The following is a 69,609-nucleotide window of genomic DNA, read 5'->3' on the forward strand; positions in this document are numbered from 1 at the left end:
TTGAAAAACTATATGGAAATAAATGCTTTCTTTTAAATCCGTACTGTTTTTTGAACTTGTAGAATACCAGTTAAGCTAGATGGATTTAGAAAGGCCCTACAGTGTTTTTCTATTGAAATACCAAATGATAAACACCATTTTTCTTGTGTCCCTGCAGAAACAAGACAGCCTAGGGTAACATAAAATTTTCTTTTACTTCTTTCCAACAATGGTATACTTCTTGTTTTAGAGGCTGATTAATATTTATTACTATAGTAAATGGCAACTTAAATATATGCTAGCAGTTGTGCAGCATATCATTAATTTAAGAAAACAGGACACCTACTATCAAACTACAATGGGTCCTTCTGCAATGAATAATGGGGGTGATAATGGTGGCCTTTTAAAAGGAATTACTGGAACGCTGTGGTACGGATTTAAGTGGCAGCACGTTATCCCGCAGAAGCAGACCTTTCCAAACAGTGCCTGTGATTACACACATATTCGGTAAGTGAGGCGTCTTGGGTTACACACTGTGAGTGGCAACCAAAAAATAAGAAAGTGGGAAAACAGTCATAACTCAGCCATGAAAACTAGCATTCTCCTCATAAATGATACCGAGAGAAGTGCTTCGTCCTTTGCTTGTCTTAGGGTGCAGGGATGCATTCAGTGGGGCTGGCAGGCACTAGTGCATGTTTTGTTAAAAGCCAACCTTAAATTCTTTCAAAAGAGGGTTTGAAGTTGGAGCTGGAAGAGAGACCTGTGGGTTTGTTTTTTGATTGGGAAGGTACTTTGTAGAGGAGAAATCTTTGCTTTGAGGTTTCTTTTTGTTTGTTTGTTTGTTTTTTTGAGATTCCTGAGTTGTCCCATCCCCAGATGTGACCTTTAGAAAGTCAAAATGAAAAAGTATTTATTCCATAAAACTCAATGTCAGACTGTAAAGACTAGCATCAGATAAGGTTAGTTCTAGTTTTCTAGTGTTTGTATCTTAACTACAGCATTCTTCAAAATTACTTTTGTTAGTTTAATATTCTTGCACTAGTAAGATTTCTCACTCTGATAGCAAAGGCCTACATGACATAACATTTTGGTCTTTAAATAAAAACAGCTCCACAGTATGATACAGACACTTACACGGGGGATGACATTTGGCACAGGACTGAAGGAGCAGACCGTTGCTTTATTTACATGTACTTACTGTGCACAACAAGAAACCAGGGCTGCTGGATCGGTAGGTCTCGGCCGTTTGAGGGCTAGAAGATGTACAGCCCCAGACCAAACCTCTCCTGCTCCAGGAGGGCCTCGACACGGCTCAGGCACCACCACTGGTTCCCATGGTCATTTTCGCTAACAACTGGCCTTGTTCTTGCCACCCTCATCCTCTCCAGGCATTTCCCACCACACGAGCAGCCAATGCCCCCTGCATCCATCCGCTGACCCTTTACAGCCACATACGTCACTTGAAAACAACTCTTCACCCTGGAACATCTTTACTAGGACACTTCCTAGCTTCTTTGTGTACGCCCACGGCTTTCTCAAGAGATTGTGTCCCCTCCAGACTCAGTTTCCTCCTTCCCAGGATTTGTCTTCACACCAGGTGAGATAAAGACACCCCTTCCCTGGTGGCACAGCCAGCCAGACAAAGGTTGCAGCCACCAGCACCCTGGGCTCAGCCACAGCACTCCTGCCTGGCAGGGCAATGGGGATGCAGCGTGGCAGCCCTGTAACGCCTTCAGCCAGAGCTCTGCCCCGGGGATCCCATCCATGGGCACAGCACAGAGCTCGGCCCCAGCAGGCGCAGGAGGAGGCAGGGGCTGGGCACACAGCGGGTGCCCCCCCGGGTGCTCCCGGTGGCTCCCTGGGCGCAGCGGTCAGGCTGGCTGTGCCAGCAGCGGGTGCCAGCAGCACTGGAGCAACTTTGTGCAAGTCCCTTGGCAAAGACAAAGTCAAAAAAAAGTCTTAGAGGATTCAAAGTAAAAAGGCAAAAAGGGTGATTCATTTTCTTTGTAAATGCTACATGTCGTTTTCTTATGGATTTTAGTATGGCTGAATTCAGAGACTTAGACTGATACATGATTTTAAGAGCTTTACTCACTACAAATAATCTTTTGATGATGAAACTGACTGCGTAAATCTTTGGAAGAAAAACCTTGCATGAATATAGCCAAATTAGGAAACCCATATCACAACAGCTGTGTCCGTAACCACATGCATTGCCGTTTTATTTTTTAATCTGCATTACTGGATCTATTTTTGACTATAAACTAGATGACTCATTTGATCACAACCAGTGAAAAAAACATACTATGTTGCCACAAAATATTTCTTCAAGCTGAAAATGAAGGGTTTTTATTTGCTCTCTGCTGCAATCATGCATCTCTTTACAAATAACCACGGGTAAAATCAATACATACAGGAACAACAGAAAAAGAGCTGCCTGGCTTTAATTGTCATTTGTCTGTCTTCTTGATTAGTCTCTTCCAGTTATTTTTCTGTCTTTCTCCTTTGATCAATTTGTTCCGATTGAGCGTCCAGGAAATGAAAATTTCTTCAAAAATATTTCAACCAAATCTGTATTTTTACTACTATGTTCATGGAAGAGGGGCAAAAACTTAACCAAAACCAGCTGTAGAACAGTACTTTCTACCTCATTTATCCCTTTATGTTTGTACAAAAGAGAAAAATTGAAAATTAGCCAAGAATGTAATACCACAAATTCTCTCACTAGAAAACATAGCATAGTTTGAAGTAATCCCTTTAACCATAGCACTGGCTTCTTGGTTTGCAGCACACAAACTGTTCTCTAAGAGGCAAAAGACTCAAGCAGCTTGCACAGTGCCACGGAAGCTACAACACCAGCCCATCCCAGTGCGTTCTCTAACTGGAACTAGTTCGTGGCATCCCGAGTATTTATGGTCGTTGTCCATTTCTGTTGTCTCTGGGCCAAATTTTCACTTGCATCAGTCAAGGAGTAAATCAAGCAGCAACTTTATATTAGCAGTATCACCGTGAATCTGCCCGTGGGACAGCAGCAGTGTTGACTGCTCTGTGAGGATTGTTTGTCAGGGTCGTCTGGCAGCCCAGTGGCACCAACCTTCTGGTTAACATACAAAAATCCAGCTTCAGAAGCTGCAAGGCTTCGTTCCTCTTTCTGCAGCAACATTTTTTATTTCTTCGCCACAAAACAGGTCAGCATAAATTCCGGGCAGAAATTTGGCCCTTTCCTCCATGTGGGATTCCTGAAGAAATTGAGAAATCCTTAAGAAAGGTCTTTCTGCTCCCCCACCACCGCTGTTCTCCTGCAGCCTTTACAGTCTGCTCCATACGGGTCTGGTCTCTGAAGTCCCCCACTCCTCTCGTGCCAGGGCTGGATCCTGCCAAGGTCTGTGCCCATGCTCCCGATGTGCCGCAGCGGTGGGTGGCGAGGGAGGGGACATGGGGCAGGCTCCGGGCCATCCCCCACCTGCAGCAGCCGTGGGGACGTGCGTCTTGTCCGGGCAGCTCACGGCCACACTTCAGCACCCGATGGGCTCTCTGCTTTTTTCATTCTCCCCACGTCCAGGCAGGTCTCAGCTCCAGGAGACGATGGCTCTCCGAGGTGCCCGTCAGGGTGCGGGAAGGGGCGCTGAGGACCTGGCCTTAATCATCCAGATGCAAAAGTCAGAGGGCAGGAGAGCTGCTGCCTTCTTCAAAGTCACGGCTGAGGCAATATGAGCGGCAGGCACATCAGTGAGGGATAAAAACACACAGTTGGACCTGGCAAAATCCATCTTAGAAAGCACTGATCTGCCCTGAGAGATGTGTACTGCTGAGACATTTTAAATCACAGAGTGAGGCACTAGGAACGACAGCTCTCCGCAGATGGCCCAATACATCTTTCCTCCCCTGTCCTCAGTGATCCCAATAAACTCCTGACCTTACAGACAAATAAAGACGAACTCAAAGGAGACGGGAAGTCTGGCTTCATCTGCAGCATCATGTCAGAAGAAGAGCTCTGCTTGGTTAAGAAATGATTACTAATTCCTAAATTTTACTGACATTATTTCAGCCAGCAGCTATTTTTGTCGAAGCCACGGTCCAGTGACACCTCTTTGGGGATCGTTTTGTCCTGATACACACTGCTGGTGAGTCAACAGGAAGCCCAAAATCTCTCTTTCTCATAGTTGAGCATCTTTCCCTTTTGTCAATTTGTCGTCAATTTATGGGCCATGACTACTGCAGAGATTTAGCTGTGTTTAGTCATGGGATGATTTTGTCTCTTCCTAGCAAAGAGCTAAGTATAGCACAGACTCATTATTCAGAGGCCGTCAGTGATAACTGGCGTTGGCGTCTGGCCCGGCTCAGTTTGAGCGTTCGGGTCCTCCTCGGTGCTGACTTTAACTTTCCTTTGCCTCTCCCCATCCGCCCTCGTCTCTGCTCCGCAACCTGCCGTGACGCAGAGGCAGCTGGCATCCTGCAAGGCAGCAGTCACGCTTGTGCATTCCCGATGACAGCCAGCATCATTCAGAAAACTGGAGACTGAAATATGCAAAATCTGGCTTGGTCCAGCTTCCCGTCCCTGACAGCAGCCACTGCCAGGTGCTTCACCCGGTGTTTCCGAGCACCAGAAGTAATCTGCCCTTGATGTTGTATCATGGTCTGCCTAGGATTAGCTACAGCTTATCGTGTTATTTTTCTGTGTTATCATCAATTACAACAATTCCAGATGTATTTTGTTGTAGATATAAGCATTTTGGGTGTTTCTGAAACCTGTTCAGATCTTGGTTCGATCCTCTTCCAACAGTAAGCCTAATTACACAAGGTGCCAATGTTTCCACGCCGACGGACAGCCTCCGTTGCGTGGGGGCAGGTCAGCCACCTGGGCACCTGGCACTCTGCAGCTCTTGTGGAAAACCACACCAGGAAGCAAAACTTGTGCTTTTTCACAGAATGCATCCTCACCGCCCGGGTTTGCTGCCCACGAGCAGGCTGCCCCCCTCCACACGTGCAGGAGGCACACCTCACCGCGGGTGAGCGGGGACCGGAGGCAGCGTTCCCGAGCAGGGGGGCCTGGCCCGTGACCCCATGCCTCGCGGGGCTGAGAAATCCCTCTGTAAGTTCTTTCCTACTCCCCAGGTTGCCATGTGCATGTGTGGATTGGGAAAGTGAGTTAATGTCATCCCATTGCCATTTCAAGTGTTTTCTGTGGCTGCCAAGCCCTTGGTGACACGGGCCTGAAAAACAATATCCCCGCGCTGCTCCTGCTGCCACTCTCCACATGCCTCTGTAAGGTCACGCTCACGCTGTCCCCGGCAGGACTGTCTCTCTCCACAATTTCTCTTCTGCATTTGCTTCTTAGCCCAGATTGTTCTGAGGATGTTTAAAAATCTCCTCTAAAACATGTAAAAAACTCGCTCTGCTATCAGGGCCCGTGTTCCCTCCCTGGGAGGCTTCCCAGCCCCGGTGCCCACGGCCTCTCTGCTGGAGCAGGCTGCTACCACCTCCGTGGCTGCCGTGGGTTTTTCTCAGAGCAGGGAACCCCTCTGCAGGGCCAGACCCTGCGAGGAGCTGCTGGGGGCAACCACACGGCCTCGGCAGGGCCGCAGGGACCAGCCCAATGATCGCAGCCACTGCCCAAGTGGGACCCCGGCTCCTGGGGCACCGCTTGCAGCCCCCGGCGGCAGCCACACCTGGGTGGAAGCTGCAGGGAGCCCTCGTCTCCCACGGCCTGCAGAGCCATGTCAGGACCACGCAGAGCACGGCCAGAGCATGGGACAGGAGCATGGACCCCACACTGCCTTTCTGTCCTCCCACGGGCACCTTTGCTGCCCTTTGTGCGTTTTCACACAGCCGCTGCAAATTGCAGTCCCTCGTTTTGGGGAGGCGTATCCAAGCACTGGGGACAACAAGCAACGTGAGCTCCGATGGCTCCTGCTGGGGTCACGTGCAGAAGCAGGTGAGCAAAAGGCACTTTGTGCCCTCAGAAACTGAATCCTGGTGAAAATGACCCCCTCGCTTCCCTTCTTTGCATGAATATCTGAAAGGGATCTCAGAAAATGTAACAACAGGTGAGGTATTGAATCAGTATAAGGTCATTTAGATTCTTTTTTATTTTAATTACACTAGTAAAGAAACAGTCCAGCCTGGAGCTGTGCCGGGTGCTGCTGGCAGCTGTGCTTTGCTTGCAGGACGTCAGGAGGCGGTCGGGTGCAGGTTCCTGGTATTTCAGCACGGTCCCGCCGGCGCCAGCAGGAGGAGGGCACAGCGGGGGGACAGGGGACAGGGCCAGCCGCCAGCCTGCGCGTGTGGGCCCTCGCCCGCAGCGGGACAAGGGGGCTTTGTGCTGGGCCTCCCTGCTAAATCCAGAGCGGGCAGGAATGTCTGTGGGAAACTGCACAGGAGACCCTACTCTTTTGTGCAAAAAAAAAAAAAAAAAAAAAAGAGGAAAACAGAAAAACAACACCCAAAGGCTATAGGTCAGCACTTAGCATATGCTGAACTAGGAAGAGGAACATGGTTCCAGACACTTTTTTCTGCTCAAAACACACCAGAGTGGGTGCTGCAACAAACTGCCCCGGCCCGATCCTGCTGGTCCCTGTGCTCCGGGTGGGAGCTGTGGTGGCTGGGGGGGCTGGTGCAGAGTGGTCAGAGGGGATGGGATGGGAATGGGATGGGGATGTGATGGGGATGAGGACTGGGATGGGGATGGGATGGGGACGGGGTGGGGATGGGGATGGGATGGGGACGGGGATGGTATGGGGATGGGGACAGGATGGGGACAGGATGGGGACGGGGACGGGGACGGGACGGGACGGGATGGGGATGGGGATGGGGACGGGGACGGGGACGGAGATGGGGAAGGGGATCACCCAGCAGCGTTGCGCTGCGCCCCGCACCCTGCGCGCCTGTCCCGCGCACACGTGCGCGCAGCACCCTGCGCGCCCCGCCCGGCCCTGCCCCGCCGCGCGCCCATTGGCCAGGAAAGTTTGTTCCGGCGGCCGATTGGCCGGGGGCCGCCGGGGGCCGCCAATGAAAGGCGCCGGGCGGGCGGCGCGCAGCAGGCGGGCAGCGGGCGCTGCGCGGGACGGAGCCGGGCACGGAGCGCGCAAGGTGCGGGACGGGGACGGGGACGTGGGACACGGAGCGGTGCGGGACGGGGACGTGGAGCGGTGCGGGACGGGACGCGGCTGGGGGAGCGGGACCGTGCGGTGCGCGGCTGGGGGAGCAGGGCGGGACGGTGCGCGGTGCGGTGCGCGGCTGGGGGAGCGGCACCGTGCGGGGTGGGATGCTGCGGTTCAGCCCCGCGGGCATCGCGCCGGGACGGTGCCGGTGCCGCCCCGGAGCCGGGTGCGGCTTCCCCGGTGCTGCCCGTGCCGGAGGCGCCGCTCGGCTCCGTGCCCTGCGGCTGGGGGCGGCTGAGCCGCGCAGTGCCCGGGGAGCGCCGCTGCCGGCCGGGACGGCTCCGCAGGGCTCCCGCCTCCGCTCCTGGCTGCGGTGACTCTCGGGGGACGGAGCCGCGCCGGGATGGAGCCCCTGGGGTGTCCCGGCCCCGCTCCTGCCGCTGCGCCCCGAGCCCCCGTCGGTGCGGCTCTTGGGGAAGCCGCTCGGGGCCATTGGGGTCAGCTCGTGTCGGGCCGAGCTTGTGCGCTGGGGGATTCGTCCCAGGCTTTTTAGGGGCTGGGAAGTCCTTGTGCACCTTGGTCGGGCTGCCGAAGGCTCGCTTTTACCTGGAAAATCCAGGTCTCTGCCACAGATGAGCAAACGAACCAGAATAACTGAAGCCCTCCCTTGGCACGGTGAGGGCTGAGTGGAAGGGGCTTTAATCGCTAAATAAAAACGTGTGGAACGGGTCGTCAGGGAGCAGCTGCTCTTACGGCCTTACTCGATGTACCTTTGTCACCGCATAGTTAGGGGATGAGTTAAATGCCTAATGTCAGCACTTCGAGGCTTCCACACTGTTGTAATCTCATCTCCCGCTGCCAGATGGCTGTGGTGGGGCAGTGCCAGTGCAGGGGCACCGCGGGACCTCCCCAGCCAAGGGATGGCAGCTTCCTGAGCTTTGTGCCAGTGCTGGCCTTGGAAACCCCTCCTGGGACAGGTCAGCCTCAGTCCCAGTGGCTCTGAGCAGTGCTGCTGCTCGAGCTGTTTGCTGGGTTTTGCAGAAGTTGGCCGCTCTGTGCGGGTTGCCCTGGGCGGTGTTGGTGCTCGGCAGCAAGGTGTGCTGGCCAAGGTGTCTGCTGTTCAGTGACACCTCAAGGGCTGGTGCAGCTGAGGATTGTGGAGCTGTGGTCTGTTGGTTTTCCTCAGGCACCACCGTGCTTCCTGCCTTGGCCAGGGCTTTGCTCGCAGGGCTGGGGATGCCCTGGGAGCAGCAGGGTGAGATGTGGGCAGCGAGGAGGGCTGGGCAGACTGCACTGTGGCAAAGCTCCCTCTGCACTAGACCCATTGCCCAGGAGCTTCTTGATTGTCATCCCCAAAGGGGCTGGAGCCTGAGGCTGTGCAGCAGTAGGTCAAAGGGCTTAAAATCCTCTGTAAGGTTTCTCTGTGCAGAAACCCACCAACCCTTCCAAAACAGGCAGCCTGATGCTTGGCTCCCTTTGGTGGAAGGGTGAGGGGCCGTAAAGATCCACCATCACAGAGATGACATCTGTAACTGCAATTTCACTTAAATCTGTGGAAGGAACAGCAGAAAGTGCCTGCAGTGGAAGGGTGTGCTCCTGCGGGATGTGTTTTCTCGCAGTCACTCGTGACCAGGCAGTGTGGAGCTTAACATCTCCTGCATGGAGTGAGGGAGGCGAATACCCCGTCTCTGTGTACCTCTTCTGACAGGCCGGCTGTCCCAGTTCACCTCAACTGGCACTGGGCACAACAGCACACAAAGAAAAGTCCCAGCTATTCTGCCCTTCGAAAGGGGAAACAAAATGGCATAAAAAGAACAAGAAAAATACTGAACCTGGATCAGTCTGGATAATACACATCCAAAGACAAATGGGCGTCTTTGCGGTAGACGGCTGTTTAATTTCCTGAATCATGAGAAGGGCACTTTTTCTGGGCAGAGGGTGAAATACTGTCAAACTTTAATTTGGCTTGGCAGCGTCGCGCAACCAGTTTGAGCAAGTCGGGGAAGGCGAGTCTGGAACTCATTAGGGCTTGCTGCAAGGCCCTGAAAATTTGATTTTCAATCACTGTTGGGTTTAATTATTGTTGATGTCTTGCCTAGCGTATTATGGGATTCTTTCTGAGGAAATTAAAACAGCATGAGCAGGACGGCATTCTGTTTGGCAAATGGGTTGTTTAGATTAAATTCTAAATGGAGAGTTAAAGCTCAAAACCAAGATAAAGCATGATGGCTGGCATTTTGTGCTTTCCTGGAGCTATTTCAACTGGACTGTGAAGGCAGAAGGCATCAGGATTTGTGTACTGTTCTCACTAAATTCAGTCGTCTTTTTTCAGGAGAAGAAAATAACCCTCTAAGCTAAAAGTGTTGTTAAAAGCCAAGGTAAAGTTTACTCAGTTAATACAACTTTTGGTTCCGTAACTCTTTATTTCTTCAGTTCTCCAGTGTGGATTTTTTGCAAGCATCCAAAGCAGACAAACGGTAGGACAGGAAGAAAGCGCTGCTGTTGCTGTGGCGAGACCTGCAAGGTGCAGAGGTCTGGATGTTGCTGACCCTGGGAGGAGGCAAAACCTCTTTGCCATCAGCAATGTGTCTGGACACCTGAATATTCTGTGCACATATCTGTAGATGTGCGTGGGAATGCTATTAAGGCTTGGGATCTTGCCCCTTAAGCCCAAAATGTAGGGCATTTAAAAGCTAGAGCGTATTGGAGCCTCAGCTTTTTCATTCATTTCTTCATAAACTGTGTCCCTGGATGAAGACGCAGGATTTTTGAGCTAAGTCCACAACTGTGCTTTCCCTTCAGAACGTCTGCTCTGCAGCTCTCCGCAGAGCTTGGGCAGATGGCTGCCTTTGTGGTTAGACACTGAGCTCTCAAACAGTGAAGGTTACGCCTAAAAGTAGTCTTCCACAGAACACATCTGTGAAATCTATAGTCTGTCCAAAGCCACTCCGAAGCAATCTGAGCGTGCAGCAATAAAGATAGTAAACACTAACTGCAGGGATCGTGCATGCGAGGCAATCACATCAGTCACTTAAATGCGCGAGTGCTCTCTTGTGTAAACACTGTCAGGGACTGTACAAGCAACTTCATCCTTGCTGTTGGAAGTTGGACCTCATAATTCTTAACAATTAGACCATAGAAAGTTATTTATCTGTTGGAGACTTCTTGTGCCCGTAGTTCCCAGTTCTGCTCTGTTAATAGAAGTGCAGTGTTTCCCTGTGAAGGGCTGATCCCTTCTCCGTAAAGCTGCCTCGTCCTGGCGAGGCATTTTGCCCCAGTGTAGGTACAAGAGGTTACACATGGCCTGGGGAGATGACCATTGCCCTGCATACCCTCTGAAAGGTGGTGTGCTGCTGTGTCTAAATCCCCGCTCAGAGCTGCCAGCGGCATTGTGTTGGAGCCAAAGGGAGGAAATGCTGCTGCAGCTGTCATGGAGAAACAGATGTTGATCTTAATGCAGAAACCTGCTTGGCTCTGTGAACAAGTATTTATAGATATGAAATCATAAAGCACACATGGGTTAAAGAGCTTATTTTGGGACTTGGACTCAGGACTAAACCTAGCCCCATAAAACACAATTTACAAGTTACAAAATCCTTCTCATCCTGCAGGGAGGGAGTGTCTGGAGTGTTTGTTTAGGCTGAGACTTTTCTTTTTTTTAAATATATAAAAAAAAATGTGTATTTCAGCCATTCAGGAAAAGCAGTATTTAGCTGTCCTAGCTTGAAGCTATTGCTTCATTTAAGGATGAGGCTGAAAGAAAGGGAAAGGTTTTGGGGAAGCTATTTCCACTTTTGGAAGACAACCTGGAAAGAAAACATCTACTGTCCTCTTAGCAGGAGCATGTGACTGCAAACCTACCCAAAAGCATGGTGCCCAGGTGCTCAGGCTCTGCCAGTGGGAGGTGGCACAGCTCCTCAGCTTCTGCAGCAGGGCTGTGGGCAGCCCCAGGATGAGCTCTGACTTCCCTTGCTGCCTCTGGACACCTGGAGAAGTTCTGCTGTACTTCATGTGCTCTGCCACAGTTCCTTCGGGCATGCCTTCAGCTTTATGTCTCAATCTCTGCAGCTATAAAATATGAATGGTCAAGCTGAGAAGGGATTTAGGAGGACTAAATCAAGGATGTTGTACAAAATCCCTGATGGGAGTAGCTCCTGCAATGCAAAATGTCAATGCAGTGATGGAAAGCCCAGCTCCTGATGATGGCTCCGCACCGTTTCCACTGCTGGAAGTGGGAAGGACAAAGCTGGCTTGTGGGAAGGGAATTGATGGCTAAAATGAGACACTTACCTGAGCACTTTGGAACTTATTACAGCTGCTGTTTAATTAAATTTGGGTGGGTTCTTCCCATTCCATACACCTACTCGCGGCTTGTTTTGTTCTTATAGTTGAGACCAAGTGTCTGAAGCACTGTCTTGTTTGTGGAAAAATCTATTCATCGTATTTTTTTAATTTGCCCTTCTCTTATCGTTAATTCACACATTGTTAGTGGAGAAAGGAATCCTGCCAACAATGTGCTCTTGGAAGAGCAAGATATTTGCAGAGGCTCTGGTTCTGTTATCTCTGTCATCCTGTAGGTTGAGATCTGGCAGCTCTATTGAAATAGTTTCCTCAGATATCAGTGCCTTTCCCTGGTCTTTATGCTGCTAAAATAAAAGGCAATAAACTTCTTACTTCACAAAGTGTAATATCAATTAGAGCCTCCAGTATTCTAGATAGTACTAATTCATTCACTGACTTCAAATTCTCATTAGGTTTTAAGACAATCTTCATGAATGTCACTTCTTTTTCTGTGAGCCTGGTAATTTGGATAGCTGTTCAGAATCTGGTAGGGAAACAAATAGCTTTTAAGTTAAGGCTACAATAGATGTTTTTCATCTATGAAAAGAAAACAAATCAAAGCTATCCTTTGCCGTTCCAAGTCAAAATTATTATAGATAGCAGCATGTGCAGAACTGATGAATGCACTTCGAAGAGCAGTTGCTCGCACTTGCACAAGTTTATTCCATTTGCAGCCACTGTCAAGCAACCCCTTCAAAAATAAATCTTGTCCTGAGCTGCCCATTCCAGAGGCTGTCCCTGCTACCTGACTCTGGCTGCTCAGAGGTCTGCCTTGGGTGTTTTCTGCTCAGCTCTGATGCTCGTGCCTGCCGTGCCAAGGGGCATTGCTCTGCTTCCCTGGGCTCTGCCTGTGCTCACCAGGGAGCAGTTGGGTGCCCTGCAGGTCCTGCTCAGTGCTGGCTCCTGGAGAACAACTCCACAAGAGCTACTTGCAATCTTTTTGGGGCATTTTTCCCCCAGTTTGAGAGGCAGGCTTAATGAGAAACAGGTGATCCCCTTCCTAAAGGAATTTATTAATAAGGTTTAGACTGGAAAACTATCTAGGAAAATGCTGAGTGAGATGGATTGCCCATCCAAATTACAAATTAAGATGCTTGAGGTCAAGCTTTTGAAAGGGGGCTTCTGCTACCCAAGGGAGGGCTGATTGGGATTCACCTACAATGATGAAAGGATCTTAACTCACTATTTTAGGAGGCAAATTAAATACTTTCAAAATATCTGTGGTTTTGTGGTTATTTTTTCTGCCTTCCGGAGGTGTCCAGCCTTCCCTTTTGGGGACTTTAAGCCAAGTTTTCAATGCCTCTGTGGTTACCTGAAATTCTGGATCATCATTTAGGTAACACCAAAAAGTGTTTTTTTGACATTCATTTAAATTCCACCTTGTGAATGCTGCTTAGCAGATAGCTCAGCCTTTGGGACTGTCCTGCTCTACTGCTTTGTTGAAAGGCAAACTGCTCAGTACCCTGAGCAGTGGTAACTGCCCTTGCACTCAAATATATGTATACAAAAGCTAATCGAGTGATGCAACTCAAAGGCCCTTATTTAAACAAGCACACACAAGTTCAGATTTGTTAGATTAATGTGATCCTTTTGCCAGCAGTAGGAACCACTGAAGGGAAAAACCTCTCCTGGTAATTGGACCAGGTTACTGACAACCTCATTTATCTGAGTGCTGCTGCTTTTCAGCTTGAATTAAGAAATGAGAATAGAAGTGAGAATATTTGACTTGGGTTTCTTGCTGGCTTAGAGTGCCTATTACCCAGGCTACCTTTACTCTGTACAGCTGTTTGAAGCAGGGGTACCTTGAGGACTCCTGGGAGCATGCAGCAGTCTGTGCTCAGCATTGGAGCAGGGCTGGCTGCTGTACCGGTTGCAGGGAGCAGCAGAGGAGCAGTTTCAGTGCTCATACAGCAGTGTCCTGCTTTGCCTCAGATTTAGGGCAGTCTCCCCCTCTGCATGCCCCGGGGTTGGTCTCTGTTGGCTCCATCCCTGCTGCCAGCATGCTGTGGGTTTGCAGCAGTGCCTGGCTGTGGCTGGGATGTGCTTGCAGGGAGCCTCGGGTCTCTGGGGGCTGCCATGGGCAGCTCACTGCACGTCCCTGGGTGTGCCAAGAAGTTTTTCCTAGCCCCCAGCTGGTGCTGCCGCCGCTGCTGTGGCAGAGGTGGGAGCCTCCAGGCCCAGCCCAGCAGGAGGATGCGGAGCTCACCCTTTTTGGGAGAGGCAGTTACATGTGTGCTGGGGCTGAGGCTGGAGAGGGGACGGTGAGGTGCCTCTTACACCTGGATATAATAGAAATAATAGAACAATCGCTGCAAATCTGCCCTGCTGGACCTGCAGATGGAGGGAAAGTGCAACCAAAGAGGCTTTCTCTATGTACTGAGTCTTAGTTCTTGCCTTTAGCTAAAACCCAGCCCCTTGGACATGGTAATATTTTGCTCTTGGCTGATTTTCCTCCCCTGGCCCATGCAGGACCTCATAGCTCTGACTTGGGGTGTTGTACTTTTGCAGAACTTGCAGCATTCCCCTTGTTGCCATACAGCCACCTCTTCTGCTGTGTGTAAATGTTTACACCCTCCAGTTACTGGACTTCCTTTGAGGAAGCTTGACTTAGCTCCCATTATGTGAGCTTAGTTCTGTTATAGTCAAATAATGACATAAAATTAATTGCTATCCATCCATATCCTTGAGACTCCACAATTGCACTGAGCAAACCAGTCCCACCCATGTGAATACGATCTGCCGTTTCCTTTTCTCTTTGTTCGGGGCTTTCTCAAAGCTACAATTGTTAATCTCCGAAATTTGTTGCAGCTGGAGGAACCCCACCCGGGGGGTTCATGTGGTGCCTGGATGGGAATTTTGGGGGTAGGATGTCCGATGCCAAGGCAGTGAGGGTCTTTGGGGCTGCACCAGACGCTTGCCTTGTGTCCTCAGCTCTGCCACAGGGAGAGGTGAAACCAGGACCTCGGCTCTCAGTGCTGTTGTCAACGTGTAGTAACTTTTTGGAAGCCAGCTTTTCCTCCTCTCTCCCTAAAAAGGAGGAGGAAGCATACTTGAGGTAGTTACGTGTCTCCATTGCCGTTTTTAGCCTCCAAATAAGGTGTTGTGTAACGAGTGCTTGCGGGATCCAGAAGGCTCGCTGCAGACACAGGAGGGCCCCGCTCAGCCAGGCCCTTCTGGAGCTGCCACAGCCGGCCCCAAAAGCCCTGCCAGAGGCCGGAGGGTGCAGGATGGCTCATGCAGCAGTGCCAGGGAGCTGTCACGGTGCCAGGGAGCAGTCAGGGTGCCAGGGAGCGGTGCCATGGATGTCACCCAACAGCCTGTCCCCGTGTCCTCCGCTGGCATGGAGCTCAGCGAGCTGCCTCCTGTCCGACTGCTGCACACAACACCCGCTCAGGAAGGCGTGTGTTCTTGGAAGCTTTCAGGGCCTTTGATTAATAACCATATTAGCCAAATTTGCCGTTTGGCTGGAGCTGTCTGGGGCATGGGGCCGGCACTCGCAGCGAGGCCCTGCTGCCCCAGGGAGCCTCCTCCTTCCAGGGCGTTTCCCACCTGCTGCAGTCCAGCATTGTGGTTAGAGGCCCTGTGGGTAGACAGGAGGAAAGATGATTAAAGGTCTCCCAGGGGAGCGTGGTCTAAGCATCCCTGAGCAGATAAGGATCTCCTCACTTCAGCAATTGTCCTTTTGTTGTGGTGACTGACTTTGCAGCTGGAGCTGGCTCTGCCCTCCCGTTTCCACCTTCCTTGTTGAGTCACTTAGCCAAGTCCCCGTGTGCTGAAGCCCCACGCAGTAGCATGCTTCTGCTGGAGGAGAAACGAATTTGTCTTGACCCTGTGCTTGTGCATAGCCAAAGAGAGACAGTGCAGCCCAATCTGCACCTGCTCAGCTGGGTTAGACGTCGGTCTGCTCTTACTGTGCTCAGTTCCCTCATGGCTCAATCTCACGGTCCTTAAAGGAAAGCAAAATACTTCTGTGGGCTCCTCCTGACGCTTGGTTAATCTGTGTATTAGACATTAAGTGGAGCTTCTTGATCCTGCGGTGACATGAGATAAATCAACCTCTGCAAAAGCAGCTATTAGCTGAGGATGGCAGGGTGTTAGCTTTCCCGTACCGCCCCTTCTTGTGAGCTCTGTTTAAAGTTTGTATTAATATTAAATTTCATCCACCCATTAGTCCATAAAGCAGTTGGCTCTCAAGGAATGAGTTTCCTGGGAGCAGTGTGCTAGAGCTGCCCTGTGCTTCTGAGGCTAAACAAAGCGGAGGTGTTAAGTACAGCCCGAGGCATTTTTTCCGCCCTGCAGCTTGTATCAGCCTGTTGGTCACTGTCCGCAGGAGGACCTCGGCAGCCACCCCGACTGCTGATGTTTGTGGTGCTGAGCTGTTTATCGCTACAGCGTCAGACTGGATGTGTGCAGACCACAAACCCATGACAGCTAAAGGGCCTTCATGTCCGTATGGAGCCAATTACGTGTAAGGATGGAAAGTACTCGTGTTCCCGGGGATGCAGCTAGCAGGGAGGGCTCGTTTCTGAGGGACCATGCTCACCATAGCTGCTCTGTCTGCTCAGCCCCTTTGTGGTCCTGAAGCTTGGCCGGTTTCCCTGTGGCGATAGCCCAGGCATGGCAGGGTTTTTACTCGAGGACCGTTTGCCGGAAAACTCTTACCCAAGCTTAGTCTGAAGTCTCCTCTTCTTGGACTAAATCTGTGGCACTTAAAGCCAGTGTTGTGAGGAGAGTGGAAAGAAGCTTATTTAAAAGGGCTTTCAAGTCAAGGGGATGTGGAAGCAGTGTTTTTTCCATGTGTCGTTGGGGACGGTCCCCTTGCAACAAGCTCTGTTGTCAAGCTAACTTCAGCAGACCAAAGGGCCGATGGCCAAGGTGTGCTGGACCGGTCAGGGGGTGATGATGCACCCAAACCGTCTGGAATCGCAGCTGAGCCAAGAGCAGAGAAAGCTGGTGGGGCTGGACCTCGACCGGCTCCTAACTTCTAGCCAGGGGTCTATCCTGCTGGGTGGACCTGCCCTGGGAGCTCAGTGCTCCTTTGTCCTCAAGTCTAAACCAAGCAGGAATGAAGTTTTGTTTTGTTCTGTTTTTCCCGAGGCACTTGGCATTATAGGTTCCCTATTTTCCAAAAATTGAGCAAACTTACCAGTGTCTAGGATGGCCCTGCCTTTGGCCAGTGTAACGAACCACAGCATTACACTGACCAAGAAGCTGGCATATTCCTGAGATTGTTCAGAGATGTTTTTGTGGGTAGAATGGCCTCAGTTTCCTCTCATTTCACTGCCTAAGAATTTCCTCTGCCCTGACTTGCTTTCTCTCTCTTAGTAGCAAGAATGCTATCAGACTAAAAGCCAAAACAGAAATCTTAAAGTGCGTTGTATATCTAGTCATGGTGAGCAGAATTTGCTTTTCTTCCAAGCAGTTTGTTGACACAGACATTTTTGTAAAGGCGTTACAAATGTCTTCACTCCTCACGTCTTAAACTCTCGCATCTCTTTTAAAATTGCTCTATCCAGATGGGCTTGGGCATAGGCGGAGTCCAGGACAGTCCGTTTCACAGTCTTACTGGGTTTGGTGGTCTTTGCCATTTTATATGTCTCTTTTTTTTTTTTTTTTTTTTAAATGAGAAATCTCCTTTTATGCGTATTTGAGGAGCCAGAGCTGAGCCGCGAGGAGAGGCTCCATATCTGGGCAGGGAGCCCTGCTGACCAGGCAGCCCAAGCAGCCAGCACGGCTCCTGTTGTGGCTGGCCCCTGCACTGCAATGGGAATAAGGAGCCCAGAGCTCCCTGCACTGCTGGGGGAGAGAGAAGCTGTCCCCCAGGTACAGAGACATTGCCGTGCTCCACGTCCTCGCGAGGGCAGAGGCTGCCTGGAGAGGTCAGAGCTCCAGGAGGAAATGTGAGAGGTGGTGGCTGAGTGCCCTGACCCGTGTGGAGGGGGCTCAGGAGCATTTGGCAGGGTTTGCCCCCGCCGTGGGGATGTCCCCCAAGTTCACAGGGCCACTCACACTGCCCTGCAGGCAGTGGTGGGGATGAGCTGCTGTCCCAGCCCCTTCCCCTACAGCTGCAGACCTGCACCTCCAAGGGCAGAGGAACCCGAGCCATCCCAGGAGCTGCACGTTGCCTTGAAGAGCTGCTGGATTTTCATATTTTCTCCATACATTTCCTATAGCTCTAGACTTACGGCTGCCATGCGTGGTGAGGAGCAGTGAGTTGTGCTATGGACACCTGCAAAAACTTCTGTTTCCAGAGAGATCTGGAATTCCTGATGGTGAAGGCATCGGGGCTTGGCGAGAGCAATTGCACAAATGGGAAGGATGGTGGCTGGGTCTTCTCTGCAGGTCTGAATTTGTGTGTGGTGCAAAATAATGGCTGGGACTTCAGCTCCATCTTAAGGAAACAGATCCCCAACCTTCAGTACCTAGCTCAGAGGTGGGGATTTCCCCTTAATGCCCACAGCTTTGTTCTGCGGGTGAAACAGTGGCAGTTCCAGATGAGAGCTGAGAGTTCAGTGTATCAAACCTGATCCATTTTGCTGTATGCGTTTCAGCTGAGTAAATGTGTAACCGGTGAGACCGTAGTGAAGGTTCAAAAGCACTTCCCCAGGGTGGTGTTTGCAGAGGAACTGTGCCAAGGTGGCAGGTGGGGAGGTGCAACCTGCATTTCAGCCAGTCTGGTAAGCTTCACCAAGCCAGTATCTGCTACAGGGTGGCATCTCAAAGGCCCTCACTGGCATTCATGTTGGCAGAAGAAGCCGTTAGCTGAACAGAAGTTTTTAGCCCCTTTTTGTATGAGGTCCTCCAGACTCGTCCTTCCATGGCCGAGCTGGCAGCAGTCCATACACAGCGGCATGGGGCACCTCACTCCCCAGCTGAGCTGTTCACGAGGCTTCAGGATGCACTGGGCAGCGTTTGGAGCTGGAAGCTTTTGTAACAGGAGCCCATGAACCCTGAGGCAGTAAAGAAATACCAGGTTTGCATACCAGCGTGAAGGCTGCAGGCAGGTGGCCACCCCCTGGATGGCCGAGCTCCCACGCTGTTACCTGGGATGCCAAGGCTTCGGGTTGTCTTGTGGGGTGGCTCCATGTGCTCTTGCTGCTGACAGTGCTTTTCTCTTTGCTTCCCCTCTGCATGGGCTATATAATGAGGCTTTTCCAAATTAGTTTATTTAATCCAGATGTTTGCGTTTTGAATAAACAAACATTCATAGTCCCTCGTCTGCATCACAGTCCCTTGTCTGTACTCAGCTTCTGTCTGGTTCATTAAGATTAGAGTCATTTAAAAAAAAAAAAAAAAGGTAGATATGTAGCACACGGTTCCAGAACTGACAAGATTTACAGAGGTCTGTGTGTCGGAAATGTAAATGTGTGTCTGTTCTGAAGAGCTGTGTCAGGGCTGAAGAATCAAAAGCATCCTATTTTCTGCATGCTAGAGGCAGGGGGAATGTGTGTGCATGCACTCAAGTGCATGTTAAGGCTGTTTAGAGATGTATTTTTATGAATTCCCAGGATGAGAGGTCTGGCCTTTCAATGGCTTCAAAATGCCTGGAAAGACTGAAGGTGAAATCTGAAATGAAAAAGAAGGTGAAATCAGAGACACAACTGAGATAGCAGTCCCTTGGACAAAGGGAGCTGGAATGGGACCGTTTTATACAGATGGGGCTGGGTTTCTTAAGGAAAAAGAAATGGGAAGAGAAAAAAACAAAGGGGAGGTGGGGCAGGAGGAGCAAAACTATTGCTGCTTTAAGTAGCGCGTGATCGTGTGGCGGGACGAGCACAGCTCGGAAACACACGTGGGCTGAATTAAGATTGCACAGGCAGCACCACCCTGCTCGAGCACTGGGAGCCTCTGCAGCCTTCGCTGTGTTGGGAAGGGCTCCGACTGCACGCACACCAGTGCCTGGCTGATGCTTGGAACGAGCTGCTACTTCTGGAAGAATAAGTGTAGATGGACTGCGTGCATGGGAGCAAACAAAAAGGGCAGGGTAGTGCAAGATTTGTACGCATTAAGCGTCAAAGGAAAATGAGCTTCAAAGTGGCCAGGAAATTGCAGGAGGCTGGCATTTCACGATGCCTCCCAAGGACTGGCAGTACGGGGTGTGCTGGTGTGGGTGGCAGAGCAGAGAGCTGGCTGCAGCTTTGCTTGCAGACAGTAACCCTCTGGGGCTGCCACCGCTGCTGGAATTGTTTTCCCTAAGCCCATTTTTACAGGGAACAAAGGTGTCTTTCAGACAGGAGTCTGCGAGTTCCTGTAAAAACAGCCAGGCCGACGAGCCCAGCACCCGCCGCGTCCCTCCCCGATGCTTCCTGCAGCCCTCGCGTCTTGGCTCCCACTGTACCCTCCTGCATTCCTCACATTCACACAGCCATGTTCAATAAGTCTGCGGCACAGACACTCAAATAAGTTTATTCTCAGCGTTATTGGCTCCTGCTGTGACTCCTTGCACTTGCCTGCCTGCTGCTGGGAGGCTGTCAGGGCTGTCTGTGCGGCAGCGAGCACCCATGTATGTAACTGCTGTGAGCACAGCAGTTTTCCCCTCCCGCTGCCTTTCCTCCCGGAGCCCTTCCCTGCTGCATTTCCTCTTCACCACGGAAAGCACCCATAAAGAGCAGCACCCGGGATGAGGGGATGTATCACACCCCAGATACATGTGAGCGTCCGCGGGACAGACCGAGGAGGTGCAGGCTGTGCTGCAGCTGGCAGCGTCAGATCGCGGAAGCCTCAGGTTGCCCTAACCTTGCTGCACAGCGGTGCTCCTCGGCCAGGGCTCTGCTGCTGTGTCATGGGGTGGGCATTCTGGGGCATCACGTCCTCTGGTAGCTTGCACCCAGGTATCTGCTTCTGGCTTTAACAGCATGCTGTGAAATCTCTCTGGCTTGCACAGATGCATATGTGTGGTGTATGAGTTGACTGCAAATAATATTGTAGTAAGCCCACAAGGGGGGCTGCCCAGCACCATGTGCATGCTGGATGTGCCAGCTCGAACCCACCTTCCTCACAATGTTCCAGGCCAGTTATGACTCTGGCATGTGGCCTTCTCTCAATTTATGGTAAAAAACTTCAACCCAGGCATCCCTGTGGAATCCCATAGCCAGCCTGCATGGACAGGGATCAGACAGCATCTGGGAGGTTTGGGGCATCACAGCGTGTGAGGCATGGCCAAAGAATTCAGCATCTGAAGGACTGACTGCGGGGCTAGCACTCAAGCCTTGGATGGTCTTTGAGAAGCAAACCTTTCCAACTGGTGTTCTGCTCTTTTCCAGATGTCCGTGGGCCAGCAGCAGTCGGGAAGAGGTGTGCCATGCTTACGCTGCAGAGGGTCATGCACGGGCTTTGAGCCACATTCTTGGAGGTAATATCTCTGCTGGGATGGGCCCTACCTCTGAGGCTGTCCTTTCGGGTCCTGTTGATGTTGTATTGGTGGCTTTGAGGGCAAAGAAAAGCTGCAGAGTCCTTGGGCACTGCTGCAATGGTGCAGGAGGCTTGTGCTCCCTGTTCTCCGTCCCCCTTCCTTCTCTGAAACTGTTATTTTATTTTAATTTGGTTCATGACTACTTCTTTAATTGGTGCAATTAGAGAATGGTTTGACTCCTACTTGTTCCAAGACCCTGCTGAAATACTTCAGGTTGCATCAGAGTTAGTCTGTCCTTTTAAAACTCGATGGAAAAGTTGTCCAGCAGAGAATGGTCTTACAGAGCCAACTTTGGTTTACAGCCATTGTGATTAGAATACCCTGAGCTGGGAGCGGGATCCCCAAGGATCACCAAGTCCGTCACCTTAAAATGGGGGTCGTGTGGCTATCAGTTCCCCTCCCAGTGGTCACCTTTTTAAAGGCGCGTAAAGCCTCGTAGCAGGCAAGGCTCGTGCTCTGCAGGGGGAGGCTGGGGAGGCTGGGGGGGTCTGGTGGTGCCTTCGTGGGACAGCGCCAAGGCTGACAGCTCTGCTCCAGCCCCACGGCTCGTGCCAGGGAAGCCTGTTGGCCTATGTCACCAGCCCAGTTTGCATTTACCCTTTTAGCGTGGCTGGATCTCGGTGGCAGAGCCTTTGAAAAAGCGCGTGCCTCCTGCCACCACGGTCGTATCAAAAGGACGATCTCGCTTGTTGCTCGCAGGAAAATATGCAAGTCATGCAAATGCAGCCAGGAGGATCACAGCCTGAGCTCCGACTTGGAGGATGACCGGAAAATTGGCCGCCTGCTGACGGATTCCAAGTACGCCACGCTCACTGCCCGGGTGAAAGGAGGGGACGGCGTCCGCATTTACAAAAGGAACCGCATGATCATCACCAACCCCATCGTGTCACGGAAGGACCCCACCTTCGACACCATCACGTATGAGTGGGCTCCGCCAGGGCTCACCCAGAAGCTGGTAAGGGAACATGGCTCGGCTTTGGAATAAAGTTACTGTGAAAAATAGCAAAGCAGGTGGTTTGCCTCCCAGAGCAAAACTGAGCACGACGTTTAGTATTTTGGAAAGCCATGTTAATAACCAAAGCAGGTAGAAGAGAGGGATGGGTTGCCTTTGGGTTTGTATAGGCTTGCTTACATTTCTAGAAGTTGGTGCATGTTTTACAAGAAGGCTCGCTCCTTTGGTAGCATTCACGTCCAATGAAACACTGCTGAGGAGAGATCCCATCTGGGCTGTCCCGTGGGGAAAAGAAAGAAAGCCCCCAGCCCCGTCCCAGCTTCCTGTGCCTGGTTTGCCTGGGTCAGCAATAACGCTGCTGTGGGAACGCATGGAAGTGGTTTCAGGCGTGTGGAAATCAGTTGCCCAGGAGGGGACGGCTGGAGGGAAAGCACTTAACTGCACTTCAGCTGTGCTGTGGTACTGAAAACATTACACATTACACCGTCATTAGTGGACAGCTTTTGCTCTTCAAATTAAACAAATAGTTTAAAGCTGCTTAAAATTGCAACCAGATTTTTTTAGAAGATGAATTGGGAAACAAATGTGGAAATTGCAGCTGCAGACCCGAGTGACAGACCTGTTCTTTACTCTTAAGCTCAGTAGTCCTTGCCCCGTTGGGAAGGCTGGAGGGGAGCTGCCACGAGGTCCGCACTGGAAACGCAGATGGGCACGCAGCTCTAGAACCAGCTTGTGCTGATGGGAGCAGACCCCTGGGCTTCAGTAAGGGACCAAGACTCCCACTTACTTGACTGTCTGGCTGCTTAATCATAGTGCTACTGCTTGTAGTTTCCTTTCCTTTACTTTTTTTTTTTTTTTTCTTTTGGTAGGAGCTAGCAAAGCAGGAATGTTTGTTTAACCAGTGTTTGCCTTCCATGGGTCCCAGGGGGAATTAGGGAACTTGTTGAGGGATGGGGAGAACAATGATGGCACTTCTCCAACGTAGCATGATTTATTAAGCAGCTGCCCAGCCCGGGATTTATCAGAAATTCAATTTTCACTGCTAAAAGCTGGCTGCAGAGAGGTGCTGCTGGCAGCTGGCACCTTGGGACAGGGTCAGTTCCGTACAGCGAAGGAAGCCCAAAGCCTGCTGTTGCCGTGCTGCTTCCTTCTGTGACCCTGAGCCCAGACATGCCTCTTGCAGGCATGCGTCTGTGATTGCAGCCTGCAGCACTGAGCAGCAGGGCACAGCAGGGCCAGGTCCTTGCCAGCTCCATGACCCAGAGCATCGCATTCAGTCCCTGCAGAGCCAGCAAGGGGGGAGGCTCAAACGCAGGCGTTTCGTGGAGCTTTGGAACTTCTTGCCTTTCGAAGTTGAAGTAGTGCCTGAACAGATTGGAAGTAATCTTAGTTTGAGTAAACAGTGCTCAGGAACTTTGAAGACAACCTTGATAAATTTTGGCTTAATGATCAACTTGACAAACTCAGGAAGAATATTGGATGTCAACAATTCTTGATTAGTTCAAAAGGGACTTTGGCCAAAAAGCTTTTAGTGCATAACTGACTCACTCCAGTGATTTCCTTCTGAAGGCAAAGTGGAAGCTGGGGATTTTTTTTTTCCCACATTGTCCTGAAGTGGATGGTCCAATAACAGGGGAAGCTCAGAGTACGTTTTCATTAAGCCATGTCTGGATAAGTTATGAAGTAGATATTCAGGGTCTTTGGGGAAAGTAGAAAGAGCAGTTCATAAAATATCTCTTAAAAAAAAAAAAAAAAAGTAGTTAACAGTGCTGAAAACTTAAAATGGTCTTCCTCAAAATCATCTGTGCTAAGGCACCATAATAAAGCATTTGACAACAGTAATACATGATAGTAGCAAAAGAAGCAGCTTTTTATTATCGTTTATTTCAGTTTTTGGTGTCAGGCTGAATTATTTTTCCTGGTCTATTCTCTGGACACATTTTAAGACATGTGCAGTTATAACCTTAAGCATTCCCTTGACCCGGGGAGTGAAGTCACACTGAATGTCTGCACAAATGCTGAGAAGTGCCACTGGCCAGTACAGCTGTCCTTGTAAGAAAGCCTGGCACTGGAGAAGAGCACAATGCTTCAGATGCACGTGCTGGCACTTTGCTGCTCTCGTAGCTCTGGTGTAAGTGTGCATTGGTGCTGGCCCGTTTGTATTGCATTCCTTCTTCCACTGAGGTTACACCAAGCTGCTGTCCGCTAGTGCTCCTGCTGCAGCTGAACCAAGCCAGCAGGCTGCATTGTGTACTCTGTCTTAAAGTTCATCGCCATGCAGCAGCGAGATATCTGGTTTGCTTTTCTTTCCAGCTACCGAGTATTGATGGCAGTATCTTTATTTTTTGAAGCACACTGTGTGAGGCCTGGGATGAGCTTTAAGTAAATTTTTGTCTTTTGCTTCTGTAGTTCCTATTAGGCCTTTTGGCTTCTGTGAAAACCCTCTTTGTAGCAAGTGGTTTTTACTGCATCCTCTGGCTTTGTAGCCCATTTTTCCCAAGCAGCACCTTCTCCAGTGAGGCTACCACCGTGCCTCTGCAAACTTCCAGATACCAATCCTACCAGTGCACAGAGGCACAATAGACTGAATTTTGATGTCTAATGCAATGTGCAGTAACATTAGCATATGCTCCAAGACATGGGGAGGGAGGCCCAACTTCATTAAATCATTTGTTTTTTGCTGTCACAAACCTTCAGGGGGGAATATTGCCCTGAATATTGCTGTTTAGCTGCACGTAGCTGAAGTGGAAACTGCCTTTGAAATTTACACAAGCATGATGAGCTGTTCAGTGTCACGTTTCTGTATTTAAAAGGCTATATTGAGCTAGACTATGTACAGTGAATAGTTAATCACTTCTCCATTCCCTTAAAACTCAATTTTCAAATGCTGACCAAGTAAGAAACAAATCTAATGCAGCTGGATGCTGGTCTTTAAAACTCAGTGGCAATGAGCCAACTGGCTGCCCGTTCCCTCTTCACACTACAATAGGAAAAATGTCTTGAGTGGGAAACTCCCTTCCCTTTAAGCACCAGGCCAGAAAGAAGTTAACTGCGCAGCCCCCCCTTCCTGCAGATGTTGATCCAGCCTGGGACAGACCTCTCCAGGATCCGTTTACTCTGCTCTTATGGCAGTGGCTGCAGGCCAGCTGAGTAGGAGACTAAACTTCAGAGACAGTTTCTTGGCATCTGCTTCCCACTTTGCAGGGCATCAGTGGCAAAACACCTTCCCTTTACTGCAAAATCTGTAGTCCAGTAGTGTGGGTCTTGGAGGTGCAGGCTCAACAGACATCTGATTACTTTTTTATTAGGATTTTACGTGAATTGTAAAGGGACTTTTCACTGTGTGCATTTAGTGGGGGGCTGTGGGGTGCTGTTCTCTGTTCCTCACTGTAAGGAACGTGTTCTTCAGGCTCCCAGTCCCTATGGCAGGGTGACACTGGCTGGTCTCCAGTTTACAGATGAACTTTGAGTTTCTGGTCTTTTCAGCAGCCTTGTTGTCTGTCCTGCTGCTGGCAAGGGAGGGTATGGTGGGATCTGGATGCCAACCAGCAAACCCAGCAGGAGCTGGGGGAGCTGTCAGTAGGTCGTTGTCTTTTGGCACTGCCCGAAGTGCATGACATGAGGAGCTTCATGCAAGCGTAGCCTGCAGTGTCTGATGCTGCAGTGATCTGGTTCGGGTGAACACAGCGAGGTGTGCAGCAGAGCAAACCCATTTCTGCCTGTGTTTTCTGAGGATGAAAACTGTCGCTGATCAGCAATAGCCTGGCTGCTACCTGCATCCGAGTAAATTTGGCCTTTTGTTGCTAAATGGCAGGTTGGAAGTTGAGAGGGGGAGGCGGGCAGGGGGTCGGTGATGCTGACTGTCACCTCTTGCACCCTCCAGGCCATGCAGTACATGGAGCTGCTCCCCAAGGACATGCAGCCGGTGGCGGGCACGGACGGGGCCTACCAACGCCGGCGGCAGCTGATGAGGCAGCTCCCGGTGTACGACCACGACCCGTCCCAGTGCCGCGGCCTGGCCGAGGGCGAGGTGAAGCTGATGGAAGACTTCGTGAAGAAGTACAAGGCCGAGGCGCTGGGCGTCGGGGAGGTGGCGCTGCCAGGCCAAGGCGGCAGCGGGAAGGAGGAGGGGAAGGCGCAGGACACGGGCTCGGCCGCCGGCAAGACCCCCGAGACCACCAACGGGGCCCTGGAGGGCGCGCCTGCAGCAGAGCTCTACGTAAGTGCTGTGCTCTGAGGTGGGACGGGCTGGCAGCATTGCCCTGCATCTGGGGTGCTTTGGGGGCAGGTACGGTGTCAGCTGAAAGAAAGCAGTAGACAAACGTGCCAGCAGGAATTTCCTTTCCTTGTTTACAATACTACTCCTGCTCGTCCAAGCCTGCTGTAATGCCTTTCCAAACCGGACGAGCGGTGCCGGGATGCTTGGTGGCGTCACGGCGTGCTGCAGTGCGGTGGTGGGAGAGGCACCGGTGGGGCCCTCGTGTGCTCCTCCATCCCAGCCGGGCACAAGTACCCATCCAAGAGCCTCGAGGAAGGGTTATCTTTCTTCCCCATCCTCATCCCTCCACAGCAGCTGCCTGTTGAACCACTAGGGCATGAAAATGCCTTTTGTTTCCTGCTTGCTGTAAGAACCAATGATTTCAACGTTGGATTCTTGGCAGCTCTGAAAGATTGAGCTTGATATGTTCCCAGGTGATTGTGTAAAACTAAGATCAGAAACTGTGTGTAACTGCAAGTTCAAGTATTTTCAGCTAAGCCTCCAGAGCAGTACGAATAGAGAGAATACAAGTGACTGTAGGTGGTGGCTCAGCCTGATTAATGCAGAGCTATGAACATGGAGATAGTATTGCAGGGGCCCTGATTACTCTGGAGAACTTCGAACAGAGCACGCACGCCTCTGGACATAAAAACACATTTCCACAAGGAAGCAATTGAGATTCCCTAGCACCCTTTTAGATTTATGTTCTCCAAGTGCAGTTGAGTGGCCATGGTGACTGCTGAACAAATGCTTATCATAACATATGTTGAGTGAAAATATTTCATACTGGCCCTTGTGAGGGTAACTTGCAGCAGAGGATTTAAAGCTGAAAAAAATGGTATCTGAATGTTTTTAAGACAAGATTTTTCTAGCAACTACTAAACTGAGATTGTAACATGTTAAGAGCAGTTTTCATTTTCATTCCTTATTGGGTAATGTCTCCCCTCTGCTATGTCCTTTTCTATTAACACATATCTGACTTTCAGAGTCCAGTGATGCAGGAGAAGTTTTTCAGCATAATAAAACATTGATTTGGACAAAGAATTTTAAGCTAAAAGAAGCCAAAAAAGGAAGGTTTCCATTAAATTCATTAATAAAAGTCATCTGAGCAATGAGGGTTTATTTAGACTACAAGTTTGTCCTTCCAAATAAATACATAACTGTGATGTTATTCTTCTTAGACTTTAAAACATTATTTTTCTAGAGGCACAAGCTGGAAAATGGAAGTGCTGCAAAATCAGTTGTAGGAGATGCTCTCTGACTAGCACGTGATGCAGCTCAGCTCCCAGCAGACAGCAGAGGACTGTGGTTTCCCACCATACTAAAGACAGACCTCCTATTTCCCACTCCTATTTCACCCTCCTATTTCCCACCAAAATACCCATCATTTAGTGTGATCTCCGGTGCAGGAGTTAGAGCAGCTGAGCTAAAGTGGATGGGCTACGTCCCAAAAAGGTGAAATGCGCTGAACTTCCAGGGGATCTGCTGGTTTTCACAAAACTGTGTGGAGAGGAAAGTTCTGCCATAGAAAAATAAGACAGCAAACTTTTCCATAGTAGCTTATGTCTGCGTTAAATAGTACCAAGTTGGAAGAGGAGGAGGAAAAGGAGGGCACCTGCCCTGCGGAGCGAGGAAGGATGGCAGCCCACCTCGGTGTGGACTGGGCTGGCCCAGCCGGTGTTGGGATGTTTCCCATTTCCTCTGTGTGTTCCAGGCCTGCTTCTGCGGGGCACACTTGCATTGTGCAATACTGTACAGTAGGTGAAGTCGGTTGTTTCATAGCTACGTGGTAGTAATTTTTGAGTCCTTGCAGTTCTTGCTAAAATATCATAATTTCCCTTTCTTCCCTGCTATCATATTCATGCATGTTTCCTTCATTCTGTTCCTGAGATTTTCCATTCCTTGTGCCCCTCTAACAACCTGATTCTGCGTGCTTTAGTGCAGACTGCACAACAGATTTGTCAGTGCTTGAAGAGACAGTCCAAGATGCAGATTCTCTTATTATGTAGCTCTTTGCAGTATGTGTGAGGCTGAAAGTCAAGATGTGAGCAAAAAAGAGCTCTATAAAGACTCAGAATAGATGCTAAGGGGACTGAGAAATGAGGTGCCCAAAGGCAACAGCACTGGAAGTGTTCACGTCTGTGTTCAGAGCTGACATGCAGATCTGCACACTCCAGATGTGGAGGTTTAGATGCTTCTAAGCTTGTGTGACCAGCTTCTATGCCTCTCCCAAAGCCTGAGTGTTAAACACAAACCCTGTCCCCAGGGCTCCTGAAGAAGCTTCCCCAGGCTTCCTTCCACTGTTGTTCTGCAGGACACCAGAGGTGATGCCCACGAGTGCCATCAGGCTGTTTAGAGCCCTTTCAGGGCATAGTGTCCTCGACTGAGAGGTGTTTGTGCTGACCCTCAGGGACCTGCAGGACTGCAGCGATGAAGCAGGCTTTTTGAGAAGACCTGACTGCCTTTGGTTCAGGGGTGCACCTGGGGCAGTGTGGTGCTCAGCTGCACATTTTGGAGATCCTGATTCTGAAGCGCTTTGTCACGATTCTTCATTGAGTCCATTAAAAGTAGGACACGGATTCTGGTCTGTTTGATACCAACCCTTTTAGCCAGCTCCAGCAGCCTGATTTCACCTCCTTCAGTTCAAGGCGTCAGCCTGAGCTATAGATTTATGAAGGCTGGGTGTAAAATATCCTGGCTTTAGAAGACAATGAGCCAAAAAGGCATCAAGTGCTGCACCAAGAAACAGGCAGGAGTGATTTCCTCGTGTTTGTGTGGTCCCTGTGTGAGGGCAGTCAAACCTCCTGTTGCACACTCTGGCCAGCTGTGTTGAAATGGTGTGAAAAGGAAGGCACCGGGCCAACGTTAATCACCACGGGCAAGGCATCTGAGCTCAGACAGCTTTCTGAACTCTTCTCACCTGCAGAGAGGGGCCCCGTCACTGCAATGTCTGTCCTAATAGCTAAATGTTTTCCACCGAGCACAAAATCTTTAACCTTCCCAAAACTGGAAAATCTTCCAGCATCGTATTGGAATCAAATCAAATCCTTAAGCAGTTGACCAAAGTTAGCCGTTGTCCCAGTATGTTTGGGGCCAGCAGTCTCACACGTACTGGGCAGAAGCCTCATGGCATCCAGGGAGCCCCCTCTGTGGGAGCTGCAGCTGCAAAACAGCAGCAAGGGGAGAGAGCAGCCTGAGAAAGCTTAGGGCAGAGAGGGACACTTTCTTGGCTAGCACCTCTGGTAACTGCACTAATAAAGTCTTCACTCATCTTCTACATGATGGAGATGTAAAGTGAGTGCTAAGCTGTAATCCCATCTCAAATTCGAAGAGCCACTTTTTAATTAGTGTGGTACGTGACAGGAGAATATGTTATATGATGCTTAGGAAAAGCGTAGTGAAGATTTGCCACAGAAAGAAACAGCAAATTAAGATTTTATTTATTTATTTTTCCCCTAACAGTTCTTATTGGCAAGAAATTTGAGCTCAGACTTGGAAAGCTGCTCATGTTTGTTCTTGCTGCTAGATCTTGCAAGATAAGCAGGGCTGGGGAGGGTGAGTGGAGGCTGCTGGAAGGGTGGAAGTGTAGGGGCAGCTGTGGGGCCGGGTGCCCTGGGGAAGCGAGTTGCTGCTCAAGTCTGATGCCCTTGGGAGTTGTCGGGGATGTGGGGACACCGGTCCCCTGGGGTCAGCATGGAATTCATCCTGACCACACTGCCCTTGTCGGCACGCCGTGGTGCACAGCGAGTCACGCTCTGCCGGCCACAACGCTCTGAGTGCTGCCACTCCACGGAGTTGTTTTGTTCTTCTGTCTCCTACAAGAACAGAAATAGCATGGCTTCTGCAGCATGCTGGAAGTTTATCTGTTCACTTGAGTAGTTCTTGGGAGCACTTGGAAATGCTGCCGGAGCCCGTCAGGGTGGAAGCTGTAAGCAGACATAGCCCCTCCGGGCTCGCAGGAAAACCAAGCCAGAAAACACTGAGTGGCTTCTCTCACGCAGCCTTCCCCAAAACACCAGACTTGCTGGTAAAACAGGAGGTGTCCCTCGCATCAGTGGCACCACAAAGGCTGCATGGGGCAGTTCCCAAAAGTCTGGGCTGGACAGAGAAGGCAACAGCAAGATGTGTGGCATGCTGGAAATACTTGCCCTGGTGGTGTGGTCAGGGCGTTGCTCCGCCAGGCACACACTGCAGCATCCACACAGCAGCTCCACCTTCTCCAGCCCCAGGGCAAGTTGCTTAATGCTGCTGTATCTTGTTTGTATAAAAGCTTCAGCCAGACTGCTGCAAATGGCTGGCAGAAGCCTGGCCTGGCAGCCAAGGCTGTGCTGGAAGGGGCTGCAGCCCTGGAGCATCCCCCTCGAGGGCTAACCAAGCATCACTTGGCCTGACCTGGATTACTCGGATTTAAATGGGAGCTCAAGTGGCTGGCCCTGGGCTGGGAGAGGAGAGTTTCAGAGCTCCCTTTAACTAACCACTGGGTCACCCTGCAGGCACAGACAGTAAGCCCTGTCAGTCTCATCTACAATATGCACAGAGGCTAATTAATCTTCAGATTAGCCAGGTCCAATTCTCTTTGGCCTGTTGTAAATTGAGAGCACTGTGCTGAAATCTGCAGAGTGACATCTGTCATAGATAGGCATGTATGTTAAAAAACAGTGACAAAAGACCAAAGTTCCTAATCTCTGTACAAAATACCTGTCTTTGACATGCCACATTTTTCTGCGCTGTAGGATGTCTTAACTTTTTCTTAGAGAGTGTTTTGATTTTAGTGCAGGTTGGTTTTTATTTAGGGGAATACCCAAGGCCACGTATTCAGCTGATAGGGGCAGTGCCAGCCTTATCCGCCTGAGGACCTGGCTGGAAGAGAGTGAGCACTGCTCCAGATGAGGGCTGCCAGATGCATAGTTATAATGACTTTTAATTACGATTTGGTGCTCCATCCATGCTGAGCACTGGTCCAAATGTTTCCAGAGGATGTGGGGCAGTGGATTTGGAGATGTTGCTCCTGTTGGACATGAGCACCCTGTGGTACTGTCAGTGTTTGCTGAGTCCTACTGCAGAATTAAGACATTTGTTCCCAGCACCTCTCGAGCTGCAGCCCTGGCTTTCTCTTCAGTTTACTGTTTCTTTCTCTTCCACCTCGCTGCGCTGTTTCTGTGCCCTCACTGCAGACTGTTTTCTGCTTGCCGTGCCTTCAGGCTGATATAGCTGTGAAATTTGGCTTTGCCGTTCTTAAATTTATCTCCACAGAACAAGAGCTAAAACAAAAACAACCTAAGCCGTGCAGGCCTGGAATTACACGCTTTATTTCCCCTGTCCTTCTCGGCGCTATGGGACACCGAGCAGGAACACAGAGGGTCCCTTCAGACCGCTTGGAAGCAGGAAGCGTTGAGGACACGCTCTGAGATTACAAGTGTTGTTCTGTCTTGCTGAGCTTCTTACCGGCTGCCTAATTAAGAACGATGCATTGAAAAAATGCCATAAAGCAGAGCCCAAAAAAAGTCAGCCAGCATGGGCAGCAAGCCCCGTGTGTTTCCTTGTGCCCTGTGCCATGTGGTGCGAGCGTCACACGTGCTCTCTCTTGCAGCACTGTGAGGCCTGCAAGCAGGCGATGCCGGCAGACTGCCCCGTGGTGTACGCGGACCGGGCCGGCTACACGCGGCAGTGGCACCCGGCCTGCTTCGTCTGCTGCCAGTGCGCCGAGCCGCTCGTCGACCTCATCTACTTCTGGAAGAACGGGGCCGCCTGGTGCGGGCGCCACTACTGCGAGAGCCTGCGGCCGCGCTGCACTGGCTGCGATGAGGTAGGGACGCGGGGCCTCGCCACAGCCCGCTTGGGGCTCATCAGGTGGCACCACAGCGTGCTGGGCCGAGGCAATGCCAACCGTGGTGGGGAGGAGGGTGGTGGTGGCCACATGCATGTCTCGGTGGTGTGTCAGCCATGCTCCTGGGGTGCTACAGTTCTTTTCGTGCCACTACGGGGCCAGGGTTGCAGAAACGAGCAGCGGTCTGTTTGTCCTGCAGATCATCTTCTCGGAGGACTACCAGCAGGCAGAAGGGATGGCCTGGCACAAGAAGCACTTCACCTGCCTGGAGTGCGAGACGCAGCTGACCGGCAAAGCCTTCAGCCTGGACAAGGGCAGCCTGCGGTGCGCGACCTGCAGCAGGAGCAAGCGCCTCTGAGCAGGGTGCGGCTGCGGCAGGCGCTCGAGGCCGAGACGGAGTCGGGGTGATTTGACAAGAACGTGAAAAGTGGACAGTAAAACAAAACAAAAAAAATTAGAGCCTGGCTATTCACTCTGCAACTAAGTACCCCCTTGCATCCAACACAGTTCAGAAGGAGATTTCCCAGGGGAGGAAACAAAGGAAATCTGTATGCTTGTGGGGTGGGAGGTCCCGGTGTGTCCTATAGGAGGGGACTGAAAAGGAGGGTTCTGTGTTGGTTTACAAAGTCTCTCAAAGCTTCTCATGACTAAGATCTTGCGATGTTGTTTTAGAAATAACACATCTCAAAAATAATTTTTGGCACACTAAACCTATGGTCATGGTTAAAAACAAGGGTTGCTTTTATTTTTGAAGTCCATGCTGGAAGTTTTACACTAACAGAATGCTGACAACTGTACTAAATCTATGGTTTTGAGCAATTTGATTAACCCGAGTGATTACTTTCTGAAAGCAAATGATACTGAATTGCAGCAATGCATAGCCGTAGCTTTCTCCAACGTGTACAATAATGTAAAAATAGGTAACGAGGTGGTGCACAGAGTGATCAGTTTAACCTTACTGAGAAGGGAACTGTGCAGACCTCCCCAAGGGCAGGGGGTGCTGGGCAGCCAACTAATTCAACCAGTCTGGGTTTTAGCTATGGAGCTGGAATGCAAACATTCCTGGCAGTTCTCGCCCAAACCCTGTTCCCAGTTTTATCTCGCTTGCCTCCTACTGTCTGTTATTTCAAGCGAGTGTTTGCACAGAGAGGCATTGTGCTCCCACCGTTCACTGGAGGTAGTTAAGCATTTAAAGTATGGAACTTTTTCAGCTGCTTTCTGAGCAGGAGTTTTATGGAAAACAGCTTTCCAGCTTAAGCTATCCTAGTTTTTTTTTTTGTGCCTGAAATGCTGCAATGTCAGTTTTTTTCCCTTTAGTAAGTCAATGACCCTCTCCAAGAAATAGGGACATGCTGTCTCCTTTGGAAGCCTGCAGCATCCGTGTCCTGCATGGTGGCACAACTGCCCCAGACCCCGGTCCTCGTGGTGCAGTTCTCCAGCCCCGAGTGAGGTCAGCATCGTGCGTCAGGTCCCGTGGGAGGACATTGTCCCAAGATCTGCACTGCATCTCTGCTGATGGTGTTTGTCCCCTCCATCATGCAAGGCTTCTGTTAGTCACAGAAAATGTCAGATAGTCCAGGCTGGCAGATGTCTGTGTGCTCAGTCTTTTTTCTTATACTAAATGGCTCCATTATTTGCCAGAAAGAACTGGAATATTTTTTGCAGAGATAAGCATATAAGGAGCTCACCATTGCTAGGTTTTCATTCCACTGCAGAAATTGCTGGTTTCTCTCCTTAAAACGAACTCCATGCTGTGGATCTTTGCTTGCTTATGTTTGAGTAACTTGCAAATGAGCTTTGGTGGAAGCCATCCCTGCTGCTGCATGTGAGTCGCGGACCAGACTCTGCCCCTCTGCCATGTGCAGGGGGATGCCCAGCTCCCCAGGTGCGAGGAGCAGGCAGTGTCGGTCACTGTTTCACTGCAGGTGAGGCAGATGTGGTGTAAGATGCATCTGTATGTTTGCTGGGGGTGGTGTCTAACGCTTTTTCCATCCCTGTGCTTTTGTGTGGTTGATTTTCCTGAAAACACTAGGGTGTTTAAGAAGAGTGCGTAAAACCCTACCTCCAGAGCTGGAGCAGAGCATGAAAATCCCGAGGCAGCAGTGTCGGCCATAGCTGTGGGGTGAGGGATGTGTGCTGCGGGGTTCTGCTGTGTGCGTGTTCTGGGGGTCCCTGCAGCCACCTTGTCCACTTGACGCATCCCAGGCCCTTTGGTGGGCACACCGAGAGTCTGGGGAATCACTGCTGTCAGCTCAGGAGGGTGCCACAAGCCAACGGGGGACGTGTAGACGTAAAGTTTTGAAGTTGTGCTAGGAATAATAAAGCTCCCTTGGAACAGCCTTAGATACAGGCACTTTGGTTAAAAGCAAAATGGGACTGAAAAATAAAACCCAGTGCTTAGCTTTATTGCCTCTTCTTTCTTTTGTTACAATGGGAATGTTCGATCTTTGTAAATTATTTTTAAAGGCACAGCATAGTTCTAAACCCTATGATGTTAAGGCAGCCAAAAATGCATACAGTCAGTGTAAGCAGTGGGAGAAATAGCGTGAATCACTTAGGAAACGTTTCAGCAAAGACCTTAGCATCCAAACAACATTCCTTGATGGGAAGTCATTGTCTATTTGTGCATGCAGCTGGTTACCTCCAGAGTGATTTGCCTGTGAGGTAGGTGCACAGCATTACCCACATTCAAAAAAATGGGAGTGCAAGAAAAATCAATAAAACTTTGAGTGTTTAAAAGTGAAAGACGGTTAACTGGATAACTGCTGCCAACAGGCTGCTGATGCCTCTTGCCAGGCGTTTTGCTCTGTTTTGCCATGGTTGGCCGCACTGACCCTGCCAAGTGCTTGTGCTGAAATGAACAGGGAGGAAGACGAGCCCCAGCAGGGTGTTTCTTCAGTGCCAGTGTCTGATCGGGGAGCTCAAAGTCCCTGACCAGAGCTGCCTCACCCCTTGTATTGAAGCTAGGGTTGGTGTTGGGGTGTGTGCCAGGCAGGGTGGCCGAGAAGAAGCTGCAGGGGGTGGTTAGGCTGTGTCCCTGGGTTGGGGGTGCTTGTCTGGGCCCCACCTGCATGTGGAAGAAGGGCTTCGAGCATCAGCAGCTCAAACCTCATGGACAGGACCCTCTGGCTGTGCCCATGTGCGGCAAGGGGTGGCACTGCTCCCAGCTCCCACGGCAGCACGCCTGGGACAGGCAGGGTGCGGGTGCTGTGTCCGTGGGGCAGCACCTGCTCCAAATCCTTCAATGCTAGTGCCTTTGGCATGGGCTTGTCCTACTGGGCTCTGGTCAGTCTGCAGCCGGTAGCACCAACTTTGTATGCAGCCTGTCCACATTAATGCAGACCTCGTCACTAATGGCTTTATTTGGCTACGTGGAAAAAAGATACCCCTGTAGCGTGTTCTGGTTTGGGGTTTGATTTTGTAATATATGAATTGTAATTCTTCTCCTCTGAAGCCCCTCTTTCAGCATACGTATACTTGCTTCAGGCTTTTTGGACTGCTGGCATCCACCCAAGCCTTTTAGGTATTCCTATAGCTTGTAAAATACTGTCTGCTGAAAAATGTACTGCAGTTAAACAGCTTAACAAAATCCTGTGCCTCTCAAGTGTCAGGAGCAAAAGCGTGAAATTAATGCATCTAACAGCTCAAACCATATGTGAGTCTTTAGTTTCGATATTAAAATTGAAATTCGGAGTGAGCATGAGAAGACGTTCACCCCAAGCGGAGACGCTGCCTTGTTCCGCTGGGGTTTATCGCCTGGAGCGAAGGAGGCTGCTGCAGCGCCTTCTGTGTGTCACGAGCTCCAGCTACCAAGAAAGTTCAATTTGTGTGGGTTTGCTGCTCTGTCTAACCAGGAGCCACCGGTGAGCAACATAGAGAGGATCTTTCCAAAATTAATAGAAGTGGAGGTGTCTCACGGGGTTACTTGGTGTGATGGGAATCGCCTGTGTGCAGGCTGTGCTGTGTGACTGTTGCAATGTATCGTGTAGCACAGCTGTTCCCAGTCCTTTGTTTCAAATAAAAGCTCCTGTATCAAGAACGCTGTGCGGCGTTGGCTGCCTGTGTGGCAGGCAGTAGGCACAGGGTGCCCTGAGACGCCAGCTCAAAATGTCACCGCATGGTGCACCAAGCCACCGGGCAGCTAATGTTATTTAACCTTGTTTCCTGCCCGGCCTGCAGCAAGTCTCTGACGGAGGGTGCCGTAAGCAAGCCCCTCTGCTGACGGAGCTCGGCTGCATCTTGCTGGGGCCTGATGTGCCTGCACCCTGACAGCGGTGCCGGGTGCCCCTCAGAGGTCTCAGCTCACGGCATTGCCAGCAGCGCTGCGGCTCTGAACAAACAAGAGTCTCTTCTCATCAGACAGACAGCTGAAATAAGAAGGAAGGAAGAAGCAGGCAGCAGGACTGGGCAGGCCACCTCAGGCACCCCCAGGGTGCTGGGACCATGTCAGCAGGAACGGGCCTGCAGCAGGAGGCTAAGCCATGGTTGTGCAGACCTGAGCTCAGGAAAAGCATCTGGTCTGGCTGCGGGCGGGCACCTGGGAGCATGAACCACGTAAGGGTCCTTTCTCCGTGCCCAGGATGCTGCCTGGGGGTGACTTTCAGAGTGGCTTTGGTCAGAAAGGCATTCCCAGCCTCTGCGGCTCTGCCTACTGCTTCTGTCCCTATGTTTCTCACCATGAAAACATTTCTAAAACTTTATAAAATAAATTGTTTCTCAGTATGAGAGCCTCTGGTGTCCTGCTTCGGGTCCCTTCCTGCCCTGGGGGTGGTGATGTTACCCTGGGGGCCTGGCGAGCGTGGTGCCCGCTGCTGGGCCGCAGCGGGGCGAGGAAGAGGAGGGCGGGAGGAAGGGCCGCGTGCTGCTGCTCTGCAATGTCCCGGCCGGAGCATGCCGTGAGGCGGTGGTGAAATGTGGCACAACAGAGTGAAGGCAGAGCCTGAAACAGCAGAGAGCCTGGGTCAGGGGGCTGGGGAGAAACACAGGTAATGGAAAATCACACTTTGGGGCAGAAATGCCCACACACGTGTGGCGGCCAGGAGCTGACTGCCAGAAGAGGAGGAATTGCTGCGAGCCTTCCTGACAATGTCATGTACTCAGTGTGGTCCTGCTGGTGTTTGAATGTTTCTGTGGGCATGAGGCTCACTCGCTGCCTGGTGCCGTTACTTGGGGTGAGTCATGCAGTGACTTCAGTGAGCGCAGTTACCTGCAGCACCTCCTCGAGGTGGTCCCAGGGAGGAACCACTCCGACAATACTCACCACCGCTGTGCAGAGGCAGTGAGGGGGCTCCGTGCCCTGCCCTCCCCTGCCCCAGCTCCCAGCTCTGCTCCCAGTGCCCGCAGGGAGAGAAAATCCCCACGGGCTGGATGGGAAGCCACAAACCCCATGTCAGCAGCTTCTGCACGTTGAGTTTTCACAGCTTAACTGCTCTGAACCTACAAATATTTACAGGGCTGTCTTATTTGACACCCCATTTTTTTATTTTTTTATTTTTTTTTTTAATATTTAGGAAGGGGATGGGGCCCTGTGCATGACTCGGCAGGGTTTTGCTGGCAGAAGGGTGCAGGCTGCTGGAGGACACCCACTGCCCAGCTGCCTGTGGTGTCTCTGGGGATGGCACCGAGCGAGCGGGTGGCTCTGCCCTGCACCGGGCATCAACGTGCCCAAAACCAAGCCCCTGGTCAGGTGCACAGCATTTAACCCTGGCTGTGTCTGTATCAATCAAAAGCATCGGTTTCTGTGGTCATTTGGGGAGTGTGAGTGAATAATATATCACTTTTCTATTTTTCCTATTTTGCTTTTAGCCAAACAAGCTGCCTGCAGCAAGGGCAGAGAAGCTGAGCTAAGGATGGGCTTTTCCATCTTATCTGACAACACGGCTGGTGAGCGTGCCCTTCTCGTGGCTGGAGCCCTGCAGCAAGCCTCGCTCCCACCACGGCTCTGCACAGGCCCCCTCCGACCAGACACACGGGGCAGGGAGCTCTGGAGCTGTTTAACAATTTCCCCCAGAGCTCTGTGGAAAACACCTGGGCCCTGTGATTTATTTACAGGCCTTGAACCCATGAAGGGGAACCTCTGTCATCAGGAGCAAACGGGTGGTGAAAGGGTGAGCGCTGGGGGCTGCCAGGCAGGGATGAAGCGTGGGCTGGGGGCCAGCTCTGCACCCGCTGTGCTCCAGGGGTCGTGCAGAAATCACGGCTGGTGATCCTTCTCTGCCGGGCATGGTTCAGCACATAACAGGAGCTCTGCTCTGCAGGGCTTTGGTTCTTAACCTGAAAGAGGCTGGTTTGCCCTGGCTCCAGAGGTGACGTTTTTGATGGATGGTGCTAGGGCTGCATTTCATCTCATTCTAGGCAATAAAAGCTAAATAGCATTCTCTGCAATGTATTCCGGGAAGAACTGCGGTTACTTGGGTCTTTTTTCCAGCGAGTTGACTAGGTCCTGATTTGTTGGAATTGGTGGGGGTCTTGTTATTTACCCTGGTGGTAGCAGACAGCCACAGAAAGCTTGTTGATCTCTGTTATAACTCAATAAAAATCAGATACTTGGTTGCAAGACCATTGCCTGAAACAGAACCTTTGAGTTTTACTATTGCAATCAATTCTTGGAAGAATGTAATTTCAGATGCCTATATCTAAAAACACTCAAAATTCAGTGGCTTCGGGTGAGAAAAACATAAACCAAAGGCAGGCTGAGGTGGCTATATAAACACTACAATAAAACTTGCTTAAAAGCCCCAGAGAGGAAAAATTTAGAGGTGCAAAAACAAGTATTCATGAAGTGTTCGTGTGTTTCAGTGGAAAAGCTCTTCCAGAGCCTTGCAGCAGCTGCTGCTTTCGTCAAGCTAAATAAAGCTCATATGGATATGTGTTATTCGGTAAAAAGTGAGGTTAATTATGCCTATATAAATCTAATTTGAGATTTTATTTACTTTTTAACTCAACTTCTTCAGCCAAATCACCAGAAAAGTAAATCTCTCCACAGTCAGGTTGTTATGGGTTGTTTCTTACTTCGAGGGCTGCTGCTCAGGCGCCTGCCGATGCCGTGGCCCTGCTGCTCCCCCCTGGCTCACGCCCTGCAGCAGTGCTGGATTTATGGCTTCAGATTGCCACGTGCTGCATTGCACTGCTAGCAAAATAAAACTGCAGAGAAATGGTTTCGGCCTGCCTGGGAAGCAGCACACCTGAGCAAATAACGATGTTCAGCATTCAGGTAACCACTCATACCCGTTCACTGCCCTCCAGGTGGAAGCTGTGCTGCAGACAGGTACCCTGACCGAGCACTGAGGGGTGCTGTGGCAAGTCCACCCCTGCTTTCTGCGTTTTGCTTCCAGCAGGGAGGACAGTGCCCTGCTGCCTGCACCCACCTGGCTGCAGGCACACTGCTGTGCCAGTCAGACACATTATTTTCAATCCGATTTTTTAAAGCCGGGCAAAGCGCTGAAATATTTCCCTGGGGGCAGCTGTAATTCTCCCATTGCTTTCCTACTGCCTTTGCTAAGAATTTGCCCCACTAAATCACCTCTGTGCTTTGCACCCATGCCTCTCGGCTAGGCCAGGAGCCCGCTGCAGGCTCAGCCCCGTGGCTGCCCTGAGGACGTGGTGCTGGCGGGGGGCTCCGAGCAGGGCGCCTGGCATTACATGGGTGCAGGGTGTGCGGGCACGGTGCCTGCCTGCGGTGCTGAGGAACTGGGCAGCTCACGGGTGGCTCAGCAGATTCCTCTGGAGCCCTGCACCGAGAGCTGAAGCACCGAGACTGTCAGAGACAGACGTTTTCTTTGTGCGTGAACTTAAATAGCCTAACAAAACCTAGGCCAACTTAAAGAGCGGTGAATAAAGGTCTCCTTTGTAACACAAGCCTATTAATGCTTTGCCAGGGCCTTCCCTTGAGACTGCCTAAATAAATTTCCTCGGATTGACAAGGCTGGAAAAGCAGCCCTTTCAGAGAACCGGGACGGGAAGGCTGCTCTGCGGCGGGGCTCCAGCTGTTGGTGTTGCAGCGCTGACTTCATGCAGACGAGAGCTCATTTTTCACACCCAAGGAAAACCTGTAGCGATTTTTCTTTCCTTTTCTGGTGATGGTGCAGGGACTGAGCAATTGCCTCCTCCAGGAAGCTCTAAATTCAAGTAGCCTTTAATTAACTAACCTGCTAATAGGTCATAGAAATTAAGAGAGCCAGGTTGTGTGCAGACCCCTTAAGGTGTTTGCATGGCCCTAAAGGGGCCTGATCCTGGAGCTGTAGCTTCCCTTTGGGGGGAGGCAAACCAAAGCCCTACACACACTTCCTGCTGCCCTCGCACATTCAGGGCCACAAACCAAAATGAAACGTTTTGTTCCCCAGCCTTTAATTTGCCTGAGTTCCCTCTGCACAGAGGGCTGTTGTGTGAGCGGGCATGGCCGGCACAGCGCCGCGCTGTCCCTGCACTGCTTTTTCCAGGGTGTCTCCACGCCCCGCGCTGCCAAACCACATCTCCTGGAGAGTGCCAGGAGCAAAAACCCGGGGAGGGCGTTGGGAGCATGGCGAGGCCGGGCACGGTGCCCCCGAGCAGGCAGGCACGGGCCGGGCAGAGCCTGGGAGCCAGGCTGCCGGGGAGCCTGGGTTCGGGTGGCAGGGGTGCTCCTCAGCTCCCTCTGCTTTGCTCTAGAAAATGTGCCTTTTCTGAATAACTCCCTGTATTTCCACCTGACACAGTATGAGTAATTCCAGCAGATCTGCTTTGTTTGGGGGACAAAGTTTTCTATCTTTGAAGCAGCGATCAAATTGCAGGTTTGCTTTTCACTCTGGGGAGGAACATCCTGCTTCCAGCAGCACGATCTCTGCAGCACTGCCCTGCGTAATGCCACTTCCCTCACCAAATAACCCGCAGGTAACAGCCCACGCTGGGCACCAGCCCAGAAAAGCAGCTGCACGAGGTGACAGCAGGGAGAACTGCGGGAGGGCCTGGGGGTGCTGGGGGGCAGAGCCCAGGGAGAACAGAACTGTCCCAGGGCTCTGCCCAAACAAAAAGGGCTCAGCAGGACCCGAGTTTAGCTCCATTTCACCAGACACTTATTGGACTGATACGCCATGACTGCCGCTGGATTTTTTCCATAGCGTACTAATGTGAGAAGTGAAGGCTGAATTGCAGAGGTTAATAGTTTGTGCCCTTCCTTATCCTTAATGCAAACAAGCGGTGCCTCAGGACCAGTAGCACGCCATGAATATTCAGAGCACAGCTCCAAGCAGCCTCAGAAGCATTCTTCATTTCCAAGAGAGGAATGGGGTGTTTGCAGAGGTGCTCTCTGAATATTTTGGCTGATCGCATTAATTGTTTTTCTCCACAGCCCACAATGTTGCCTTGTTCCTGCGGTTACTATTCAGGATGACTCCCAGAGACATCCATGTGTGTTTTGTTTGAGAGCTGAGTGCCCGTGTCCGGCCCCAGCCCGGTGCCGCGTAGGGGCAGGCAGGAATCCAGGCAGAGCCGCGCAGGTTGGCAAGGATCAGAGCACAGGGCAGGAGTCTAAACTAAGAAGTGCTGCTTATATATTAACGCTGTCCAAATATTAACACTGCCCGAAGGATGTGGAGGTGCTACCTTGACATATCAGCGTGAAGGATGTCATCCTCTGCGTCCAGCTGTTACATTTGTAAAACACCTCTCTGAGTGCAGGATCTGGCCACGAGCGGCCCGGCAGCAGGAAAAGCCCTGGTGGGGATGGATGCATTCACGGGACACTTGTCATCCTGTGGTCTCCCATGTAGACTTGGCTGAAACCACTGCAGATTTTAGCCTGGGGCTGCAGGAGCAGCTGTGCACAGAAGTGAAATCCCAGGTATCCTCGTGCTGCCTGCAGGACAGGGCTGTAACACGCAGCTGGGAGCGCGGTGCCCCGAGGCCAGAGGCAGGAGCTGCTCCTGGGCACGCCAGCATGTGCAGGCTCCAGGCAGCAGCCAGCAGAACAGCCCTTCCATTTTTCAGTACAAACAAGATGAAAAGTTACAAATATCCTATGCTTTAAGACTTTTTTTTTTTTTTTTTTCCAAAAAAGGAGAAAAGTTTAGGCAAATCAAATCCCGGTGTTTACTTTTTCTCATCAGGAGGAGTAGGGTGCAGCTTGAATACCCCCGTGGCCCAAATTGTTTTGGTTTGGTTTATTTCTATCAACCTGACCCTTACATATTTCATACTCTGTGGGTAGTTTGAATGTACCTCATCTATCTGAGGCTGCACCTACTCTTAAACCTCCAAGAGCAAACCTTTCTTTCACTGTACATTATTCTGTTTGTTTTCCTTCTGTCTGGCTTTAAGCACTTCGGCAAGGCACAGCGTTCAGATTTTGCATCGGGTCTCTGGTCATCACACCTCAGTCAGCAGTCCCTCAGGTGACTTACATCTTTGAACGAGCACAAAAGCATCTTTTGATTGAGATCATTGTTCAGATTCTTCATGGGTGTAGGCATTTGCAGCAGCAGGGAAAAACCTGGACACTGGGCTGGGACTGGAAAGTTCTGGCATCGGGTTTTGGAGACTGAGGGCCTGCCTGAAGAGCCCAGGCTGCCAGAGATGGGGCTGGAGGCAACACCTCCCATGGCACAGCACGGCGGATTCGGGGAAGAGTGTTTACTTACAGCAACAGAAAATTTGCCCCTGGACTTTTCACTAAAAGAAAGCCAGGATTATTCAAAGACTTTCCTACAAATGTTGTTGCCTGGGGTAAAAATGTTTTCATTCCTTTTTCAGGATAAATTTTGAAGTGCCAGAAGCTCCTGCAACACTCAACAGCTACGTTGCAGATGATTTCAGTGACAATGCCATATCGGGAGAAGTGTGTCCTCCCTGAAGTAGCTGCTCTTTACGGTCTCTTATTCATCAAAAAGGTACGGGAAGGCTGCCATGGAAGCGAGCATTCATCTGCTCATCCCCTGGCAGAGTGAGGAGCAAGCCCTGTGTGCTGTGGGCTCAGAGGCAGCACAGGGACCAGTCCTGCTGTGTCCATGTGTCCGTCTGTCCGGCGCCTTGTGCTCATGTGCATGCTGCAGCCACCATCCTGGGGCCAGGGCGCTCTGTTGGCAGCTGCTGATCCCTAAAATGCCCCGGCCAGCAGGTTGACATTTAGTGCTTTGGGCAGGGTTTGAACCCCATCAGACTTTCAGCCCCTACCATCTGTTTTCAACTGGGAAACAATAGGCTGGCAAAGCATCAGCCCCTCATGGCACGGATTGAGGGGATAAATTGGAAAACTCAAACCAGATGCATTTTGTTGTAACAGGAAGCAATTGTATTGCTCTGGGCCTCTGATAAAATACGTTTTCAAAGGGCTGAAAATGGCCTCAGGCAGAAAACCTCTCCGTATTAGATCCTCTTCGTGCACCCCGCAGGACCCCAGCTTGCTCCGAGCCCGCTCCCAGCCAGCAGGAAGCGGGGCTGCAGCGTGCGTGCAGCACCAGCGGTCCTGCAGCGGAGCGTGAGGTTTTCACTGCCTTGTCATTCTGGCTGCTTTCAGCACAAATCCACTCGAGACAGATGCGAATGGCTTTTACTGGGAACTGCAGCTTTTTCCTGAGAGGCAGAGAGCTCCAGCTGTGCCAGGGCTGCCCCAGCCCACTCCACGGCCCCATCCCCTGGGAGGTGGCTTTGCCACCGAGGTTGTCACAGCGGGTGTCACAGGAAGCCACCAGGGCCTCGTCTGCCTTTTGCCTTGTCCCTCTTGCAAAATGTCAACTCTGGAAGATCTCACCAGAGGCCTTTCCCTTCTCCAGAGGCCGTGGCTGCTCCTACATCCAGTGCTGCTCTCCGCACCCCATGTTTGCTCCCCAGCGCCCTGTGTCCGACACCAGCTTTGTGCAGGTGTTTGTAGCACATGCAGTGTGGCTGCACAGCGCTGAAGACTGCCGATGAGTTTACAGGTACCATCAGCTGGCTCCAGGTTACTCTAGGTTTCATTACATCCGATTATTTAATGCAATTTATCTCCAAGCTGGGCTCAAGCATAGCTGGGTGCAGTTGCTGCTCTTGCACTTTCCAGGACAACGCAACCCATGGCCATGCAGCTGCTAACAGCAGTCCCAGGGCTCAGGCTAACTTTCAGATGGATTTCAGCATTTTCAATTCCAGCTGCAATTTTTAATGTCTGCAAATGTCTGTAGTAGTGATGAAGGGATTTTTTTTTATGATTTACTACAAAGAACAGACTTTGAAACCCACCGAGTCCCGCTGCAGAGGCCAGCTCCTCGTTTTGCCATGGTTTTATAGGAGTACTTTTGCACCGTGTGCCTCTGAGGATGAAAACAATCCCAGTATTTTCTTTGTGCTGTTTGCTTTAACACAGAAAAGATTTTCCTTCAAGTGGCTTATAATAAAATATATTTTTTATTTTTATTTCGTACGGCTCATAAACCTTTCCCTGCTATTGTGAGCAGGTGTACAAGCCACATCTGAAAGCAGAGGTGAAATGTAACTGCAATTGCTCTGGAGTTTGTAGGAGCTGCAATGGTAGAGCTGGGGCAGGGGAAACACGAAGGCACCGGGAGAGACCATCACAGCCCTGAGCAGCATTGGGGCCGGCGCTGCCCGGGGGTCCTCGGCTGCTCGAAGGCTCACAGGGGCCAGGTTGCTGAGGAGCTGTGCAGGCACTCGCACCCAGCATCCCAACACCACTGCACGATGCTGCAGCCACACTGCTGGTGAATCGCAGATGCTCCTGCCTGCCCTGGGCATCTGGACCCCGTTACTGGTCAATGAATTCAGAATCAGGAATTTCTCTGTCCAGACAGAAGCGCCTCATCCACGGTGCGCAGGGTGCAGGAGGGCTGTGCAGGGCATGCAGTCTGTGCGGGGCATGCAGAGCTGTGTGGGACTCCCCAGGCACCACTGACAGCAGCAGCCACAAAAGTGGGTCTTGCTTTGCATTTCTGCAATTCCTTCTGTTTGTTTTCCAGAATGGCTTTGGGGAAAAGCCAGTGGAAAAATGGAAAAGCAGAGAAGGAACAGAAAACTCCTGTAAAAATAATTAAAAAAAGAAAAAGAAAAAGAAAAAGAAAAAGAAAAAGAAAAAGAAAAAGAAAAAGAAAAAGAAAAAGAAAAAGAAAAAGAAAAAGAAAAAGAAAAAGAAAAAGAAAAAGAAAAAGAAAAAGAAAAAAGAAAATGATCTGCATATCTTTGGACAGCATTTAACTGCATTTGAAAGCAAAATTCCATTTAGTTTTGAAGTATCAAATATAATCAATGTGTGTGAGCCCAAATCACAGCTCTGATTCTGAGAAAACAAATTTCAAATAGTTAAGGGGAAAAAAAAAAAATGTGGTTGAAACACTTCAGTTAACTCCAGCTATCATATTTTCTCAAATTTGTCCTGGAGCCTCCCTAGATTTTCCTCATTAATCCCCAAATGAAATTCAATTCATTTCATATGTTCCTAGTGCCTGAACCAATTAATGTATCTTCTGGTTCTTAAAAACCCACTCCTGTAGGATAGCAAGCCCTGCAATGACCTCGTGGTAATTCTGAACCCAGGAGCTGCACAGGGAGCTAGGGACATCATTGGCTTGCCTAGGAGAGCAAGGAGCTCCGTGACAGTCACAAAACCTCTCTCTAGATGTTGCCCTATTACTAGTTACTTTTCTATTGCAAGGGCAGCCCTGAAGGAAGAAAAATAGCAGAGAGCAAACGATAAAATTGCTTCTCTTCTATTCTGTGCTTTGACACTGATAAGGCTGTGCAAGCTCCCAGCTACAGCTCATGTAGCTGGGAGCTCAGCCAATAAACATGTCATCCGTCCGGGGAAGCAGAGGAGCATGGCCAGGAGGAAAGAGAAGAGAAGAGAAGGGGGAAAAATTAGAAAAGAAAAGCAAGGGGGCTGAAAATGCTGCACTTCAGTTGGTTACGGAATGTGTCTAATTGGTATTTTCTTTGCAAAATATTTGCTCTTACTGCTGCTCCGTCTCACTTAGCAGGTGTGATGAGGAAAGCTTCGTGGTTCACTGCGGCCCTGGGGGTGCTGCCCGTGTCTGCCCGCAGGCACCGAGCCGCCGATAAGGCAGTCTCCGACAGCCAGAGCTCTGCGTCAGCTGCAAGCCTAAAACTAATATTTTGCTACAAGGGCTTGAACTGCAAAGCAAAGCAGTAGGGCTCTAGGTATTTGTTTCATAAATAGCGAGCCGTGTCCGGCGCCCTGATCCAACTGCTCCTAGAGGCACACGGTGCAGCGGCCAGCTGCCGGGGCGCAACGGGAGCGCTGCTGCTGGTGGTGTGTGGCCACTTAGGCACAAGTGGATGCTGAGTGTCTTCAGCACATCCTCCAAACCAACACCCCGAGTGAGCTGCATTGCCCTCCCATAGCCTCTTTACTCTAGAGCCAGCTCCTTTGTGCAGGCACTGCCCCAACCTGGGTCTTGCGCTGCCTCTCGCAGTGACTCCGGACATGGCCTCAGGTGGCAGGGAGCAAGCATGAAGGCGTGTTCCTGCGGGCTGATCACTGGGTGGATCCCTGTATTCACTTCCAAGTGCTTTCTTCCTTCCCTTCTGGGCGCGGGGGAGAGGTATTTCCTTGTTCCCATGCACCAGGGCGAGCACGGCCGGCTGATGTCTTCACCATCTGAGCCGCTCCGTGGTAAAAATAGACACGAGAAGTTGAGGGAACTCTAACCCCCATGGAGCTGCCAAAGGGATTGCCACAATTTTTTGCTGCCGTTTCATGAATATTGCCTCAAATATGGATTCCGCGATGTTTTTCCAGTCTCTAGTTTCTCATTATAAACAGAGCAGCTTCCACTGGAAAAATGTGCTCCACCTTCCCTGCTGCTCCCCTGGCTGGGACCCCCGGGCGCTGCCTTCTCCCAGGGGCTGCGGATTCCTCTTGGCTCTATGTGCATCCCCTCGCTGGCAGCAGCCCCTCTCCCAAAGCTGGCCCAGGGCCCAGGTTTGTCCCTTTCCACCTGGGACACCTCCCTGGGCCATCACCAGTACAAAATAGGGTTTCCTGGGGCAGGTGTGATGGATCCTCTGTGAGCAATGGGCACCAAGTGCCACCACGGCCCCAACCTGCACAGTTGGCAGTGCGCCTCCCAGTCCTCATCTTCTTGGTTGCTGGATATACCAGCAGCATGAGCTGGCAAAGCCACTTCTTGTAACAAAGTGAGTCAGATTCATTCTCCAGTGTTGCAAAATACATGGGTCTATCTCTTAGAAGTCATTAATATGCGAGTTTCATTTTGTTTGGGTTTATGTAATCGGGAAATACCCCTAACCCAGAAATATCCCTCTTCAGCTGATTTTTCAGAATTATTCTCCTTTTTATTTCCAATTAGCTCTTGGCACAGATTTCTTGTAGTGGGGTTTCAGCCAAAAGGAGATTTATAGAGGCGGGCCACGCGCTCCCGGCACGGCTGGGAGCAGGGACCAGAGCCGGAGCAGGGCAAGGGACGGCAGTGGGGAAACCTCGGCGTCGCCTTCCGACACGGCTGGAAAAGGCCCCTGTGTTTGAGGGCACAATGAGGGCACAATTAGCTGGGAAATAACGGTTTAAGGGGAGAAGGATTCAGAACAAAAACCTTGTGCAAGCTGTGAAACTGGCTCCTTGTTACTGCACGGGCAGAAGGGGCCCGGCTGCACAGCAGGAAGCAGCTCTCCTGTCCTCCTGTCCTCCCATCCTCCTGTCCTTCTGTCCTCCTGCCCTGCCGCCCTCTTCCTCAGCCTGGGCACCAGGAATGTTTCTGCAGGAAGGCCCAGAGGACCAGGGGACACCAAGGGGACACCGCTCGGCTGTCACCATCCCGGTTCCTGCCATGGGGACACTGCCTGCAGGCTGGCCCCGCGCCCCCCCCGCAGCCCGTCTGCAGTGCTGGGCAGTGATGAGCTGGGGCAATATTTATTTGAATCGACTGCTTGGCGGGTGATGTAACCGGAATCGGCAAAAGGAAAAAGCCAAATAAGGCAGCATTTTAGTGAAAATATGTCCTAAAATGGGAGTTGGGCTGATGATTAGGGAGAGCAAAACACAGATATGATATTACCATGTTGAGAGCCCCACACAGCCTCAGGCTGCTGAAAAAAAAAAAAAAAGCCTCCAGGATCCGGAAAGAAGAGAGGAAAAACAACCTAATTCGGAGCAGTTTTCTCCACAAAAACGAGCTGTGTCAGGAGGTCAGTATGTGAAGAATTTCTGTGCTAAGATAGATGGACAGATCAATGCAGTGGAGATTATATTTTTCTGGGAAAATACTGTTTTTTCGAAGAGTTTCTGCAGTATGCTTTTGGCTTTTCAACTTAAATCAGCGAGCTGCTCTAGCAGATAGGAGGAATGGTGATTTAAAGGTGCTGGAAGCAAAAACTCCCGGAGGAAGCTGACAGGTGCCCAAGGAGGAGGGGGGAGCAGCACGCAGCCCCTCACCTGTGGGCAGGGGACAGAGGCCGGGCAGCACCGGTGGCCCCGGAGGACCTGGGGGTCCTGGGCAGGCGCCAGGGAGCGTGAGGGAGCCGGCAGCCTTCGGTGGGAGACCCCGGCCCTGCTGCCTTTGGCAGCTTTGCACTGCTCTGTCACCACGATCACGAGAGCACGAGTCTAAAGGGCAGCTGCTGTGGCCAAGTCTTTGTATTTGTTGGATGAAATGGCATTTAGGATGATTTACCGGCTGTTTAGTCGAAAGGTTGAGCTTTTTTATAAAACTTCAAAGACTGAGGGGTGGGGACAGCAGTGAGAAACCTTGGCTGGCCTCACCGGGCAGAGTTTGCACCTTGCAGAGATGGGCCCACAGCAGACACGTGCTGCAGCAAGGGAAGCTGAGTGCCTTTAGGGGAATGTGCAGCTCTGCCAGGCCTGTGCCCTTCTCACCAGGGGAGGCTGTGGGGGCACGTGGGGCTGGCAGGAGCAGATGGCACAAGTTCATGGGCAGCAAGCCCATTAAGAGGTAACGGGGGGGCTGGATATGGACCAGTAACACCCCTCATGGTGCTGGGAGCACCTTTAGAATTAAAAGCCTTTCCCTGGTGCTGTAAAACAGCGTCTTTCATGTTACTTTTTCTGGCTGGTCAGTAGAAATCAGCCAGCACTCAACCAAGGGGCATGCCAAGGGACACAGCCAGTGCCAGCAGGCCAGAGGAGAGCTCGGCGGGCAGCCGGCGCTTCCCCTGCCCTCAGGGTTTGCTCGTGGCAGGCCCTGGCAGCCCTGGCTGGGACGAGGCACCCCAGGGCCATCCCTCTCGCACAGGCTGCCTGGCCAGAGCTGGGGGTCCAGCCTGCATGAGGCAGCTGGGGTTGTTTTTTAGTCTTTACGTGCAAGTTTCTTTCTTCGTTCTCATGCGGCATTAACAACCAGCATAGTAGCGTGGTTATGAACAACAGCAATAGCCAGGCCTCTCTGCTAGTGAAGACATCTGAGCACAGGCTGGCAGGCGGAGCGGCAGCACGGAGCGCTGTTTTCCTTAGCTCGGGTAGAGGCGAGCTCTCGCCCCGAGGAATTTTATAGTTTCCTGTGAAAGAAGTTCTGGTAATTCATCAGGCATTAAAACTGTCCTCAAGCCAAGAATTTATTTATTTTTGATCTAAATATAGTTGAAGTTCTATTAAAAAAACGCCAGGAATGGCCAAGTTTTCATGACGGGGGCAGGGGAGGTTCGCGCCCCGAGGCTGTCCGCAGGGACCAGGACAGCCCCGGACAGCAGGGACCGTCCTCCGCCAGCACTCCCGCCTGTGGATGCTCCCTGTGGGATGCTCCCTGTGGGATGCTCCATCCAGGGATGCTCCCTCCGGGGACACTCTCAGGGCACAGGAAGGGCTCGGGGCTGCCCAGTGCTGCTACTCCAAGCCCCTCTTCTGGCCAGGTAAGATATCAGTAGCTGCAGCACTTTCCCTGGGCATGAGGATGCAGGCAGGTCGGAGTATCTCACAACCACCAGGTGCTGAAGGCCCGGGGAGGACAGCTTGGAGTGCCTCTGCCTCTCCTTGCAGGGGAACTGCTGCCGGGGGATGTCGGGGCAGCCGTCCCTCTGCCCTCCGGCCGTCATGGTGGGATCAGGGCATGGCTCCTTAAGGGACCACGGTTTGCCCTTTTCCACCCTGGCAGCAGCAAAGAGGATGAAGTTTATCTCGTGCTTCAGGAATGACTGCATGAGGACGAAGTGGGTTTTGTATTTGTTTCTGAACAACCATTAGCAACTGCTCAGTCCAGAAGGAATCCGGCCTGATGATTATTTAGGCTATTTGGATTGCTTCTAAAGTTTATCCAAACTGTCTGGTCCATCTCTGTTTGTGAGTCAGAAGAAAAACACCCTCCTTTCTTTCCCCTTTGCCTTACTGGTGCTGTGTGGTCTCCCCAAAGTGCGGGGTCCCAGGTCTCTGCCCACAGGGACAGGACTGGCTGTGGGGTCGCTACAGGATGCATTTCGCTGCTGGCCCAGCCACCACCACCCCAGAAGCTCAAGGCCAGAGCAAGCTGCCCCGTCCTGTCCTACCTACACGCTCAGGGCCCCTGCAGCCCAGCGAGCCCCAGCTGCCTGACCTGCAGGAGCCGTTCCTGGCTCTTTGTGTGCTCGCTGTTGTTTTTCTTAACAATTCACATCATGCCCTAGCATTAGCAATGTGCAATGCTGCGGGCACCCTTGTCCTGGGCTTGTTGTGGGTAAGCAGCCAGTCCAGAGTTAGATGCACACAAAAGGACCAAAACCCTATTAAATATGTGGTTTAATAACAAGGCCGTTAGAGCCTGTGTTTGCTTTTGCTGCAGAGCAATCAGCGGCAGCAGAGGAGGCCCCTGCAGAGCAGTACCAGCTCTGTGCAGCCCCTTGGAGGGAGGTGTGCAGATGTGCTGCATCTGCCGTGCTTTTGTGTGGTGTGTTTTACGCGAGCACAAGGTCCCATTTGCAGTTAATGGCAGCCATACACAGAGTGCCATGTGCTCAGTTGTACTGCCAGCATGCTCAAGCCCCCTTTCGAAACCTGCCCGAGACTGCACACGCAGCCTACCAACACTTCCCACCCCAGGGGAGCAAAGCAAAACTGAGGGACTGCGGCAAGGCAGAAGGAAACAGCCAAAGGTGTGCTTTAAAACGCAGCGCTGTCCCCACAGCTCCTCCGAGCACGCCTGCATTGCGCTGCTGCTTGCAAAATCCCATGGTAAAAGTGGGCCTGCAAGGGGCTGGCACCAGCTCTGGGCTGGCTCCCCCCTGCACACAGCCTGGGGCACAGAGCTGCCTGGGTTAGCTCCAGGGCTGGGGACAGTGTGGGGACAGTGTGGGGCAGCATCACATCGCTGGCACGGGGCAGCATCGCCTGCATGGGGGGCCACGGCAGGCGAGTGTTTGCATGGCTGCAGATGCTGCCCACGTCTCTCCCCCCATGGCAAAGCCAGGAAAGCTCTTCTCCCCCTCACACACTCATTTCCTCTGTTTGCACATTACCAGAAACATTTTTTTTCTTTTCTTTTAGAAGCAGCATTAGAAAACACTTCTTTTACAAAGTAATTTTCAACTCACTTGTTTTAAAATCTGTCAGCTGTTAAATGCCTTCCCCCAGTCTTCCTTGCATTCCTCCCCTCCCTCACAGTCCCCATTCAAGCTGACAGTGTGGGTCTTTATCTTTTACAAGATTCCCAGAACTTCAGTGTGTTTTTCCCATGCTGATTTGCTGTGATAAGGTACTAATTCAACTGTCAGCTCAGTGACAGACAACAAGATCGCCAGGGTGCAGGCAGCACACCCCCATCTGATGCAGCAATCTGTTAGGGTCTGCCAGTGCCACCCACACAAAAACCCTCCATTAGGCCCCCAAACAGCACGAGAACTATGAAAAAATCATGGAGGAGGAGAGGAGGGTTGCTTGCTTTCTTTTTAACTATAAGTGTTGGTGTCTTCCTGTTTCCTGGCACATTTCTGAACTTTTCAAGGGTCTGTTTGCTTTATCTTCTCCAGCTTTACCCTGCAAACAAGTGCTGGATTTAGCCTTAACCCAGAGAGATCTGCAGTTCTCCTGCAGGCTTTTGTAAGAGGAACATTGCAAGATGGGTGCTAAAACAGAACAAGAAGGATGAGAAGTGCTGGCAGAACTGCCTCCTGCCAGCACCTGAGGCAATGGCATTGCTGGATGAGGCCCCCCACGGGTGCTGCCCCCAGCACCACATGCAGCCCAGGCTCCAAGAGCACTTTGTCCTCACACAGTAACTTCTATATTGGCAGAACTGGCCCTCAGGTGATGTTAGTGGGTATTTTAAAGCGAAATCCTTTGAAGTTAGATTTGATAATTGGATAGATACTGAAACATATCATTATGGATTATGTAGTAACTCAGGAAATCTGATAAATAAAACAGGGGAAGAAAGGCGACAGTCAGAAATGGCGTGGCTGGACTGAAAATGTCTCTGTCAATAGGCATCGCTTTAACGATACAGCATTACAGCAAGGAGGGGAAGCATCCAGCAGGGAAATCTCTACCCAAAGGCCTGATGCTGCACCCAGGGGGAGGTCTGGGGCCGTCAGGGCTGGGAGATGCCGGCAGTTTGGGGGTGGCACAGCCTCACTGCGGCTCGCAGCCCCGTATTGCACAGCAGGAAGGCGCCCGCTGGGCCCTCACAGGATGGTGCAGCCACAGCAGCACCTCTCGGGGTAGTCCAGCGCGTACACCTTGTTTTCAAGCCCATAGATGTAGTAGAGGTAAGGCTTCCCCAAGTACTGGTAGTGCACTTCTGTGATGGGAATTCGCTCGACGGTTTGACGCTAAGAGAAGAAACAGAGAAGCCCCAGTTAGCTGTGTGGTGTTTGGAGCTGGTGCTGTGTCACACTTTAGGCCGATGTGCCCCAAAACCCCCAGCTTCTGGCCACAAGCCTTTTGGGGCTGAGACAGCGGCTACTTAGTGAAGGGGAACCAAAAAGCCATGGAGATGGAAGAGCCCAACACTGCAGCCATCACAGCTGCTCCCGAAAGCTCCCCTAGCAGTAGCACCATTATGTTTTGGCCCATATTGCACCACTTCTATTGCATTTACAGCTCTTTAAGCTAATTCCTTAAATCCAGTAAGCCCTGGTGTGCTAGTGCATCCTCCTGCCTCGTGTGCTTGAGGGCTGCGTGTGGAGGCAATTCCCCCATCCTTGCCCAGGGCAGGCAGCAGGCAGCGTGCCACCAGCAGGCATTGGGCTTTGTGGTGGAAAGTCCCCTCTTTCCACTGGAGGAGGCAGGGCGAGCAGTCACAGGATTGTCTGGCAGTGAAAACACCCCGGTGAGGGCAACGATGCCACCAGATTCTGGGCAAATTTAAAAGAAAATGCAAATAAAGGAGCCCCATGAAACCGAATGATGACAGAAGGCACAAAGCCTGCTTTCCCCTCGCAGCAAGCGGGGCCTGGCGTGGTCCCTGCCCACGGGGACATTTTCCCTGCGCCGTGCCCCCAAGCCACTTCATGGCCAGCATCGGGGGAAAGCAGAACAGCACCAGCCAGGCAGGAGGAGATACTTCCTTCCCTCACCTTTTTCCAAAAGATGCTGATTATTTAGCAGAACTTCAGCCAACAGCAAGTGGAAGGGATGAAAAATTAACTAGTGGGAAGCACCCATAACGCAGCCCGGATCGACACAGATGCCACGTGGTGCCGGGCCCGGACTTGGCACAGCGGGAGGTTTTCAGCACCTGCCTTCCTGTACAGCTAGAGGAGGCTTTGGGTGTGCAGCAGGCTCTGAACAAACTGCTTTTGATGCTGAGAACTGGAAATTACAGGCTAGAATTAAGTTGGAAGGCAGAAATTTGCCAAAGAGATTGCTTTGACAGACCACATGGAAAATCAAGCCATCTCCCCCTAAGTTTATTTTGGTCTTTCAATTTACTTGCATTTTTAACACGAAATCTTGTCTTTCCTGTGGGCGAAAAGACAGTATGTTCTAGCTAAACTTGTGCATTAGCATTTATAATGGGAGCAACAGCGATTGCCACATTCTAGCAAGAATCAGATGAGTGGAATCCTAACGTTTATTCAAAAATAGCTTCTAAATATAAATAGTGATAATAACTAACATTTGCCAGGGCTCCGGGAAGGTAAAAGGGAAAATAATAGCCACAACTGCCTACATCTTTGAATATGCTCTTGTAAAATTATTTCCTGGGTATTTCACTTGGTAATTATGATTTCTTTTTCATTCACTAAAGGTCACCTCTAAATAAATAATGAAATCAGTTACTGCTCCCAACGTCCTGCTGTGTCTGGCCACGCTCGCTGGCCGACCATAATTAGTTGAACCACACAATTAGCTGAATTTCCAGGGCCGGCTGGTGGGCACCCTCCTCGTGGTGTGTCCCGTGGGATGGGGGGATGCTGAGGGGACGGCAACCCAGCACCATGCTGTTACCACTCCTCAGGGGCTGGCACCACCGGGCACGACCTGTGAGCTCCCCGTGGTGCCGGCCTGGCAGCCCCGGGCCCCCCTTACCTGCCGCAGGATGCGGGACGAGCTGGCAAACGCCGCGCTGTGCTCGGCGATGGCACGCCGTGAGGCCCAGGAGATGGCAGGCTCGGGGAAGTCAACGATGGGGCACACCTGCAAGAAATAAACCCAACAGCGTGCCAGGGAAGGTGCTGCTCCTGGGCTGGCAGCCCCGGCTGGAGGCAGGCACTGGGGGACAGGAAAGATGCCCCAAGAGGCCTCACCGTCACCTTCTTCCAGTAGCGCAGCACTGTTAAGTCTGAGAGGGTTTTTTAAGCCTCTCTGTTTACCCCACTATGCGGACAGAAGAAATATTTGGCTTATGGGCAAAAGCAGAATTAGTCAGGAATGCAGCTACTTCTCTCACAGCGTGAGTGATAGCCGTCTGCGTTACAGCCCCACAGACCTCAGCGCTCACAGAACTTCGGATCTAAAACACTCACTGAAGAATGAGTCAGATGCTAAAGCATCATTCAGACCCCAAGGGACTCAGCAGCACCAGATGCAAAGTGTTCACTACAGATGCCTGACACTGAGTAACAGCTCTGGGAGAGAGGCAGTCTGTGCCTGGCTCCAGCTCCTGGTACATGGCTGAAATTTCCACCGGTTCCTGCCAGCCTATAATAAAAAACTCCACCGGGCTTTTGCAGGTATATGGGCCTGGCTCGGTCCTCTTTTGTCGGGCAGAAAACCCAGCGAGGCCAGGTCCCAGGAAGGAGCCAAGGACGCCCTGCACTACCTGCGGGCCACCCGTCCCCGCAGCACCCGTGGAGGGATCGCCTCCCCGCACTCACACTCACCACCACGTTTTCATCTTGGAATATATTCTCGCCACTGACTTTGCTGAGCAGCTCCCCTGGGAAGTTCAGGTGATGCTCAGAAACAAATTCAAAAACGTTGTTCCTCCTGCAAGAGTGAGGGAAAAACAGCGAGCAATCAGAGGTTGTGTGCAGGGCACCAACCAATCTCCCAGATCCTGAATGCCTGAGAAATGCTCGAGTGCTCCCTGGTTCCTGAGGACAGCAACCATCTCTGCCCAACCTTTGTGCCCTCCGGTGTTAGCTCCTTAATAACCCTGTATATGCAACAACCATGGGTGACTCTTGGATAAATAATCCCGAAATCAGCCCTTCGTGGTGATCAGCCTGCCTTGCCTTCCAAATCTATCAACTCCTTACTTCAGAAGTATTGTATTCCTCATCCAAAGCCCTGGCTCGTATCAGAGTGAGCCTTTCTGGTCTATGGTTGTGGGGCAGGGCCAAGGCTGGTGCCTGATGCTGGACATCCCACCTGCTGGAGCCTGCCCCAGGCTCTGCATCCTGCAGGAGCCCCACCAGCACCCTGAGCACAGCTGGGGCAGCTTCCAAGTGCAGGTCACCCTGGCTGGGCACATACTGTGCTCTGGAAAGGGAAGGTCTTCACACAGGGTAACTGGAGGCATTTTGTAAAAAGATGGGAAAGTGGTTAGGACGCACCCAAAGCAGCAGGTAGGGCTTTCAACCAAACCTCTCAAGCTAAGATTTGTTTAGCCCCATCTGCTATCTCTGGCACCAAATGGGAAGTACCAGGGCTGCAACACGGCCATCAGCCTCGTGCCACCGCTAAAACCCCAGGAAAAGGAGCTCAGCCACTGCCCCCATCACCTCTGGCATCCTCAGCTGCCCGAGCTTTGGGTCTGGGCTTTGAGAGTTCGGTACCCATGGAGAGAAATGACCAGCATCATTAAAAGCTAAACCTGACCCTCTCAGACCCCGTTCCTGCCTGACCAGTGCCAATAAATCTTGTCTTGGCTTCCCCCTACAAAGCAAGCTGAGCTTCAAAGCCTTGCAGGAAAACAAGGAATAAAATTAACAGCCATGAACCCGTGCTGCTTACCAGGTTATCACCAGCTGCCTGAAGTGCTGGAGCTTTTTCTCTCCCTGGCACGTTGTGCACGTCTTGCTGCCCCGGCCGGAGCAGGTACTGCACCTTGGAGGCAACAACAGGGGCTGCAGGGCTGGGGATGGGGCTGCTGGGCGCAGGACGAGCCCTGAGCACCACCAGCCACTGCCTGTGGCTCCCCACAGCTCCCCGGGGCTGTGGCCCAGGGCCAGGGAAGGCCATCCACATAGCTGTCTGTAAATGGGGAGCTCATCACAGGATGTATTCGTACCTCTAATTAAGGATAAGCACAATTTCCCCACGCGGTGCTAAGAAGGGAGTGTCCCTGCGAAGGCGCTGCTGCCTGTGCCTCTGCCAGACACGGGAGGCATCTGCTGCTGCGCCGAGCTTTTGGATGGCACCGTGCAACGTGATTAGCAGCAGTTAGCGACTGATTCATTAAGGCTCTTCCAGCCATCATTAGCCCCGGTGGATTCGTGCTTTAAAATGACTGCCACGATTACGCGCGATACCGTCACTGTTACTTTAAACTTAATGGAGCCACGTAAACAGAACAGCTCCGGCACAGTACCTTCTCTTGTGTCACTTAAGGATCATTTTTAAGCCTATTAAGTTTCATGTTTGGAAAAACAATGGGGTGGTAATTCTCCAGCTGTAAAACCTGCCAAACCCGGAATGATGCGCTGCCGAAATGGGACCTAAAGCCCAGCCTGCAAAAATCAGCGAAAAATCTTCTGCTGGCATCCGTGGGCATCGGAGAGCTGGGAAAAAGGGGCTCTTTCTAACCATTTTTCCTGGAGAATAGAGCTATTGCCATATTGCCTTTTCTTTCAGGTGATCCTCGTAGCAGCAGGACAAACAAAGCACGCAGACATCTCCACGTGCCCGGGCAGTGCCACGAGGTGCCTCCCGCAGCAGCCCCTACCTGCTGCGGCCCGTGCCGGAGCAGAGCTGGCACCTCTTCTGCTGCTTCAGCCTCCGCCGGGACCCCCTGCACGTCACACACCTCGCCTGCGAACACACCAAGGCATTAAACAGGAGCTGGCTGCCAGAACAAAACCGTGGCGGGCATAGCAACAAAAAGCTTTTAGGTACGTTATTGGAATAATCGCTAATTCGGGCTTGCGGAGAAATGCATTAAGCCAAGCACGTACCTTGCAGTGAAAAGAGCGTACGAAACAGCTCATATATTGTGCCTCCAGATTAATTAGGTGTTTCGGTCAAATTAACCAGTGATGTAAATTGGACACACGATCTGGGCTGAAATGCCTCCTTTCTTGCAGACGGAATTTTCCGCTGGTGTTTATTCACGTTGTTAGCAGTGCGCTTTTATTTACTACTATTTAATCTGATTAATTAAGCAGCAATTTTAGTGCAATAACGATACATCTTTGGGCTGTCTTTGGAAATATCTGTGTAGCAGAACAAGCACAAAGAGGAGGCCAGGTCTGCAGCTGCCCTTGCACCCTGGGTTCAGCCTTCCCTTCCATTTGGAAGCCCAAAACACGGAGCTGAGCGCATCTGAAGGCAGCAAGCAACTCGCTGTACTTCATGCCTGAGATCTGAGCTCATGTCAGCAGTGCAGAAGCAAAACCACCTCCTCTGGTGGCTGGTCAGGGTTAGGATGGTCCTGCTCACATCTCTGCAGGGACCTGGTGACACCGCTGGGACACCGCGGAGCCCCAGCCCCAGGGGCAGCAAACAGGAGTGAGGCAGGACTGCCCCTCAGGCTCCCCACCTCAGAATAAGTGCTTGCATGTTGCCGTTTCACAAACAAAACCCAAGCAAAGCAGACAGAAAGGCAGAGCTCCTGGTGGAAGCTGCCACAGCTCCTTACCCAGCCCGCACCGTGGCACGCACCGCACTGCGATCGGCCACGACCGTGGCATCTGTGACACTCCTGAAATCAGAGGGTTACTCATGCACAAAGCTGCCGAGGTTTCAGACATCTCATATTATGCACACGCACTCCTCCTGCATCAGAATTCAGTGATAACATTCTGGTCTTAATGGGACAGAACCCAATACCATAAAATTGTGCTGTAAGAGCACTAAAGGAGCCATAAATAATAATTATTTAACAAAGGCAAATGTCTATGTAACGCTGGCAAAAGAAAGTCATTTTTTTCTTTATTCATAATTTCACTAAAAAGTAAAATAAATTGACCAGCTATAAGCTTGTCAAGAGCTAAATGGGAACTGTCATGGAAACAAACGTTCTGCTAATGTGGGAAAAAATTAACAAAAGGGGAAAAATCATCTAGCGCCGTTTCTTGAAGAGGCTGAAGCAAAATTTGCCCTCAAACTTCTAGAAGAAGAAAACACCAGGAAGAAGAAATCTCCGACTATTTTCCCAGGCATTTAGTGCAGAAAAATTGGGAAGTGGAAAGCTGAAGCCTGGCACCCACCAGTGTCAGGCGGAGCTGAGGGTGCCGCGGCAGGGACGTGCTCCCCGCGCCCCGAGGAGCAGGACTCACCCTGACCAGCGCCGAGCGGGGCACCCGGCAGCGCCGTGTCTGGCCCTGGAAGAGCGGGGGGACCCCCACCTCCACGTCCCAGAGGTCTGGAGGGATGTCCCCAGGGGGTCTGGTTGCTCCGGGCTCTGCAAAGGTGATGGCATCTTACCTGGCTGGCTGGAGGCAGCGCTTGGATGCAGGCCAGCTCCCGGCAGTGCTGGGGACCGACCGACATCGTCCCTTGTCCCTGTCCCCACTCCCATCTCCAGCCCCATTCCCATCCCCATCCCCGGACCATCCCTCTGCAGGTCCATGCCATGGGCACCCCGAGGTGCTGAGCGTCCTCCTGCCACCATTTGTGCTATTCCCGATGGACGAAGGGCAGGCACTTACTGGTGAAGGGCTCAAACGCCCACTCGCTTAACCGCGATTCACTGAACGTCTCCAGTCGATACTAGAAGAGAAAAAATGCAGAGGCCACAGGGACACCTTGCATAAAGTAGGTATTGTAACCACAACTTGCGAGTGTGGGAGAACATCTGCCCCAAAGCGCCTGTCAGAGGGCACTCCCAACGCCCTGCTTCTCACTGCTCATCCATTACCCACTTCTAACACCCAAAAGAGCCAGCGGGGAGGGGACACAGCACCCACACACCCCCCCGAGAGCAGCCCAGGCAGCGGCAGCACAGCGCCGTGGCACTGGGACCGAAATGCTGCTGGCTGGGCACTGCCCTGGGGGCAGCGACTCGCCCAAAGCAAGGCTGAGCCGAGGCCAGCTGTTACGGGCAGCAGGCACAAAGTCTGCCAGAAATGTTTCCAGTGAGAGGAGTGACAATAGAGAATCAAATGCCACATGTTTTCTGTGAAATTAAATATTGCAAAGACACATTCACAGCTGGGGGCACGCAGGGCATTGCAGTTCACTCTGTGCTCGCGTGTGTCCAAAGAAACAAGCTGCAGAGCACATCCCTCCCGTCTAGCTAAGGGAACTGCTGTCTTTTGCAAAGCTGAGCTGTAAAAGCAGGTCTGCAGGGCTTTGCCAAGGGGATGCTGTACTGTGGAGGGATGTGGACCTTTCAGCTAGGAAGCTCGCAGGCTGCTCCTGGGTAGATTCTCCTTGGAAAGCACATAACGTATGTGACTGCCTTCAAAGTAGGGTGAAAGCATTCTTATGTAATGACCAGACAACTCTTCATGGCCCAAAGCCACCAGGTGGTTGGACACTGCCCCGTGCTCAGAAGAGGTGGCCCAAGAGGCCCCCTGGGCGTCCTCACCCGGTAGGTGACGCGCGGGCGCAGCTCCTGGATGTCCAGCTCCGCCGCCGCTCTGCTCCCGTAGCAGCGCCTGGCGGCCACGAAGCGCAGCAGGGCTGTCCTGGCCGCCGCCTCCGTCAGCGGGGGGACACCGCGAGGAACCGACACCGAGGGGTTTCTGCTCTGCACTTGCTCTACAGGCCTGGAAACAGTCGGTGCATTATTTAGCTCGCCCAGCAGGCCCAGAGGTGGTGGCACTGGCTTGGCTCCTACGGGAAAGGGATATGGAGAAACTCAAACCCAACTGAAACTGAAGGCAGAGCTTGCTCAGTAACGTGCTAAGATTTAGGTGTGGAAGCCAAAGCTGCTCCCAGGACAGCAGCTCACTGCACACCAAGCCCCCTGCACCACTGCCAGGAGCTGTGGCCAGCCCAGCTCATCCCAGTGACATCCTAGCTCATCCCAGTGCTGCCCCAGCCACGCACTGGGATGCTCCGGGTGCCCCCAGCAGGCTGTGCTGGGGGCTGTGCTGGGTCCCAGCCCTGCGCTCAGCAGGGATGGGGGCCTGGGGGCCGGCCCAGCAGACAGCCCCCCACCTCACAGCGGGCAGCCTGCTTTCCAAAACCTGCCTGAGGGACAGCAACGAGCCAGGAACAGGCTCCCAGGAGGAGAAAAGGAGCCCGGGGGCCGGAGCTGAGCCCCCCCTGGGGCTGCAGCAGTGCACACCGGGGGGGGTCCTGGGGCTGCCAGCACCGATGGCCGCAGAGGAGATGCGGCAGGGATTTTGGCAGGGATTGCGGGAGGGATTTCGGCAGGAATTTCAGCAGGGATTTGAGCAGGGATTTGCCGTCGTGCCCCCGCCCGGCGGCCCGGTCCCTGCGCTGAGGTGGAGCAATGCTGACACCCCGCGGGTGTCTGAGGGCCGAGAGCCGCACGCAGCCGCCGCCTGCCTTCCCCTCGAGCAGTGTCTGCTCCTCCAGCGGCTGCCTCCTCTAAAAGTTTCCAGCTCGCTTCAGTTCTGTTTGTGGGGTTTGTTTCCCTGAGTACCACTCTAAAAATAGCCACCGCTAACAATCGGTGCTCCTGGTTCCTGATACAGAAACAATTCTTTTTATTTAGCCTTTTTTTCCAGCGGCCCTTCCTATCACAGCAGCTGGTGATGAAAGTCAGTCTGGGTGAGCAGGGAGCGTGTGGAAGGGCCAGGAAATGCCAGAGCAGGAACCACCAGCGATGGGAGCTGCACAAAGCGGGGCTGAGGGGAGCCATCCATCACCTTGATTTACTGGGCTTCTCTGAGAGCATTCCCCTTCCTTCCAGGAGGCTAAATTAATCTCTCCATTATTTCTCCCTAAGAAAATAAGAAACTTCATGCTCCACTTGAAATGCCACGCTGCTCGTGCAGAAGACAAGGCTGCCCCTCAGCTGCAGGTTTTCAGAGATAAGCACTGCAGAGAGGCGCCTTGAAAAAAATCAATCAGTAAGGTGCCTTCAGTGTGACTGTCTTGGCCACGTCTAGATCAAACACAGACATCTTCCTAAGGCAGGGGTGAAGTATCTCCCAGTGCTGTGGACTCCCCAGCCACCCAGCTCACAGCCTGTGCTTCTCAGCAAGCCAAAGCTCCAGCTTTGCTTTGTCCTCCATGCCCCAGGGTAGGAGCGCTCCCGGCAGAGGCACCTCGCCTGACCCTCTGCTCTGGTGCTGCATTGGTGGTGGCTTGGTACATCTGCACGGAGTTGTACTCACAAGGAAAAGGAAACACAAATATTACTGGAAGTCCTGTGAATTTCTCATTCAGAAAATGCAGCTTTTACACACCTTTTTTTCCCAGGCTCATTCAGACAGGCACAGCCCTGCTGTGGGTGAGCACCATGCTGGGCACACCTGGGGCAGGAGGCACGAGGAAGACGTGTGCTTCATGGTGTGTTGCAGAGAAACATCCCAGAAGGGTGAACTCCCAGGTTCTTATTTGAACCATCAGATCAAATCCTTTCTGATAGTTCCAAGACGTACTGGATTTCTATGCACATTCTGAAGAGAACCTGAACACTTATTTTTAATGCAAAAAGGTTAAATTAAAACCTGTTTATAACAAAAGATGGAGATAAGCACCAAATTCCAGCCCAGTGGAAATGGTTTAAATGACCTGGTTAAAAATATCCCAAATCTGGAGCAAATAAGTCAACAGCAGGGTTGTTGCTACGGTGATGATGTTGGAAATCACAATAGTGTATAAACATGAACACATCGCTCCACTTCGAAACAACAATAAGTCTGAGACGGACTTTGACCAAAGCCAGGAGATTCAGCGCTTCGGCTGCTACTCATCAGATACTCCAGGTTTTGCTCCACATCACAGCGATCCAGCCCTAATGCACCGAACAGCCGGCAGAATGCACACACAAGGCCACGCTGCTCTTCCCAGCCTCCAGGCAGCCACAGGGACTGCAAACGCTGCAGCTGGCCAGCAGTGACTGACCCTGAGCCCACTGACATCAGCAGAAAGACTCCCATTTTTGGTGGATTTCGGATAGAACCCACAGCCAAAAAGTTGGGGAGAGTTCATTCTTTGGCAAAACCTGCCAGTTACCCTGCAGTTTTTGTCACCATAAATCACTTCACTCGCTTCTAGTTGGCTGTTGGAGTGCGAAGTCAGCCTTGCGTGCAGCACCCCCAGGACCACAGTGAATAATTTTTTTTTCCATCCGATTAAACAGAAACTTCCTGCAGCATTATTATTTCTAAAGCTAATCAAAGCTTTTCTCATTCATAAATTAAGGAACCTCAGAACTCAATTACTTTTCAGCAGCAACAGTGACAGTGATATTTCACTGGGGCACCACATAATTAGAGTTTCTTCAGGAACCGTATTAACATCTAATGAAGAAGATATAGTCAAGGGCATAAGATCAAAGCGCCATCATGAGAGATATTTTGATTAAGTAGCATTCTGTTAAAAGATAAGCCTCAGCTTAGGCTTTTCATTGGACTTAAGTGAGCAGCAACACCTGTAGCTCACAGACATGGCACAAGAGATGCGCTGACCCTCTCCACAAGCACTGCCTGGGAGAACGCACACACTGACATTTGGTGGAAGAGGAGTTCCCTCCTCAAAACAGTTAATTTTTAACATATTGCTTGAAAACACATTTTAGGAATATGTTAAGAAGTACAACTGAATAAAATTAATAGAGGAACTCATTGGCATGGCATGCAATCTATTTCTTTTAGCTTTACTTACTGTCTGCTTTCACGTCTTGTTCCATTTTCAAAGGTTAGGAACTAAGATGGTCCTGTCCTCACAATCTCCCCTGCAATACGATGTTTTCTGTGAATTCTGTGCTGGCAGCAATGAAACCCAGCCCCCCTGAGCCACTCCCCTCTAACAAACAACGCAGATGTTGGGAAATAATGAATTAATGTCGAAGCTGGACAAAGCAGAAACTTGCCCGGAAGGAAAGTGCCAAGCAGCCCACACAGACCGTGCTGGCTTCCCAAAGTGAAGACCCACTGGAGAGGAAGATGCTGGAAATTGTGGAGACCGCGTGTCCTGCAGCCCCTGAAGCCCAGTGGTGCAAGGCATGGTATCTTCTCCAGAGGAGGAGGCACAACACTGACTGTGGGCTCGAGGCACTGCTTGGCTGCAGGGGGGGAGCTGCCTGCGCACCCACACGGCACCGCCTGAAGCTCCACGTGCCCACAGCTCTTGGTGTTAGCTTTTTCTGGTGTAATTATTAGGTACTTGCTAACCTGAGAGCAGATTCTGGAGACATAAGCAGTGCTTCACTGGTACATCTGTGTCAGCCACATGTACCTGGAAAGCAAGCAGCAGCTCAGAACTGAAGGCCACGTGCAAAGCGATGGACACGCTTGTTACTGCTGCTGTGAGCATGCAGGCTTTCAGTAAATAAAAGTCGGCAGCAGCAGGTGGTACGAAGGGACACCGACACAGCAGCATCTGTCCAAAACCTCTCTGGACACCCTAGTGACATTTCTGGCTATTTTTTTTCTTCTGTGCTTCCCGATGTTCTCCACTTCCTTGTGCGGTCATGTGAAACACTTACTGCATGAGCAGGTTTTCAATTTCAGATGTTAGTACTTTTGATCCAATTTAGTATAAATCGGATCTTGTTTTCCTCCCGTCAGATGGGGCCTGATGTAGTTCCAGCTGACAGAAAGCTGCCCAGAGGTTCGTAGGCTTTGAAGCAGCCCCATAATCCTCAATTCTTACCCCATCACACAACTGATGTCTCCTCCCTCACACCTCCCTCTGCTGCCTGAGCAACGCTGCAAGGTGTCACGGATGCTCTCTGCCCCCAGAGCAGAGGGGACGCGTTCCCTCCCCTCCAGGCTCCCAGCACTGCTCACCACGGGTGCCACCGCTCACCAGCAGCCACCTCCGTGCCCCTCGCACCCGACAGGAGCCCAGGGATGGTCCCACCGGGAAGGGTCACTGCTGCCCCTGGCTCTGCCCCAAGACCTGCTCCACACAACAGGAGCAGCCAGCCAGGCGCCGTGCCCCAGTGAGCTGCGGTCACCCAAAACCTGTCCGAGATAAGCTTTTCTGCCCTATCCCATTTTATCCCAGAAGTAAAAATAGCTGGGCTTTGTTCCTTTGGGTGGGTACAAATCCTTTCCAGTGGCAACTTGCCCACTCCAAACGCACAGTCCAGACTATTTCAAGCAGTAAAAGCAGGTCTTTGCCAAGCCCCAGTGCTAATCCTTTATCTGCAGCTATTAAAATACTATCATTATTTAAAGCAGAAAAACAATGCTTCTTGCCAGAACTAGAGTTATCTTTTCTTATCATTAAGCCATGAAGGGAAGAAGTAATAAATATAACAGCGCACCAAAAAATGGTTGTTCTAACAAGTAAAAATAACTCTGTCAGAATAGGTACACAGAGCAGATACTTATCCAAAAATACAGCCCTGAAGATAACAATTTGGTGGTTTTGAAATGAAGGCGTGCCCTGGTGTGGGCCACCACAACACCAGGATGCTGCAGGGGGCAGCAGGGCCAAAGCACCAGTCAAGATTCATCAGCAATTTTCATGCTTCGTTTAAGGCTGTCCATGTGGAGATTTCTTTTACAGGCTAAATCAGTGATTTCCCCTGTGAGCAGAGCTCCCACCTCAGAAAATATCTGGCTATAGGTTTGCCACTGAGCAGCCACGACTGGGTGCACTGGAAGTCATGTTTGCTTCCATTGCTGCCCTCTGCATGCCCAGGGCTAACCTCTCCACTGGTTCTGAGGAGCAAACAAGCAATGCTGGGAGAAGTCCTGCTGCTCCTCTTGCACAGGGGCCAGTGCCGGATCTCTGCTCCTCTCCCACTGCTCCTCTGCCTGAAAAGTCGCAGAGGGTGGCAGGGATGGTGCGGGAAGGAGAGAGGACCGCAGGACACATCTCCGCCTGCCCCACTGGCAGCACTGCTGCTGGGCACCCTGCGATCTCACCTCAACCTCCCAAAATAGCTCCCCGAGTGGCACATGCTGCATCTAACACAGCACCTAACACTCCCAATAACCGGATCTTCCCCAATGCTTTTGGGGTGGTGACAGCGCCGTGGGGTACGCGTGCTGCCCAGCGCGCCCTGAGCGCACGGGCAGCGAGGGGGTGGGTGTGCAAGCTGCAGCTGCCCCCCCGCAGGCTGCTGGGCGCTGGGAGCCGTGCGTTTGGCCAAAACCCACCCGCAGCCCGGAGCAGGGAGAGCATACAGGCAGCAGCGGTGCGGCGGGGCCGCGCTAGGTGGTGCTGCGAGGCCGCGCTCCGCGCCCGCACCGCGCCGGCTGCCGGCACCCGGCCCCCGGGGGCTGCGCTCTGCACCCTGCGGCACGCACCAAGTACCCGGGGGCGGTACAGAGAGCCGAAATCCCCCGTGTTAGAACAGCCCCAACGCTGCCCGTGAGCGCAGCCAGGCTGTGCCGGAGCTGGGGGGGACGCGGAGGGGCTGCGCGACCCGGGACCAGCGGCGGCAACAGCCGGGCTGCGAAGCCCCTCGGACTCTGGGGGCTTTCAGTCCCCACGCCCGTTTTGAAACACCCGATGGAAGATACAAGCTTGGTTTGTCTAAACCAAAACAAGCCCGCTAGATACAGAACAAACCTCAGTCAAATATTTAGGCTGTTCGCTTTCCGTGCCTTAGGTAGAATGGAAAATCCTGTAGGGAAAGTCACTTCCAAATCAAAGGCTGAGATATTTTGATAGAATCGAAATTTCCCACGCCCAGATCCTCTCTCCCATACTTTATTGAACCAAAACAAAATTCTAGTTAAATCAATCCAATTTTACAAAATATCTAAGGCTAGCAATTCTATTATACATCTTTTTTTTTTTTTTAAATCCAAACACCTAGATGTACCTGTTCACCAGTCACCTTTATGAAAGCTTCTCCTTCACTTCCTTTGAAGAGTCTATATAAAAACTTTAAAATAACTATTTTATAGGAATACTACCAGCAATGCTTAGACCCATCTTTACAGATTCTCAGCCTATCAAACTTCTCCAGTAGTACTGCAGATTTGAATTCAATATATGAACAAAAGTTTTGAAGTCCCAGCACCACAATTTCAATTCCAACTAAGTACTAAGGGGAACCTTCCCAAAGGTGCCCTAATATTTCATTAGTGACATTTTTAGAGACAGAATAGCCATATCCATTTAATGGTCACAAGGGAAGGTGAAACATCCCAAAAGCACTGAACGCCACAGCAGCAACAGAACAGGCATGATCACATTTTAAAGCTGGGCCAAAGGATCCCTGAAATCAACAGTGTCCTGCTGACTGCAGTGCATTTCTCTACCAGGACTCTGGGCTTATTTTGCCCTCTTCCATTTATTCCTTTAGCTTAATCATCAAGATTGATTTTTTTTTTTTTTTTTAACAAGACTTGAACACTACTTGCCACAATTACCAATGGCTGTGTCAGCAAGTCAAACACTGCTCTCCACACTGTTTGCAGAGCAGCAGCTACAAACCTGCCTGTAATCAATTTTGAAAGATGAAGGCAAGACCTGGTGCACGGTGTCACTTCAGTATTCAGACCTGCAGGGTACAGAGCTGTGAAAGAAACAAAAGAAAATTTGCAGTCATCTTTATTGGAGTGCGGCCACCTCCTAAGTGGGACTGCATTTGACCCACTGCAAATACCTTAAATCCAAAGCTTTCATTTGCACTGATCCAACCATTTTAGAGACAGCTCAGTCCTGGTACAAGGCCAGGCCAATTCTGGCTCATAAGGTCACATATTTCTTGCACAAGTATTGCTGTGGAAGGACAATTTTAGGACCTGTCTCCCCATCTTCCTTCACTCAAATGCTGAGGAAATTGACTCCTGTTAATAAGAGCATTCTGTTGCTGGGTACTCCCAGTGCTGGGGCTGCCCGAGGTCTCACTGGGATGCAGCAGGGATGCAGCCCAGCCCTGCAAGGTGCAACCCATCCTCACTTCTCCTGACTTTGATCCAAATTTGATAGCTCAGCAGCTCTGGAAGTCATGCCAACAATGTAGATTGACAAAAAAAAAAAAAAAAGCATTTGGCCCTGAGTCCCTCCAATATTTGTTTTTACTATAAAAGGAGATTGGACTGTAGATGACACATGGGCTAGCTGATTTAGTTACACAAGTAACGGGGAAAACAGTGTTTTGTTTTCAAAAGTCCTTTTCTGCTTTTGACAGCTCAAATTTTTAAACTTCACCTCAGGCTACTCAGGTTGCCCTGTATCCGGACCTGAAATCACGCTATTTAAATGCTAATGAGCAGTCTCACTGCGAGCACTGCTCATCATAGAGGAACTCCATCCCATGGCCACCTTCAACATCATGTCAGGAAACCCACGGCCTTCCACACACCCCAAAGCAGTGTTCTTCCTACAGGACCAGTGCCACTTCGGACAGGGCGATGCAGCAGGTTGGGGCTGGGGATTTCCATGCGGCTCTCACCCACCCCTACGGCTGCCTCCACCCCATCCCATCCCTCCTGCCTACCCCGGCCCCTCTGCCCCAGCCAGGAGCAAGCCCAGAGCTCCTGCCACAGCCAGCAGTGCTGCTCCCAGCAGGTGCTGGGCTCGGATCCTCAGCAGGCTGCTGCTGTGTTCATTTTACAGACATTTCACAAAGACTAGCAAAGAATTAAAAAGCAAAGCATCAAAAGCAATAGCATCAAAAGGAGGATGGCTGGGGGTCTAATCCAGAGCAACACGGAGCAATCCAGGAGCTTGGCCTCAGCCCCTGCTACTTTCCGAGCTGGAGGCTGAAGTCAAACTGTCACATTTCCAAACCAGGAACCTGGAGCTGCAGGGGGTATTGAGACCATCCCTAATAGAGTAACAAATATCCTCGTTCCAAAGAAATGGAAGATGGGGGTGGAAACTGAGAACATTCAGACACCAAGCCCCCTCGGCAGCCACACGTGGCCCACTCCTCAAGCTCTCCTCCAGCTGGCCACCAGCCACAGCAAGCTTTTGAAACACAAATCATCCTCTTGCCTTTGTACCTGCAGCCTGACAGCAGCACTGGTGGAGCAGACATCACTCCTTGTCCCAGATAGGAATCATCCCTATTGTTGGAGAAAAAGGTCTCAGCACACAGTGAGGATGCCCCAGAAGCGCGGTTTCCCCACACGCATTACATACCTGTTTCAGCTCACTCAGCACCACGAGCAGATCAGGTTCAGCTGTACAGAACGAGATGCAGCTCTGGTTGGGCATCACAAACAGCCATGAGTCTAAAAAGAAATCAGCAGCACTGTGTGTAAGGTGTCCCCACTCCCTCAGGTGCCCACCCATGCACTTCACTGCAGTGTGGCAGTGTCACCAAACCAGGAGGCAGAGGCCCACCAAGGACATGGCCATGGCTCCCAAAACACCGTGAAGTCACCAAGTGGCCATGGCCTGAGGGGCAGCCCAAGCCCCACCACCACCCCGAAGCAGAAGAGGCTCCCCAGGGTGGGGGGGACAGCCCCCACTCAGTCCTCACCGTGGGACACGGCCCTCCCGACACCCAGCACCTCCCCAGGGCGTTTAGGCTCATGTTCTGCCCTGCTCCCAACAGAAACACAAGCAGACAAAGCCTTCTTGTGCATCGGCCCTCAAAGTACCCATAGTAGAGCATTGGAAAAAATCCAGCTGAAAATGTCAAAATGGCATTTTTGATTGCTCTGCCTAGGTGGAGGAGGGGCATTTGCAGCCAACAACATGACAAAACAGGCATGAGCACACAAAATATTCACATGTGTATTTATACTTGCCTGGGAAAGAACCCTTGGAAAATGTTACCCTTCTGCTTATAACCACTGTGTCCTGAGGATGCATAATTTTGGCTTTTTCCAAGAAAGGGCTCCAAACCAACAGTAACAGCAGGGCTTCAGGCTGCTTTTTATCACCAAGGGACGTGGTTTAGCTCGCCATGGACTCCTGCTGGTAGGTCAGGAAGGGCAGCTCATCCCCTGGACTTCTCAGCTCTCCACCCCTGCTGCGAGGACCGGTGACTAAATCTCAATACCTGCTGAGATCGATGCTCACGGCGCTGGCCTTGGCCAGAACAAGGACCCACCTGCCCCTTGGGACCCGTGGCACCGCACCAGGTACCACAGCCCAACCCAGGAGATGCATTTTGGCTCCCCCCTGCCCTGCACATTGCCCCCAGGCTCTCCCTTCTCTTTCCAGGAGAGGATTCACAAACAGATGAGAGGAGACCACGCACAGCAGATGTCAGACATTGGGCATTACCTTGCCCATCGGTCCGAAGCCCAAGCAGCCTTTGCAGG

General features: G+C 51.5%; 2 protein-coding genes across 5 annotated transcripts; one reads left to right on the plus strand and one right to left on the minus strand.

Moving 5' to 3' along the window:
- Positions 1-6,505: 6,505 nt before the first annotated feature.
- Positions 6,506-33,123, plus strand: LMCD1 (LIM and cysteine rich domains 1). 4 transcript variants are annotated; one of them, XM_032194027.1, is made up of 6 exons: positions 6,506-6,564; positions 20,684-20,772; positions 21,532-21,787; positions 25,668-26,003; positions 31,633-31,848; positions 32,069-33,123. In XM_032194027.1, the coding sequence occupies exons 2-6, from the start codon at positions 20,684-20,686 to the stop codon at positions 32,225-32,227; spliced, it is 1,056 nt and encodes a 351-aa protein (XP_032049918.1). In that variant the 5' UTR covers positions 6,506-6,564; the 3' UTR covers positions 32,228-33,123. The 4 variants fall into 4 exon arrangements, with proteins under 4 accessions (XP_032049918.1, XP_032049917.1, XP_032049919.1 ...); XM_032194026.1 differs by lacking the exon at positions 6,506-6,564 and adding an exon at positions 7,028-7,068; XM_032194028.1 differs by lacking the exon at positions 6,506-6,564 and adding an exon at positions 7,051-7,104.
- Positions 33,124-52,031: 18,908 nt separating this feature from the next.
- On the minus strand, positions 52,032-63,107 carry SSUH2 (ssu-2 homolog). Its single transcript, XM_032194278.1, has 10 exons — positions 63,083-63,107; positions 59,865-60,112; positions 58,984-59,044; positions 58,612-58,736; positions 57,972-58,034; positions 57,060-57,145; positions 56,129-56,221; positions 55,054-55,159; positions 54,260-54,367; positions 52,032-52,557 (listed from the first exon to the last, which is right to left on the minus strand). The coding sequence occupies exons 1-10, from the start codon at positions 63,105-63,107 to the stop codon at positions 52,411-52,413; spliced, it is 1,062 nt and encodes a 353-aa protein (XP_032050169.1). The 3' UTR covers positions 52,032-52,410.
- Between the last annotated feature and the right edge of the window lie 6,502 nt (positions 63,108-69,609).

Source organism: Aythya fuligula, chromosome 10, assembly GCF_009819795.1.
Source record: "Aythya fuligula isolate bAytFul2 chromosome 10, bAytFul2.pri, whole genome shotgun sequence".
In the NCBI taxonomy this organism is placed as follows: domain Eukaryota; kingdom Metazoa; phylum Chordata; class Aves; order Anseriformes; family Anatidae; genus Aythya; species Aythya fuligula.

Coding starts and splice junctions, on each gene's coding strand:
- LMCD1 (XM_032194027.1), top strand. CDS start 20,684: ATGTCCGTGGGCCAGCAGCAGTCGGGAAGAGGTGTGCCATGCTTACGC. Junction 20,773..21,531: donor TTTGAGCCACATTCTTGGAG/GTAATATCTCTG, acceptor TGTTGCTCGCAG/GAAAATATGCAAGTCATGCA. Junction 26,004..31,632: donor CGCCTGCAGCAGAGCTCTAC/GTAAGTGCTGTG, acceptor TCTCTCTTGCAG/CACTGTGAGGCCTGCAAGCA.
- SSUH2 (XM_032194278.1), bottom strand. CDS start 63,107: ATGGAACAAGACGTGAAAGCAGACA. Junction 58,035..58,611: donor CCCGCTCGGCGCTGGTCAGG/GTGAGTCCTGCT, acceptor CTCTGATTTCAG/GAGTGTCACAGATGCCACGG. Junction 55,160..56,128: donor AGGCAGCTGGTGATAACCTG/GTAAGCAGCACG, acceptor TCACTCTTGCAG/GAGGAACAACGTTTTTGAAT.